General features: G+C 39.0%; 3 protein-coding genes across 4 annotated transcripts; 2 read left to right on the forward strand and 1 right to left on the reverse strand.

Annotated features, from left to right (window-relative positions):
- Positions 1-5,506: 5,506 nt before the first annotated feature.
- kcnip1b (Kv channel interacting protein 1 b) lies at positions 5,507-36,390 on the forward strand. 2 transcript variants are annotated; one of them, XM_034152052.1, is made up of 8 exons: positions 5,507-6,310; positions 29,466-29,590; positions 30,120-30,189; positions 30,276-30,346; positions 30,442-30,549; positions 30,631-30,735; positions 34,224-34,286; positions 35,015-36,390. In XM_034152052.1, the coding sequence occupies exons 1-8, from the start codon at positions 6,223-6,225 to the stop codon at positions 35,060-35,062; spliced, it is 678 nt and encodes a 225-aa protein (XP_034007943.1). In that variant the 5' UTR covers positions 5,507-6,222; the 3' UTR covers positions 35,063-36,390. The 2 variants fall into 2 exon arrangements, with proteins under 2 accessions (XP_034007943.1, XP_034007952.1); XM_034152061.1 differs by lacking the exon at positions 5,507-6,310 and adding an exon at positions 23,023-23,379 and having other exon boundaries at positions 35,015-35,083.
- A 1,167-nt stretch (positions 36,391-37,557) lies between these two features.
- Positions 37,558-43,332, forward strand: npm1a (nucleophosmin 1a). Its single transcript, XM_034113786.1, has 10 exons — positions 37,558-37,794; positions 39,016-39,095; positions 39,762-39,881; positions 40,010-40,103; positions 40,258-40,376; positions 40,451-40,506; positions 40,790-40,907; positions 41,049-41,159; positions 41,282-41,356; positions 42,151-43,332. The coding sequence occupies exons 1-10, from the start codon at positions 37,746-37,748 to the stop codon at positions 42,199-42,201; spliced, it is 873 nt and encodes a 290-aa protein (XP_033969677.1). The 5' UTR covers positions 37,558-37,745; the 3' UTR covers positions 42,202-43,332.
- A 1,091-nt stretch (positions 43,333-44,423) lies between these two features.
- Positions 44,424-48,442, reverse strand: cldn7b (claudin 7b). The gene is made up of 4 exons (XM_034113796.1): positions 47,955-48,442; positions 45,750-45,914; positions 45,578-45,662; positions 44,424-45,365 (listed from the first exon to the last, which is right to left on the reverse strand). The coding sequence occupies exons 1-4, from the start codon at positions 48,175-48,177 to the stop codon at positions 45,215-45,217; spliced, it is 624 nt and encodes a 207-aa protein (XP_033969687.1). The 5' UTR covers positions 48,178-48,442; the 3' UTR covers positions 44,424-45,214.
- Positions 48,443-72,089: the final 23,647 nt, after the last annotated feature.

The raw sequence follows: 72,089 nt of genomic DNA on the forward strand, positions 1-72,089 counted from the left end.
CAATTGAGTAGGTGGTAAAGTGGGTGGTGAGGTGTGAAGCATTAAAAAAAGATTCATTTTTCTCTACAAGAATTTGAGCCTGCATTGTGAGGTTGCAAATACTGCCACTGTGCTTAATTGTTGTGCTGGCTGGTGTGTGTTAAGTCACACGTCCTAATTGTCCCCAGTGGACGTGAAGAAGACAGCAGTTGCAATGGATAATTGAACACATTTCTTCCGCAGGCTGCATTGGGGGGGCTGGTTTGTGGAGATTTGCCAATTGGTCGAAGTAACACAAGCCAAAATAACTGTTTATTTGAATATATATATATATATAGCGTGGGTCTCATTTCTAATCTGCTGATGCCTTGTGTTTGTGCCAAAAAGGCTGTGATGAATTATGATTTAACTTCATCTCGGCTGTGTGCACTTTGCTGTACAAGAAAGACTTATCTTCCTTATGTGTTTCTGCCTCCTCAGCACTTCTTTACCAAACCCACATAAGTGGCAGCTGTACCAGAGGTGGAGCCTTGTTGTGAAGTGCTGAAGAAGAACTTGCTGGTTGCTTTGTCCTGTGATTTTAGTATACAGAAGTTGGCATTTTGTGAGTAGTTATTTAATAATACACTTTCTAAAAAAAGCTTTTTTTTTAAAAAACAAGACCACACCAAAGATAAGGAGCAGAAACGATGTTAATAATATGAATACAAAACACGAGAAATAAAAGTTCAATCATTTCTGAAAGCTTCACAAATGAAAATATTTTTTAAAAGCTTTGAAAGGAGATGGAGGTGTTGGTGTTTTGATTGTAGAGAGTTCTATAGTGTGGGGGATCTAATAGCGAAAAGCCCGATCACCCTTTGTAGGCCTCCATCTGCAGATCTTAAAGAGGCCCTTTAATGCTCTTTGGGGTTTTCCCTTTCCTGTAGTGTGGTGTATATAGGTTTGTGTGCATGTAAATGGTCAAAGTGTAAAGTCCAAAAGTTCCCTCCAGAGACAGTTTCTCTCCCACACTCAATGTTCTACTTCTGTAACATAAGAACATCACTATGTAACACTCTCTTCTATTAGCCCTCAAACACATTGTACGTGATAGGCTAAGGGGTGGCGGTGGCACATCTTTTAGCAGTTGACCAATCACAATAGAGCCGGCCAACTAACCATTCAGAGCAGACTGGGCTCTGGTTTTGACCAAGGATGAAAGGAGGTGTTGCAGCACAGGCAGTATGAGAAAAATAAAGAGCTTTTTGAAAATTAAAGCATGGAAACATGTCACAGGAGAGGCACTAAATACAAATATGAACCTGAAAATGAGCATAATAGGGCCCCTTTTAATAATCTTACTTTTGAAGTTTGTATTCTGATATTTGGATATGGATTAAAACATTTTCAATGAATTCATGCCTACGTGACACGTATTATAGCCCCATGCCAAGAATGGGGAGATGAGGCCTTCAAAGCAGAAAAGGTATTTGTAACATCTCATAGAGGGTGAATAACTCTGATGATGTGATGTATTCAAGAGAAATTTGAAACATTATTCATGTGTTATAATTTAAGAGGTTCTGTACCAAACAAAGTTGTTTTGTTAAGTTTTGTTGGCAAGCATATCTGTACAGCTATACAACACTTAATGAATGTTCAAATCAATGTAATAAATGGGTACAGCCTCACAGGCGGTCAAGCATGGCATTTTGTAGTTATTTCCACTTGTAGCAATCAACATTACAACACTTACAAAAGTCCTTCTTCACCCAAGAATAAAACCCATAGTGTTGGAGGTTGTGTGAAGCGTTTGTGTTGTGCATTTGCTTTCTTCTTCTTCTTTTGTATTTTGTTGAAGGTCTGTATGTGTTTTTGTTCGTGGGTGTAGTAATAAGCAGGTGTTGGCTAAGATATCTCAGCTTCTTGTGCTCCCACTGTGCTTGTCACTTCTCATCCATCCATGTGCAGAAACTCCAGTCTACAGACCATGAACCGTGTTCAGTGTGAGCATGCTCAGTGCGGGGGCTCGGGAGACTTAGAAATCCAAAGTGTAGGAGGCGATGCGTTGCTGCTGCCTGCAACCAGCATGAGTTTACACTGTCAGCAAAACCTGGCCTGAGGAGATGGAAATTCAATGGCTTTATGTACCAAGATAATGCAAATGAATTAAGGAAGTCTAAAAGCAAGCAAGTCAATATCATTGAAAGTGTGTTATGTCTAAAACATCTCTTTCTTCTCCTTGTTTATTCTACTCAAGGAATAGGCTTCACTATGGCAACAATACAGCATGCTCCCCAAGGTCATATTTAATAACGTTTTTTTATTAATACCTCCATATCACCATGGACACTGGTATTTTCTTTGGAACTGAAAATGTTCTTCTCTTCCTCTGCGCCTCCGTTTAGCTTTTTTAGCGATGTTGATCACACATGTCAGGGTATTGCTGCCAACATGATTTTAAGTTTAACACATGTGAAAACATCACGTATTTGATGCTGCTAATCAGTCCCAGAAACATGTTTTTAAGGGATGTTAATCGTGTGTGTGGGTGGCACATGTAGCCATTTTATTAAATGCTACAAGATATGGTTTGTACAGGCTCTTGGTCATGCTTGTGATGAGGGGCATATTTCCTTGACAGTGCCATGGAGGGAAGAGATCAGAAGCACACAGACATGAAACCAGTGAATCATGTGTTTTGGCATCGCTACGCCTGCTAATGGTCTCCAGGGGGCAGACATGGTAACAGTGGGTGAGCAAATGAGTAACGGGTACGTTTTTGTTGTTTTTACAAAGTTAAAGAGGCCCTACTTAACACTATTATGTAGTGTGTTATAGGTTTTTGTGCATGTAAATGGTCTCCAAAGGCTAAAATCCCAAAGTTCCCTCGAGGTGGAGTTTTCTCTCCCACGCCTCCATTGAACTCCTTTGTTTACTTCTTCAAAATAATGACATCACTATGTAATGTATGCTTATAGATGTGCAACTATGTAATAGTTGCACTTCTATAAGCTAGCGCTCCAACACCTTGAACATAGGCTAAGGGGTGGGACATCTCTAAGCGGTTGACCAATCACAACAGAGCTGGATATCTCAAGGATTGTTCAGTTTGAGGTTCTTTACTGATGATGTTTCTTTATATTTCATCTCCACATACATGCACGCCAGCTTTGAAATGCAATGCTTTTCTAAGGATCAAACCAAAAGCTCAGTGATGTCTCGCCCCTTAACCCTATCACGTAGAAACTGGTTGCATTGCTAGCCAATAGAAGCGCGAGTGTTGCATTGTCATGTCACTATGTTAAGAAAGAAAACAGAGGAGTCCAATAGAGGTTTCAGGCACAGAGGGAGTGTGTGGGAGAGAAACTCACTTTTGGATTTTAGCTTTTGCAGACCATTTACATGCACAGATATACTATAACACACTAAAGGGAAAGTAAATCACCCAAAAAGCATAATAGGGCCCCTTTAACTTTGTATTACAAAGAAGAAGGAAAAACCTACCCGCTGCCATTCTCATTTGCTCACCCGCCCACTCAGTGTAACCATGTCTCCCCCCTGGAGACCATTAGCAGGCGTTGCGATGTCAAAAAACCCATGACTCAGTGGTTTCATGTCTGCGTTCTTCTGATCTCTTCTCTCCATGGCACTCTCAAGTTATTTAGCCCCTCATCACAAGCATGACCGAGAGCGTGAACCATAGAAAAACCAAGAACCATATCATGCATTAATCAAATGGGTACATGGGCCACCCACACACACAATTTCCATCCCTTCAAAACATGGCGTTGCCTTTAAGGCAGTGGGGGGGGGAGTATGTGGGAGAGAAACTCCATTTGGAGGGGACTTTAGGATCTTAGCCTTTAGAGACCATTTACATGCACAAAAATCAGGAAAGGGAAAACCCCCAAAAGCATAATATGGCCTATTTAACCTGCTTTAAATTCATACAAATCTAATGTGACTTCCTGACCGTTTCTGTGTGCAGCATACCACCAAAAAGAGTCAATAATACATACGCTTAAAAAAAAAGCTACAAATAATTGCTTCTTGAAGGGCTGTTCATCCTTGTTAAAGCCCATTGTGACAAAGTAGGTTTAATAGGATTTTTTTATAATCACAATTTATGATTGAACTGTAATTATTAATATCCCACTCTCTTTTCGACACAGTGGCTATAGCTGTGTTGCTATTTTTACTCCTCCTCTCTGTGAGTAAAGTGCTCCTCTCCTGGGATCCAAACAGGACTTTGCGAACAAACCACCTCGAGTCACGGAAGCTAAGATCTTCCCTTTGCTGCCTTTTCCCCCCTCTAATGTATGTGTGACAGTAAGGATGGAGCAGGGCAGTGACCTTCTGAAATGTATTGGTGGCTGTGAATGTGAGGAGAAAAAAATTATAATTTATAAGCATTAAATATAGACAAGGCAGAGGATGACTGGGGGGGGAATAGAAGGAGGAAGCACTGCGTCATGCTCTCCTCAAGCATTTCCCCACTTCAGTGGAGTGAAAAACAAAACCAGCAGACTGCAGGCTTACATAACCTGTGTCAGAGTAACTTTGGGGTGGAGTAGACTCTGTGTTTACGCGCGATTAATATGAGAATTTGGCACAGACCTTTCTTGTTCCGTTTCAGCAATGATAGCTCACAGTTCAGGGGTATGCCTGATCACACCCTGTGACGGAAATGTGTGTTCTCTTTTATAATTGTACCCTTATGTTATGCCATAGCAGGTAATAATAATTGTGATGATAATAGTGATTCATATTATTGTTTTAGGCAGCATTTGTACGCCTTTTTTCCAAAGTATTACTATGAATTTATTTTATAAGAGCCATCTTGTTGCTTTTGCTAATCATTTTTTTTACTTTTTATTATAGCAAAAATAATGACTTATTATTATTATATATTTTTGTTCACGTGCTGACATTTTAATATTGCAACTGTGGCACAGTAGCACTATCTATAACACCAAACATACTTAAAGTGTTTTATAATCTGCTTATAGCACTGAACATTAATTGTTTGAAAATAAAGAAATGGGCAACATAAGTGCTAGCAAAGTTGTTGTTCTTTAATGTCGACAATACTTAGAGGAAAGTAAAAAAAGGGGTCAGAGCTGCCGTTTTTTTTACCCTAGATGACTATTTCTCCAAAAATGTACAGAGAAGCCCTAAATGTGTAATCAAGACATATCAAGAACTGACAATGTATCCCTGTATATTGTAAGAACATAGTCAAATGCTGCAAATCTTTAAATACAGCATGTGTTAACTTATCACAATGAAAAGCAGATGTTGTAATGGTTCTTAAAAAAACGAAATATTTCCCACAGGATTCTGTGCATTAGCCTTAATCCACAACCCATAAACCGCTTTTTTTACATCTTAAAAAGGAAGAAGAAAGAGCTTTCGCCAAAATGAGAGTGAGGAGGCACAACTCAGAAGGAGGGAGGGCGGGAGCGTAGACGAGGGAGGGAGGGTACAGTGGCGGCTTCTCTCTGCAGCACAGATCTGCTGAGAGCACCAGAAGCGAAGCAACTCCACAGACCACAGCCGCAGGGCTCCCACTGCAGCTCCGAGGGGAAACCTCACACAGAAACCTACACTGGAGGAAAAACTGCTACCTCACAGACAGAAGACAAGACAAAAGGAGAAGAAAAACCTATCAGAGTGGACGGAGAGAAGAGTCAGACCTTTTTATTGGAAGAAAATAACTTTCAGGGCACACCACTTTCCCCACGTTCTACTTTCGGAATCCGTTTAATAATTCAACTTCTGCCTCATTTTGTTGCGTGGAACACATTTTTGCTTTCCCAATAGTTTGACATACAGGTCTGGATTTTAATTTCCCATCAGTACTTCTTTATCTTATGCTGATGGGAAGAGTTTTTTACTGACCTGAGTGATATAGTTGAGTTAACAGGTACTCTGGTGTAACTGCGTGGAAGAGAATACACATTTTTAAGCTATACTACAAGCTTCATTTTGCATTTGAATTATTTCTTTCTTTCATACTTTTTTCTCTACAAGGATCCCCTCAAAGGACCTGAGGATGTCGCATCACAGAAACTACTGAAGCAGATTCTTCTTGCATTTAGGATCGCTCCCCAAGCTACAGCAATATCTACTGAAAGGACACTGTGGGGACACTTTCAAGCTCAAACCTTCTTTTTTTTTAGATATATCGGAGGAAAAGGTGGTTCTCTGGTGAAGCCTCTTTGCCCCGTCCGCCCCCTTCTCCACCTCAGCCTCGGGATGGCTGGGTGCACCAACCGCTGCAGGCAGGGGGTGCTCAAACTGATCCAGTCCCTGCAGAGACTCGTCTCAGGAGGCCTCACCAAAGGTATGGACGTTTTTTTACTATTATACTTATGCAGTGACTGTTAATTTTTCACCTAAATGTGCAAGTTTATTGCTTTTTTGTGCGCGTATTTGCATTGATACAATGTGTTTTTTTAGATGGTAAGCCTACACGTAGCATTCAATAAATACTCTTCTGCTGGTGTGTATGAAATCCATAAGATGTCAACTCCAACAGATACTAACCCAATTGCAGTAGTGTAAAAAACATGTACTCACTGTACTTAGGAAATAAATAAATTAAGAACCTGTGCAGTTTTCCACTTTATACTTATACATCACTTCATTTAAGAGGGAAATATTGTAAATTGTTCTCCAACACATGTATTTCATAAATTGAGTTTCTTCTCATTCTGCATACTGAGTAATTTTACTCCTAGCGTAGTTCTTTTTTAGTGTCAATAGCTTGAAAAACCTTCAATTCAAGCCTCCACTGTACCTGATTTCTCTTCCAAAAAATTTCCATTAGCGTCGCACAATTGATTTATATTTGTAGAGTTGGCAAAGATTTTGATATTCCGGTATTCAGGTTTCCTTTCCTCTTCATTGACAAGCAAATACTGTAGCCATTCAATTGGCCTTTGACACAACAGTGTCCAGGTTGTTTTTAAACTTAAAGTTAATGAACGTATTAAAGTAGGAAAAACAGCTTTTCCAACTTCCAACGAAATGGAAAGATCCGTGCAGCATGTGAATGCAGCATCGGCTTTAGTTTAGGTCTGCTCTCTCTGAGTGACATTCTAGTTCAGAGATGCAGTTGTGCTCGATGTGAGAATGCAACATAAATCCTTCATTAAATGTGTTAATAAGAGCTTTTGGTGCCAGTCAGAGAAGATGTGTGTAACTGGGCTTTTGTTTAGTTTTGGAAACTGAAATGGTGCAACATTCTATTTGCTCATGGCTGCTATTGAACCATAAGATCAGATGAACCATACAGAAAAGGAGGATTAGTTTCTGTTTGTATCTGTATTCTTTTCTCGTGGTGAACTACTCTATATGTTCACCTTTAGGGCTGAAATGAAACAGTCTTAGAAATATAATTCACTCTTCGGTTGAACAGATCCCAATTCCCCAATCCCTGCACACACTGAGGCTATAACTTTTAGAATCGGAGGGATGAAACCCCTCTTTAATGGTCACACATGCAGAGCACACAGCACACAAAGTGACATTTGGCCTCTGCTTTTAACCCATCCTAGTACCAGGAGTCTAGTACTAGGAGAAGTGGGCAGCTATTGTACAGCGCCCGGGGAGCAATGGGAGTGGGGGGGTGCCCGGTGCCTTACTCAAGGGCACCACGGCAGGGCCCAGGAGGTGAACTGGGACCTCTCCAAGTAGCAGTCCACACTCCATATTTAGGTCTGGTCGGGGACTTGAACTGGCGACCCTTCGGCTCACAGTCCAAGCCCCTACTGACTGAGCCACTGCCGGAATAAGACATTATGAATTAAACTATACTAATGTTACATCACAAAAAATGCGTTAAAAAAAACTGCTATAATTTGACTTGCATAAGAAAAAGGTTTGTTGGGTTAGCCTATGGTGTACACCCCTTAGGGCAACAGTTGCGGTGCACTATCGACCTTGTCTTCTTCTTCCTCTTTGTGTTAAAAGCACTGGCTCTCACTCTCCTCACCACCTCCATCATCGTCTAATCCAAAATTACTTTTCGCCAGAACAACAAAATAACAATCGCTGAGTCACCAAGTCAGAGTGCATTACACACTGACCTGCTCTAACTGTTATATTAGACAGTTTGAATTTTAAATATATATCATAACACTCTATCTACTATACTTTATATACGCTCGCTGTGGGCCATTAACGTAAGAGTCTCAATGCTTATTTTCAATCTTTTGAGTCTTACTACAGTATCTTACTATGACTCTTTTTCAAGCATACTGCGAGGAAGATGAGGCAAGCATTATTAATATTAATGAGTGCTTATCTTATTATACAGCACTAAGCAGATTATAATGCATTATAACTTTGTTTAAATTGCATTATATTTAGAACTTGTTACCATTATGGTCTTTGTTGTTTTCGATTTTCCTCAAGTAGCAAGCTAGTTGTAATAACTCAAGTTAATAACCAGAATCTTTTTGGCAGTTTCTACAATTTCTTTCATAAGTGTATACATATTAGGGATGGGAATTTGAAAGCAAATGTATATTCGAATATTCGACCCCCAAAAAAACGGTTAACCGAAATGTACATATCCTATAAAAAAATATATATATATGGGAATTCTTTTTACAAAAAAGAATAATAATTAATTAATTTGGAAAAATAAATAAATACATGTTCAAATAAGTATAGAAACCAAGTCGAATTTGTCAAAGGTATTGAACTGGTGATCACAGTTTGAACAGTTGACAGCTATAGGCCTACAGCTTTCATGCTTAAAACATAACTTGGTTTTTAAATGAAAGAGGGATCATACACGAACAACATAACCGGTTAGGGTAACGTAACCCATATTACAATAGAGATCAACAACCTATAACCGGGCCTATGCACAGAATGCAGCTATGCAATACTCATTCTTGTTTAAGAATATGAGCATGTCTACATGGTCAGGGGAGAGGCGGGTGCGGAGGCGATTCACAATCAGGCCAGCTGTAGAGAAGACCCTCTCAGCTGGAATTTGGGCATAAGATGAGGTTTGAGTCTGCGTGTAGGGAGGGGCAGCAGGCATATCATTAGCTAGAACTAGCTAGATCTAATACATATGCTACTTAAACTACTCTGTTTTACCTTTATCCCAACCAAACAGATACTCAAGTTGGCCCAAACTCAAACACATTTGAAGTATTTTCATATTTGTATGGTTTTTCGGATTTAAACACAAGTAAAGTTTTTGCATTATACTGGAAAAAGTACTCCTTTGATGAGAAGTAAAAGAAACCTGTTGAGATTGAAAATGTGCGTTCTAAAAGAGGTGGCTTTGTCAGCTACTGTGCTATTCTATAAATAATCCAGCCTACTTATGGCCGCTTGGGTTGATAATGTAGGTCGTGTGATGGAGCCACTGTAGTGTCTAAAAACTGAGTGACTGCGCACTACTGTCTTTAACATCTGAACAATTCCCGACCTACTTTGTAAGGAGCTTGGACTGTTTAACAATGTAAAGTAATAAAAAGAGTGGGGATTTGGAGCCCAGGTCTGTGTTTAGTGCGGCATAAGAGCAAAAGACGGAGCTTGAAACCTATTGCCCCATGCCAAAAACAGTTCCAACTTAAGAACACAAATTCCAAGATGCGTGTTATCTTGCCCTCTGCATCCTCAAAGCGGGAACAGCTGATGAATTGGAGTGTGAATTGAATTGACCATGTAGTCCCCTGACATTGTGCCTCTGGGCTTGTTTGCATGCTTCTCCTAAAATGTTTGTTATGCCCACTGAGGTGCACACTGACCTTCTGTAACTTAAGGTTGAAAGATTGCTGCATGAGTCTCTAGACCAAATACTTACTCAAACAAATGTCTAAAATTTGAATTCAACTCTCAGTGGGATTGGATATTATTTTATCATCATAACATACAGTGGGATTTGTTTACATATTGTTTTAATACGAGATCAATTATAGACGTTTTTTTTTCTTATTTATCTCCACAAGGTGTTATCTGTGTGTTACGAGGTGTAAATTATATAATATCAACTACTCATTGTGTTATCAACTAGCTTTTTTTCAGGTGGGCTCACAAACAGATTGCACCACATATGTTCCAGTTATTGTGTCCATAAATATATATTTTTTTTAAACTATAGCATAAATGAAAAGATATCCATGTGGTGTATAATTCTAGAAATGAATTTTCAATAACTATAAAATGAAATAGCAAACAGATGACTAATTTATATTTAAACAAAATCTCAATGTTTTCTGGATATTAAACTCTAAATGGGACCGTCATTTACTGAATGATAATCCCCTTCTTCACACTTACAGCACTAACATTCAAATGAACACCATGCTGTATTTAAGAAGATTTTTGAAACTTTACGACCAAACTTTTGTTTTTAAAATCTTTACTGAGGAATAAAATAAATTGATAAGTAAGTTAATTTTCTCATAGACTTCTATACAATTGGTCTTCTTTTTGCAACCAGTCTGGTCGTCCCCTGCTGGATATTGGTGAGGATCCAGTTTGAGGGATCCTCAATAATCACATTGGTATGAAATACATTTTGATTATATTCTCAACCGAAAAAGGACTAAAGCTATGTTCCTATGATGCGCGATTTTCTCTCTAACCATGAGGTCGGGCGCAGAGCCATCTGGTAGAAACGGTCAGTTAAGTTTAGTTTGTCTAGGGTTACCTCCCCCTGCTAGCTTGCATAACTACATACAACTGTCCTCTGATTAGTTGTCGAAGCGATAACAAGGTAAAAAATGAAATAGTTTGAACTGGAACGCTCCATAGAAACGGCAACGTCAGCGCAGAGCCGTTTTACCGATCGACATGAGAATGCAGTTCAAGATCTGCATTTACTGGGTAATGTTTGCAAAACCCTCATGTAAAAATGATGGATGGCATTGGTATGTAACATGGAAAACAATACATAATCTTTGAGCAAGATAAGACATTAATACAACAAAATGTAAAGAAATGATCTTACAATGCTTAAAGCACTACACTGGTCTTTAGTTTTCAGTTTTTCCTGTGGTTGTGGTTGAGTTTCTCTGCACAATTCCCTCATTATCATGTCTCACAACATAACCTCTGCTTTGCATATCTATCATATGCACATGGAAGAAGGCACACGTGAAAATAGGCACACAAATGCATAATCCGTTTCACACACACGCGATCATGTCAGGTAGCCTGAAAAATGTAAGACCCTTATCCCCTTTCTCGCTTTGTTAAACACATTTGCCTTTACACGCTTATACATATAGTGATATGAACCGTTAACTCTGCCCGCTCACCTTTACAATTCTGTACTCACAAATTCAGCAGCATGTAGATTCAGTTTTAGACCTTTAAACATGGCAAGCTTAAGTGTCAGAGTTCAGACTGGGTGTTGACATGCCTTGGGCCTCACGCAGAATGACCCTTTATTTTCTTTCTCTAGTGTATAATGTATTTCTTATACTGCACCTTAATACCCTTGTTTCACATAGTTTTTCCATAAGAAATAGTTTTGTCATAATCTGTAAAACAGCAAATATTTGCAAATTAATCTAAGTTTGGAGAGCTTTTGAGTTATTCCCAAAAAAAAAAAAAGCATTTTAATTAAACAGATTATTAATAGAATAATGGTTTGATGAAATCAGTAGGTTATTTTGTTTGACACTTTTTAATCAGAGCTGTTTCGGTGCTTAAATCAATACTGAAAATGTTTAAAATGGAAGCAGCCACCTACGGTTTTGTTAATATTATTTTAACCTCACTATATTATCAAGGGAATTGATAGCGAATGAGAAGCTTGTAAGTATTTAGTTGGCGATCTTGCAGTAACGATAAGATGTTACTGATAATCTGTCTGGCTTGCTCTTCAGTGTTCACAGCACCTTTTGCCAGAATACTTAATAGTTAGCGATTCATGAGGCTTTTAGCAACTAGCATCGCGATTATTCCCCTGACACCTGTATTGAACATACAGTATGTGAAGTGTTTGACAAAACTAAGCTTTGTATTAGTGCGATGTTGAATGCTGCCCCCGTCCACGTAGTAGGGTTAGGGTTAGTACTCTTCCCCCAATTCTCTTATCAGGGACAGATTATATATGACATCTGTTTTGCTTTGTTTTTCCTCTATGATGAAAGGGAAAGATGGAAGTAGATTGGTTTAAAGAAAGAAGTGGAGAATTTAGAGGAGATTTCTAGTCACAGTGATGATAGTGAGAACAAAAAATAAATCCCCTTGGCGGGCTGAGAGCAAGAACTGATCTCAATGCTGCTGACGTTAAAAGAAGTAGATTAATATTGGAATTAGATGGTTACCCAGTGTCATGTTCCCCTCTTAATAGAAGAGTTCCAGTAAAGCGTGCTGTTGATGGAGTACAGTATAAGGTCGATGCTAATAGATTTAAGAGTTGTACACAGTCACAGTTGTTCAGGATGAGTGATGCTTTTCCATTTGGAAAATGTCCCTGACAAAGTATTCTTGGACCTTATCAATTGCCCATTAAGTGCTTTTGTTCCCAAGTACCACAGTCTGGTCGGTTAACATTAGATATTTTCCGAAAAGGCTTGGTTAAATTACATTGATCAACAATCGTGTTCTTGTAATGCAGTTTTACAGGATTAGATTTCATGTAAAAAAACAATTGCAATTATAGTGAAAAACCTATAGCAAACTCACAGAATTCCAAGTCAGTACAATTTCTGTGCTTCAATTGTTCAGTTGTTCAATTGTTCAGACACGCCGTCTCCCTTTTGTTCCTGTAGCGATATATAATGGCTTGACAAATGAAATAAATTGAATGATTGGTGTTTTTTGGACTTGCCATAAGTATCATATAATTATTATTATCATTTATTTCTATGACAATATTCATCACTGTTTAATTGGACTTTGCAAATGTGAGGTTGTTGGTTATACCCATTTCCCAGGTGTACATATCTCCTGGGTTACTATTCCCACAGTAATGTTGTTGGCTTCCATCACCTTCACCTATCAAATATAATCCCCTCACACCCACCTTTGCCACATTTTCATGAGTCAAAAATCAATAACTGAATATTAAAGGCTAATTATTGTACTTAAATCCAGTTGAGTGGTAATTGATACTGGCTTCAAGATTACTTAAACACCCTGAAATTGTTATTCTTCCCTTGATAGCACCTCATTTAAAGCTGTACTATAAACCTTTAAGGGACAGATTAAACACATTGACCACTATCTTATTGTGGCTAATCTTGGAAAACTGGATATCAATATTGTTGTAAAGATTATAGTCAGTTCACTTTAGGACTTTCTTTTTTTCTTTTGCTCGATGCAACTATTGCATATAGCTTTGCATTTCAGTTTACACACTAGAAAGTAGGTTAACATTAGAATTATATCCATAAGTTGAAAGTTATTAACCTTATTCTCCACATTAGGGCTGCTCCCTTATAGCTGCCATGTCAACTATTTGGTTGTTTTGGTGTGAAGATTTCTTGAGCTTATTAGCCAGCTTTTATGCTTTTTGTCATGATGGATGACTCGTATCCAAGAAAGAGAGTAATTCTCTGGTAAACACAAGATTTAAAGTAGTGTTTTTGCATGATCTTTCTAATAATTCAACAAAAACATTTACAAATAAACCTTAGAAGGACTAAGAAGGATTTTAGTCAAGGACAGTCTGACTCAAATTTTTAATTTATTATCAACATTTCAAGTTCTTCCCTTTTTTTCCCCCTTATGCCTGGTCCTAATACTCTTGTAGAAAGCAGAAAGAGTGTAGCAGGAACAGGACCTCTCATCCGGCCCCCCGATGCACCTGTCCCTTGCTATTACCAGTCACATGTGTCTAAGTGCGCAACCTTGCAGCAATAGTCCCATCAGCCCCCACTGTGGTGACAGATTCAGAAATACGGCCCCGGTACTCATGTCTCTACTACGACCACAACATACGTGTATGGCAGAATAATGCAGAATGTCACAGATTTTTTATCCGTTCCCCCCCGGAAACTCTTTCTATTCCTTTTCGTCTCGTTCTTTTCCTGGTGCTGCTGAAGCAGTGGATTGGAGCTGACAGTGTGTGTCTTGGCTTTTAATTTTTAACATCACCTCACTACACACTTTTATGTAACCGTCTTCTTTGAGATGTATTTTTATCTCAATCCTCCTCTGTGTTTTTGGCTCTCCATGTTCATTCTCTCCAGCCCCCATATCTGATATTTACATATAGATCAGCAATAATTATCTCAGTATTGAAATTGATGTGTGATGTGTAGTGTTGCAGTAGGATACTCCAGGTTCTGCTACAGTACATGCTCCTATGTTGTAACTGTACATTTTTGCTCATATTGTGTTTAATCAAGAGCAAAATGAGCTTGCAATGGTGACCCAAGCTGCTGATAGTGTCAGTAAATATTTCACACTGCTGCCACCTGTTGGTAAAAGAGTAAAACCACAACATACTGTAACAGAAAATGTACCAAAGCTGCTCTCTACTGGCCTCTCCAAACATTAACATTTAACAGAGAAGTTGTGACCCATCAATTTCATCACACATATACAATCAGAAAGCATGTTGTTGAATAGAGGCAATGGTTTGAAAAGTGTAGAAAGTAAAAGGACAACAATCTCCCCACTTTTGTAATATTTAATTGATATTCTCTTTTATGAGAAATACATAAAAGTAAATGTTTTTATGTATTTTAATGATTATATATTAGATTTTCTACGATTTTCAAAAAGAAATGCTTACTTCTTACCATACACATTTCAAATAACCAAATGATCTCTGGTTACTTTTCTTATTACCTAATTATTAATTAAGAAAGCTGGTTGAATGAAATAGACTGTTATTCTCTTTAATTCTCAATATATTATGACTTCTCTTAACAAGGATACGTGGGATATGTTTTGAACGTGCAGGAAGTTTTTTACATGAGCAGAAATCTTGCTGAAACACGTGAGCTATTAAAGTGTAGGGGTTTATAAATGAGTAAATTAATGTATCCTTGATTATAAATAGATGCTGGATGCACAGAAGGGATGAGTAAAGTATCCCTACATACAGTATGTGCTGACTCAGAGATCAAATAAATGAGAAATGTGCTTCTACAGAAGAATACATATTTGAAAGCTATACAGAATACCTGAGAGCCTTAATGCATTATGCTGTATGCCATTACTTTTTTATATTAAAGGGGCCTTATTCTGCTTCAGGTTCATATTTGTAGTTTGTGTCTCTACTGTGACGTGTCTCCATGCTTTAATGTTCAAAAAGCTCTTTATTTTTCTCATACTGCCTGTGCTGCAGCACCTCTTTTCACCCTCTGTCTGAAACCAGAGCCCTGAGCCAGAGTCTGCTCTGATTGGTTAGCTGGCCGGCTCTGTTGTGATTGGTCAACCGCTTAGAGATGTCCTGTCCCTTAGGCAAGGCAAGGCAAGGCAAGTTTATTTATATAGCACCTTTCAACACAAGGCCATTCAAAGTGCTTTACAAAAATGGAAGACATTAAGAAAATGGCATTTAAAATCAGTCATTAAAAATAAAAGATAATAAAATAAACATTAAAAGAAAAAAATACATGGATAAAAGTTACAGTGCAGTTTAAGATATGAATAGTTCAATTAAAAGCAGCGGCAAACAGAAAAGTCTTCAGCCTGGATTTAAAAGTAGTAAGAGTTGCAGCGGACCTGCAGGTTTCTGGGAGTTTGTTCCAGATATTTGGAGCATAATAACTGAACGCTGCTTTACCATGTTTAGTTCTGACTCTGGGGACAGAAAGCTGACCAGTCCCTGAAGACCTGAGAGTTCTGGATGGTTCATAATTTAGCAGGAGGTCAGACATGTATTTTGGGCCTAAACCATTCAAAGCTTTATAAACCAGCAACAATATTTTTGAAATCTATTCTTTGACACACAGGAAGCCAGTGTAAGGACTTCAGAACAGGAGTGATGTGATCCACTTTCTTAGTGTCAGTGAGGACTCGAGCAGCGGCGTTCTGAATTAGCTGCAGCTTTCTAATAGATTTTTTAGTGAGACCTGTAAAGACACCATTACAGTAGTCCAGTCTACTGAAGATAAAAGCATGGACAAGTTTTTCCAAATCCTGCTGTGACATTAGTCTTTTAATCCTGGATATATTCTTTAGGTGATAGTAGGCTGATTTAGTAACTGTTTTAATGTGACTGTTGAAACTCAGGTCAGAGTCCATGACTACACCTAGATTTCTGGCTTTATCTGTTGTTTTGAACATTGCAGACTGAAGCTCAGCGCTAACTTTTATACGTTCTGCCTTGGCTCCAAAAACCATTACCTCAGTTTTATCTTTGTTTAATTGGAGAAAGTTCTGACACATCCAGTCATTGATTTGTTCAATGCACTTACTCAGTGTTTGAATTGGAGCATAGTCTCCTGGTGAAATTGTTACGTAAATTTGTGTGTCATCCGCATAGCTATGGTAACTTATTTTGTTGTTTTTCATTATCTGAGACAGTGGTAGCATGTAGATGTTAAAGAGAAGAGGCCCCAAGATGGAGCCTTGAGGTACCCCACATGTCATATTTGTCAACTCAGATGTGTATTTACCTATAGAAACAAAGTTTTTTCTGTCCTTTAAGTAGGACTCAAACCAATTTAGAACTGTTTCCGAAAGTCCCACCCAGTTTTCTAGTCGGTCTAGTAATATGTTGTGGTCAACAGTATCAAACGCAGCACTGAGATCTAATAATACTAACACTGAAGTTCTGTGTTTAAGTGGATGTCATTGAAGACCTTTACAAGAGCAGTCTCAGTGCTGTGGTTTGGACGAAATCCTGACTGGAACACATCCAAACAGTTATTTAAATGCAAGAAGTTACTCAACTGTTGAAATACAACTTTTTCAATGATTTTACCTAGAAATGGCAGGTTTGATATTGGCCTGTAATTGTTCATTACTGAAGCATCTAGATTATTCTTTTTTAAGAGCGGTTTAATGACTGCAGTTTTCCTTAGACTATCACGTCCAATGTGTTGAAGCACTACCCAATAGATGAATGTTACTCAGGCCCCGGCCCCACGGGAACGCATACGGCAAAACGCATAGGATTAACGCAAACGCAATCGCCAAAAAGCTTCCGTCCACACGCAATATAAACTGGATAGTGTCTGCCCACACAAGACAGCTCCGTTTAGATCCAACCGCTGGAAAAGCTGCAGTACATATGCCGAGCCTGTACGTGGCGCTGTGAGTTCCTCCACAAAAGCAGCAACTTCCTCCACAAAAGCAACGAAGAAGAATGGTTGTCATGGCTGCACTTCTGTTTATTCTCCGCGTGGGGGCCGAGGGAACCGGGCAGAGTTTTTCGCCGGTCAACGTGTGTTAAAGTTTAAATCTTCCGGACAAAATTATAAAAGTGCTGGTCAAAGGTCTTCTTTGTCATTTATTGAGCTTTAAAACAAATGAATAACGACTCTATATAATGATATATAATAATAAAATACACGGAGCCTGTCCTCTCTTTTTACTCTCTTCTGACAGCGTCAGTGTCTGTCTCATACAGCAGCTGATCCAGTAATGAGTGACCCGACAGTAAAAATAAACATATTTATAACTAGTTTAGGTAGTTTGAGAGGTAATTAAAATAGCTAAGGGTGATGATCTGACTTGAAGTGTGTGTTTTGCTCCCGCTGCATCACAGCGGGAGGAGCTGCGTGTCTCCGTCCTGTCAGATTAGACTTCACTCGCGTTTATGTCCATATCGAGATAAAGATAAATAATCTGAATTCAGTGTGCAGTGTACTTTTGCGGGGGTGAGCAGCAGAGGTGGGGAGAGGCGGGGCTATTGCGTCGTCATTATCAGAAAATGACCGTATAGCGGCTACCACACGGAGCCGTTGGACCCCCCAGAGCGCTCCGTTCCCAGATCTATCCACCTTTGGACCCGTTGTCGTTTGCGGGGTCAGTTTCTATCGTTCCGTTACGGCGTCGTGTAGCAAAAAGGGCTATACGCAAGAGAAATATGCGGATACAACCCGTTTTCGTTCCAGTGGGGCCGGGGCCTTAGTGATGTCACTATGCTACGGTAGTAAACAGTTGAAGACCATTTACATGCACAACAATCTATATAACACACTATAGGAAAGTGAAAACCCAATAAGCATAATAGGGCCTCTTTAAGAATTATCACCAGGTGTCTGAATTGTGTATTTTTAACTTAAATACAAACATTTCGTACCATAAGTTAGAACTTATACATTCACCAGAATGTTAAAATTAACTCTGTGAATGCTTAAAATGTCATTATTTATTATAAGGGATATCAGTCGGCAAAGGATAAAGGGAAAATCCCTTGATGAATCTGAATAAAGCCTTTTCTTCAGGGCCTTTAGCACGGTTTCCTCCCTGTTGGCGCACTGACTTGTGTGGATGATGAACTGCTTACAGGATAATGAGCAGATTATGAGGTCAGACTGCAGTGCCGTGTCATGTTGGGGGTGTTACAGTCTAGAAAGGCAGATCCACATGCAAACATCTGTCATGGGGAATACAACTGGTAACTTTTCGGAATCTTTAGTTCTCCTTCTGCAAGTGTTTGTGTGTCAGGAGGCTCACTCTTACTTTAAATGTGATCAGGTGAAAGATTGTTAAAAACATCTGTGGTATCAGTTGTAGTTTGTGTTAATGCTTCCATTATCAGATGACTTATGCGGCCATTTTTCCGGGAGGTAAAAGTAATACATATTTAATAGGAAAATGCAGAGAAACTTTTTTATTTTATGGTTATGGTATTTAAATGGAGAAAAGAAAAGGAAGTACGCCTAGCATTATAGCCTTGTATATTGATCAATATATGTATTGAATTATGCGGGACTTTATGTTTAAATAATCAGTGCATGTTCTTACCTTAGCTCCACTTTGGCACCACAATACTGCCCTCACACACACATACACTTACACACACAATATTTTAAGCACCATTAACCTGTTTAACTACAGAGTTTAGATTGTGGATACGTTTTTTTGTGTGTGTGTTGATGCCATCGTATTCCTTTCACACAGCGTTTGCTATTCTAACAGCTCTAACAAAGGAGGTGGAATGCCATTGTTAAGAAACAAGAAACCTGCAAAGCCTTCCAACACGTAGCAGGCCATTGACCTTTCAAAACCTTTTCTTCTGAAGCGCACACAAAGAAAGAGTGAGACAGAGAGAGCATTTACATTTATAATCTGCAGCCAGTGGAATACTTAAACAGACATTTACATTTTCTGTGCTTAAAGGTAGGGTATGTAAGAATGGAGAAACCAGCTCGAGTGCGCTAGAATTTTAAACTACGCAGCCGAAGAAAATCTGCCCCTTCCTTCAGACTTCCTTACAGAGCCCCTCCTCCAACACACACGAACGCACACATGACCAATGAGGGCACGAGATAAGTTTGTGCACGAGATGGAAGGCTGACAGGCAGGTAGGCCATCCAATTATTTTAGCCGGGCTAAAATAATTGGTCGTGCTTTTTACAGCGCCACGGCTTCCACAGATGACATTTTTTAATGTATTCATTGCTATCGGGATGTTAAGAGCATTCCATGGAATATAACAAAAAGGGTTTCTGAAGTGAATTACCTACCCCACCTTTAAAACCCTCCTGTTGCCCTCCTGAATGCCATCGTTAAGAAACAAGAAACCTGCAAAGCCTTCGAACACGTAGCAGGCCATTGACCTTTCAAAACCTTTTCTTCTGAAGCGCACACAAAAAAAATGTATGCATTTATTGTCAAAGCATTTAATGTATTCATTGCTATCGGGATGTTAAGAGCATTCCATGGAATATAACAAAAAGTGTTTCTGAAGTGAGTTTCTGAAGTGAATTACCTGTTGTCTTCGGGTCAAATCTGACCGATTTACTACTTTCATCAATCATAACTTTTTTGTTTTACATTCGATTGCATTAAGGCTTTATGATATCCTTCACAGTAGACATTTGAACATATACAATTGCTGATCACCACTTTCATTGAATTTTGGATGATTTAGTCAACTTTGTAACACCCATGGTTCCCGGTCAAAAATGACCGCCATAAAGAAAAGGAATTAGTAACCATCCGGATCAGATAAAACACACACACAAACACCCACCCACCCACACACCCACCCACACACACACACACACACATACTCTAGATGTGTCCCGAGCCCTTATGTGCCCATCCCCCCATGTGAATCACACCTGGCACTCACAAACACACACAGAACAATTTGACATATTTCCCGCTCTTATGTGCCCATCCCCCCCCACATGGATCACACCTGGCACACCCAATACATGTTCAGTGTCTATTCTTTGTATATTTACTGCAGTTTTTCATGTATACCAGTAGTCTGATACAATATTTACAGTTTGAAAGGGTGTTAAATGAAATTTGGTGATGATTAAGGGTTTTTGTGTTAATGTAATAGCAGTTAAAACAGGACCGGTCAAATTTGACCACGAACACCAAAGTAAGGGGGGGGGGAACTAAGACAATAGAAGGGTTAAGTACGTTATACTCTACACACCAGAGCAATGGACTCCATGCAGGAAAAATATATAAGAAGCCTTCTGGTTTTTGTTTCCACTATTCGTTCTTATTTTGTTATTTCACATTGTCTTCTGGATTTGTCCATATTTTGCTTTTTTTGCTTTTCTCTTGGGAACAGTCCACAAATGATGTGTCCAATGAAGGAAATACAAGTTTTAAACTTGGGGGAAATAAACATTAAGATTATTATCTCTTGTAGAGTAATTCATTGACTTAGGAAATACCAATGGTCCATCGATCTCAATTAAGACTCAAAACCCTTGGAGGATGATATTGCGTGATATTAGTTTATTTCTCAAATCTTGATATGGATTGTGCACCTGTATAAACGTTTAACAGTGGATTATCTTAAATCCCTGGTATCTGACTTGACAGACAAGGCCTGGATGGATGTGAGCCTTGTTCAAACAATCACTGAAGGGCTTCCAGGTTTTATCAAGGAATATATTGGCATCTGTAAGTGAAAATCAATTTGTTTTCAGTTTGATATGCTTCCATTTAAATACTATGAGACGTCTAGCTTAAAGAGTTAAAAAGACTTTAGAAACGTAGAAAAGTTGATGCTGCAAATTGTGGGAGTCCATTTAGGACCGTTCAGACCAAAACATTTCCCAATTGTGTAAATATTTGACAAAGGAAAGCAGTTTCACTTGGTTTGGACAGGAACACAACATGTGACGTAGTTAGCAAACACTTTTAAACACAGTAATGTACCCTGAATAGAGCCTTGCACTTCAGTACACCATGCCTCGCGATACGTAGAAGAATAGTGGACTACAGTGCGTTGAGGATATGGTTCCACTGGTTTTGGCAGACCTATGTCCTGCTTCCAAATGTGTTTCAGGTGGATTGTTGGGTTAGGGTTACGGGAATCAATGGAGCCATAAATTATAGAGGTGGGGCATTTCAAGGTTGGACATAAATAGAAGCTTTTTTAACAGTACCGCAATTTTACTGAACTTCTCCTTTTTCTTCTATTTTTTCTTCTTCTTCTTAACTTGTATTTTAGGCAATGTTATCTTTGCTAATAATAAAAAAATTGCGTCACACCTATCATTTTAAATCAAGTGGGATTCATCTTCACGTTCACGTGTTTAAGAAATGAAGGATAAAAAAAGTTGGTGCACCTAGAATGGATTTCTTTTTTCCCCTTAACATAGAATTAAGAGAACATATAAGATACATTTAAGACATAAGACTTAATGTTTAATCTTCTTATAATTGTGAATCTTCATCTGAATTCCGTTGTCAAATAACATCAAACTCTTAAACATCATATCCTTTCTAAGACATATTTCAACTCTAGCTGCCTTTACCAAATTGAATAATATTGTTTAAGTAGCAAAAGCACTTACAGCATATTCAAAACGTACTTACCCTGTTTGATTGTAATGCTCAGCACTTGGGAACTGAACATTACTCACTCCCACTGCTTTCCTTCCCCCAATGCACACAGTCTCATCTTCTTAGATTGAATCCGCTTCATGAATATTAATTGACAACATTTAACACTCTAATGTTCTTGTTTATACTGAAGTAAAAAGAAAATACAAACTCCCTGCATTCAAATTAAGGAGAGGAAGTCCAGCGATGTTACATTAGTGAATTAACACACACACACACAAGTGGAAAGCGTCACAGCTAACATATACAGTATCTACATGCTCATTATGGTTCGTGCCGTGCATCACAGAGCAGAGCACTTTCTCACAGTATGATTAGACTAATGTGATCATAAGCCATCCAGTTGTGTTCGTCTGTAAGTGCATTTATATGCAAATAAAGAGAGATATAAGTCATGAATAAGAAGAAAACAATTATAATAGATGGATAGCACATTGCTTACATTTTCATCACAGATATGTTACATATTTTTTAGTTTTTAATTGTAATATTGTATTTTCCTCTATTTAAAAAAATTATGATATTATATTTGTATTATTTGATTGTATTTTCCCTTTATTACTGTATATGTTCATATTTTTTAAGTATTTATTCTATAGTATTATTATATATTTCTCCTATTCTATATTTATATATCTTGTTTTATAGTACACATTGTTTCATCGTATATTTTCCTTTAATAGTATTTTTTATATTTGATATTCATATTTCTTGTACATATTTTTATAGTGTTTTTTCGTATTATATTATTTCATATATTTCTATTGTATTTTTCTCCTATTTTACATCTCAGTTCTTTTATGATTTGCTCCTTCTTTCTCTAACATTTCCTTATATGTAAAAATGTACTTGGCAATAAACCAGATACTAATTCCCATCATATTTAAAATGCAATGCCTGTGAAGAACAAGGATCCATCACCTTGAAAGGCATGTCCTTAATAATAATAATAATAATGACTTGAATTTATATAGCGCCTTTCATAACCTCAAGGTCGCTTAAAACCTTCACCTGCAACCGTTCACTTGTCAGTCGGTGGAGTTATTACTGCATCGGTTTCCAGCGCTCCATAACAACATGAGGGCATGAGGAGGCAGGGAGCCAGAAATAGGGGGGAAAGGCTGACAGATGAGTAAAATCAGACACAGAAGGGAGGGAGTGGTGCAGAAAGGCGGGAGCAGCTCGCGTGAGTGTTTGGAAGGAGAAATCAGAAATCCAAGAGAATCAGCTGAAAGGAGAGATCCGTCCCTCTGAGTCAGATCTGAAAGCAGAGAGAGGAATCAACAGGGCCAAAGCCTCTTTTAGATTCAGAGCGGTGGAGCCAGACCGGAAAACAACAGGCTGACACAAACCGTGAAACAAATCGAGGATTATCACTCTGTGGGTTGTTTGACCAGGCTGGTTTCCACGGCGACAACATGGGCGCAGTTGTGGGCACTTTGACCATGCAAACTAAGCAGAGGAGACCGTCCAGAGGTACGTAAACAATACCCAGGAAAAGATGGAGAGAAGGCAAAAGAGCAACAGAAAGCGTGACTAACCTGAGAGAGTGTGGGGGAAATAACAGAGAATTTGGACCAATTGTAATTCATACTATGTGTTCATTTACATTTTCTTCATGTTGAGCATTTAGCATAAACAATAACTTGTGTTTGCCATATTTTTGTGGAGAGAGTAAAAATGAATGAAGAACGAAAACAGCCACAAAATAGACCTGCTTATGCATTTGCAAATGGTACTTACATGTAACCAACTAAATATGCTGTATATGTAAAGTACACCAATTGCATTAATGCATTTTTTTTATATTCCAGAGTTTGGAAAAAATAAAATGAGAATAGCTATGTTAGAAGAAATAAGGAGTATTTTCTCAAGGAAGTAGCAGAAGAATTGTGAGGGATAAGCAGTGAGAGCAGTTTGGCATAAAGCCGCGGTGTGAGGAGAGATTAGAGTTTCAACAAGATAGTCACATGTCCTTGAAAAATAACTAGAGAGCAGAATCCCTGCCCCTGACTCTGACTGCGTGTGTTTTGTGCGGATGTGAGTGAAAGAGAGAGGGGGAGAGTGTTCAGAAGGGAGTGTGTGAATTAACAGGCGGCTCACATATCATACCTCTTCCTGGCCTTATGCTTGAGATGCTCGTTGTCATGGAGACTGGGTTGTAGGGGCATAGAGGAGAGCGTGAATGATACTCGAGCCAAGATTCAAATTCATAGCAGCGTGAAACAGAGATAAAATACCCGAAGCAGTAAACAGAGCAATTCATCTCTGACGGCAGGCGGAACGTGCTGTTTGTATTTAAATGTATATAATAGTTATTCGTCCTTGTTTTAATAAAAGCTGTTGAACAAAATGGCGAGAAAGAAAGCCCAGAGGTCATCCTGTTTTTTTTACCACTCCATTAGAGAGTGTGTTGCGTAGCCAGCTGTGTAGAAGTATATGAGATCAGACAAGACAAGATAACACTTTATTGATGCTACATGAGGGAAAATAAGTATCACAGAACCAGGGAGAGGTACGTCTACACGTAAAAATAAGTCTGAGTCAGAAAGTATACAATACGAAACTGTAGAGAGCCAAAGTCTTTTTCAAACACGCAGGTATTTCTGTCTTCAGTATTTGCTGTTTGTGTCACTGACCATCTGGACTTTATTCTACAATATACTGTATGACACCAGTATGGTGGAAACAACTGTGGAAGTCTGTTTTTTCTGGAATCACAACACAAACAAAAATAACTTCATAGACCAAGTATTGGTAGCAGAAGCTGCTGTTGTTCAATGACATGAATGTAATAAAAAATATAATGCAAACAATAAAAAGGTTAATTTCTCAATGTTTATACTTTATGTATATTCAATGTGTAATAGGCTACAAAATAATCAAGCTACTAACTAACAGCATTGCAAGAATATGTCAAATTAGCAAACTGCCGAAAATCTGAGAGCCGATCAAATGAACATTGCTATTTTATCATTTTCACCTTTGCAATTGTCCTATAGTTAAGCTGTCTTTGTGAGTGTTCATCTAATGAGGGGCTGGATGGTACGTGTTCATTTGTTTTTTGGATAGAAACCAAAGTGGCAGGAAAGAGAAAATTACTTCCACCTTCTTATAAAACTAGCTAACTAGTTTAGGAGTCAAAAAGCAGAGCCATTAAGTCTCTGAATATATGTTGGGGTCAAAATCTTACACATTGCAACTTTAATGCCTTGAGACAACAAGTTTGAAGAAAGGATTAAAACTACTCATGTATGTATGGTTAATATATACAGCTACCAGCCAGCATCAATATTCAATTAGCTTAGCTTAGCTAAAAATCAGAAAGCAGGGGGAAATGGCTTTGTCCACAAGAAGAATTACCCTTGGCAGCATCTCTTAATCTCACTTAATATAATTGTATCTTGTTTGTTTCATTTGTATGAAGTGCAAAAGTGATATATTGCGGTTTTATGTGCCTGACAAATTCTTGGCTAGGTGAAGCAACTTCCTGTAGTTTTGTCGTCACTGTGAGATTGCAGGGACTCCAAGAAAGAACAGGGTTTTACAAACAAAATGTACCATCTTAATAAGTTAGCTTTAAAGCTGCTGGCAGGTGGACTTTGGACAGAGCCAAGTTAGCTGTTTCCCCACTGTTTACAATCTGGTCCGCTAAGCTAAGCTAACCAGCGTGTGGCTGTAGCATTATAATTACCGTTACAGACATTTTACACACATCATTTCACTATTTTCTCATCTTAGTCTCAGCTATAAAGCAAATATGTATGTCTTAAAATGTCAAACTATTTGTAAAAGGTCAGGTGACAACTTCATACAGTTAGGGAATGCTTCCAGGCCTTTACTGTACAATGTAACCTGGAAAAGCACAACAGATCCAACCTGTTGTCTACAATCAAAGCTACACTTGTAGCACCTTCACAACCTGTCACTCAGATCAGTGGTGTGTGTAAACACTACTGTCCTAAAGCAGCTGCAGCAGCTGGCATTACCAGTATGACAGCGCTGCAGCTTGTCTATAAAGTCACCATCTGGCACAAACCTATTATTATCTCCATCACTTCATTGTGTAACACTTTATTCCCAGTGCATGCTAATGAATGTTTATGTGCAGAGCAGCTGCTGCGCCATTTATATCAAGACCACTGCCTTCATTGCTACAGTACAAGCATCATCACTAGAGTGTCTGCAGCATTTATCTGCATGAATCTTGTAAGAGTATATCTCTTGGTTATAGCATTATGTGTGTGGTAATGTGATCATTCTTTCCTCCTTTGGGATATCAATAAATGTTACTAAACCCCAAAGCAGTAGCAGTTACTAGTTAACGGAAGTAGTACTTTTAGCTTCTGCCACTAGCCTGGGTCCATGTGGTTTAAATGTCATCCTCAGTGTGTGATGTGTCCGGCGTAGCGATATACTGCACATGTGTAGAACCTTTAATCCAAGCAGATACTACATAACTATTTTGTGTCCATTTAGGAGTATAACCCAGCCCAGGCGTAAATCTCTTAACAGATATGTGCTGCACATAAATGCAAATATTTCTAGGCAATGGACAAGATGTTGGTATCTGCTTTCTGTTTGTACTCCGAGTAGTATTGACCTATCGTGTTTTGAGTGGGTTTTAGTTGTGTGCAGACAAACAATTCATGTGGAGAGCCTGAATGCTATCTCGGAAACCCTTGCTAAAGTCTGAGGCTGATTAAGCTACTTAACTGAAAAATAAACTGTTAACCGTGTGTATTATCACTTTTTGTGAAACAATCCGTAGGTAGATGCATCTCTCAACTATATTCTCGCATCTGAAGTAGTTATTTGTACTGTACGCAATAATACCTCTGGATATTTGTTATCCTGGCTACACAGCAACATCTGAAATATTGGCCCTTTCCCCCAGACGTTTATTTTCATCAGACCAACAGTTAATTTCCCTCTTAATTTGCCAGTAACCCCAAAATTCAAGTCAATTTCCTTTTTCTCATCCTGCTTCAGAGATCAGTGACTTAATGTTGGCTTTCATCAAATACCATGTTTTTGTTATGTCCTCTGAACATATTGTGTTATTCTCTTTCTCTCACCTTTTTCTTCACACTTTCACCTCCTTCTTTCTCTTTTCCCATTTCTCCATGCCCCCCCCCTTTCTAATCAACACTTCTCCCCGTTTCCTTTTCTCGCCCTCATTTCATTTCATCTGTTTCTGATCACACTATAGTGTAAAGCAAATGCAAGTGTTGTGGTGTGGTGACAGGCTTTTACTCACAAGAAGGTGAATGTTCAAACTGTGTTTGACACCTTTTTTTTTAATCAGTCAATCTAGTATATTACGCATTACCTCATCCTTTCTCTCTATCCCCATGACAACAAGAGCTAGGGAGATCACAACACAAGCTGAGAGAAAGATGGAGGGATTGAGAGGAAGCTTTACGTAAACACATACTGTATGTTCAGCTGATAACTGAAAGTATATTCCACAGTTCAGCATCAGTGTCTATTCGATAAAAGCGGAATCAATATGCCAGAATATGCTAATTACATCACATGACATGTCACGTGTTAGACACTTTATCCAAAGCGACGTACGTACATGCAGTGCTGTTGGCAATCCCCACAGGAGCAGTTTGGGGTGAAGTGACTTGCCCAGGGACACAACGACATGCTGACTGCAGTGGGACTCAAGCTCACCCCTTATCCGAAGATCAGCGCACTACCCCACTGAGCCACAGCCTCCCCTAATGTCACACTAAATGTATTAAAGTGACTTCCCCAAAACCTAATATGCAGTGTAAGTGCTATTTATCAATCTCAGTTTGTTTTGCTGTTTGTTGTCGAGTGTTGGATATACAGTATCAGCTATAGAGTTCTCTGTCATCTGTCCAATATAATGGAAATGGATCCAAGTGCAAAAATACAACAAAAGTATCGTTTTATGCTCTGAGATAATCACGTAAGCCGAATGACGTGTAGTTTCGTAATACCCCAGAGAAGACAGACATAAATGGCCAATATTTTCAGAACTTCCGGCAAAATAGAAGTAAGATGAACAAATATTTTTGATTTTTGGGTTAACGTTTCCCTTTAAACGGGCACTAGTATGCTCATTTTCAGGTTCACAATTGTATTTGTGCCTCTACTGTGACATGTCTCCATGCTTTAATGTTCAAAAAGCTCTTTATTTTTCTCATACTGCCTGTGCTGCAGCACCTCCTTTCACCCTCTGTCTGAAACCAGAGCCCAGTCTGCTCTGATTGGTTAGCTGGCCGGCTCTGATGTGATTGGTCAACCGCTAACAGATGTCCCGCCCCTTAGCCTATCACGTACAATGTGTTGGAGAGCTAGCCAATAGAAGCGTGAGTGTTACATAGTGATGTCACTATGGAAGATGTCTTTCCAGCTCATTCCACATTATTTCTGGATAATCTTGAAGCTAATAGGGAAGCCTCATATCCTACATATTTGTAAGTCTTGTCTAATCTCATTAAACACACCAAGACCAAAGCTTGAAACTAAATGTAGTAAATAAACAGCACCAAATAAAGACGATTCATAGATCCAAGAAGAAGCCATTCATCGAACAAATGCAGCTAACTAAAGTTTACATTCAGCACTTAGCATCACAAACAGTTAATGCCACGGGGAATTGCTAATAGCAGATGACCAACAAGATATTTGATATTAAATTAGAATCTTCCTCTAACAGATGATGCATGATACTAGATACAGTCTCAGCGGTTAGAATTCATCTTGACACCGCTGCTGAGTGGGTCGAGTGAGTCATCGCCGCCATCCAAATAGCCATCATCATATATTCATCTCAATCTCTTTTCCTTAATCGAACCAAGTGATGCAGACACAGCTACAAATCTTGTTTGTGTGTGCATTGTTCATGTTTCTTTGTGGAAATTAGCGAGATCCGATGGGGTTTTGTTTGTTGAAGTTACTCATCATAGGATGTATCACTTGGTCTCCATAAAAGCAAAAATACATTGCTGATATCACAGGGACCAGTTGGGATTTACAAGTAAACAAGAGACTGATGTGTAAACAAATACGCTGCCGGTGAATGCAATAAAAACGTCCTGTTTTCTCTCCGATGTTTGCTCATCTCTGAGAACTTGTTGTGTGGATTGTGTCCTCTGCCGGATTCTGGGATGTTGGTTTAGCCCTGTAGCTGGAGACAGTCGTAGTGACAAACCCTTACCCCAGCAATATGAGTACTCCTTACATCATTAGCCACCATCCATCTTCACAGCACCCAGTACTGAGCACAGTAATAAACCCCTCAAGGGGATCTATTTGTCAGACGCATGTATTTTTCCTCCACCAAATCCATTTCTCCCTTTTTTTACCTCATTGTGAATTGTGACTCTTTCATCTTCCCCCCGCAAGCGCTCTTTTTTGCCGTCCTATCAAATTTGTATTTCTTTGCTGCCACCCTCACATTCTTAAGATGACTCGTGTGTATTACAGGAAGAGCATTTGTCAGACAGGGATTGCAGAAGTCTTGACATGATTCTGTGTGATAAACGTATGTCTTTTTATCTTTCTATCTTTTCTGGCTGTAGATAGAACAGATGATGAGCTGGAGATGACGACGGTGTGTTACCGGCCGGAGGGTCTTTCCCAGTTGGAGGCGCAGACCAACTTCAGCAAGCAGGAGCTGCAGATCCTCTATCGTGGCTTCAAGAATGTAAACACAGACTTTCTGGTTTTATTATTACATTATCTTGGTGAATTCAAGTAACTTCAAGGTTAAAAATGTAGATTGCCTTAATAAAAACACTTTTTTTTTCTTTTTCCCCAAATGGCATCTAGCTTTTCAGATTTGTATTAGATTTGTTTTAAGATCCTTTGTCTTGACAAAAAAATTACACAAAAATGCAAAAAAGTGACCCTGATGTTTGGCACCGAATATTTGTATTTTGTGTGGAATTATTACCCAAGACACAAAAAGCAGTTTAAAAAACGTGTGTGTTAAGGCCTGAAGGGGTTATTGTTCCTAACTGCAGCGGTTTTATATCAAACTAAAGAAAAGCAATAAACAATACAGCTATTTTTGTTCTGCTTAACTATTCACAAATGCTAATTTTGCTAGCTAACTAGCTCAAATTTGTAAGAGATTCCTGGGTCAAATGTGATGAGGTCATGCCTCCACAGTGCTGCTGATTTCTTCCAACAGTAGAGTGGAGGAACCTTACTCCGTGTTTGTCTTTCCTCAGGAGTGTCCAAGTGGGGTTGTCAATGAGGAAACATTCAAACACATTTACGCACAGTTCTTCCCTCATGGAGGTAAAGTGCAATCAAATGTCTTTCATTGCTCTGAGAAGCATTTTCACAGCAGCAGACCGCTCACGTTATCTGTTTTTGTGTTTCAGATGCAAGCATGTACGCACATTATCTCTTCAATGCTTTCGACACCACAAACAATGGCTCCATTAAATTCAAGGTCAGTCCTCCTCCATTTTGTGTCAAATAAGACTCATTCCTTGCTTCCATGATGCTTTCAGAATCTGACTTTGTATTGTTTTCCATTGCTATCAGGACTTTGTAATGGGTTTGTCTATACTGCTGCGGGGAACGCTGAGAGAAAAGCTTGAGTGGACGTTTCATCTTTATGACATTAACAAAGACGGATACATAAACAGAGAGGTGAGGTTGGGCTCTACGAGTGTGTACAGTGTTGAATATGAAGTCTATGTCTTATCACAATGTGACCTTGTCTGTTCTCAGGAAATGACGGAGATTGTGAGGGCAATTTATGACATGATGGGGAAGTTCACCTACCCTGCAATAAAGGGAGACGTCCCGCAGCAGCATGTGGACGCTTTTTTCCGGGTAAATAAGTCTTATTTTGAATATAAGATCAACGAAAGTCAAAAGTAAAGTGTCTTTAAAGATACCCCTGTAGATCTAAAATGATAATATTAGCTTCATTGAGACTCTTTACAAGTTGATGTTGCATAAAGCTTATACATTTTAAGTCATTAGCAAATGTTTTATAATGATTCTCCAGTTGGTACTCAATACTGTGAACATGTTTCTGTAGGTACTATAATCTATATGTGTTGCAACAGGACATATTTGAGACTGATTTGTATTATTATTAGGGTCTGAGACCTAGGTCGGCGAAGACCCTATTGAAATCGGTCGCGCAGCGACCGATAAACCTTTGACCCCCGCAACACATGTGAAAACTCACCAAATTTTGCACGCGCGTCAGAAGTGGTGCAACTTGCGATATGTAATTGGTTCCGGAACTTTGCGTAAAAAATTGTGTAGGCCACGCCCACTTCTGTTTTTAACGTAAACTCCCCCCACTTTAACTTTCACGTAAACGAACGAAACTCGCTACGCATATCTAGGGTGCGGAGACGAACAAAAAAGCCTCTTGGAGGGGTAAAAAATAACGTACAGGAAGTCGGCCATTTTGAATTTGGCGTCGAAAAAACGCGATTTATCGCGTTTCTCGTCCTCCGCGCAAAATCTATCTTCTCCCAGGGACTTTATCCGTACGACTCGAAATTCGTCGGGTAGCATCTCCAGACATGGGCAATTCAAAGTTATCACGGAAGTTTTTTTCTTTCGCACGGCGCAGCCGTGATTTGGCGCCAAAGTTTGCGTTCGCTCGATGCTAGGCCCATCAAACGCCATGGAACACGATGATGTCATAACTCCAACTGACATGCTCACAACGCCACCAAACTTCACATGATGGTTAACACTGCGGCCCTGAACAGCTCGACGTCAAATTTTATGTTACTTAATATGGCGTTACCATGGCAACGAATCCCTCGCCATAAAACACGGTGTCGCTGTAACTCCAATGGACACGGTCCCATCGTCCACCAATCTTCACTTTTATATCACCGGTCCATGCCTCAACAGCTCTACGTGAAATCTGAGATCTCACCGTATGCCGTTTCCATGGCAACGCATCCCTCGCCGTAAAACACAATGTTGTCTTAAGTCAATGGAAAATGGTCCAAACTGCACCACACTTCAGATGATGGCTACTAGTCCGGCCCTCAACAGCTCTACGTGAAATCTGAGATCTCACCGTATGCCGTTTCCATGGCAACGTATCCCTCGCCAAAAAAAACGATGTTTCCGTTACTCCTATGAAAATCATCCAAATGGCACCAGACTTCAGATGATGGCTGATGGTCCTGCCCTCAACAGCTCTACGCCAATTATGGGATGTCATCATATGCCGTTTCCATGGCAACGCATCCCTCGCCAAAAAACACAATATTGTCTTAACTCAATGGAAAAGGTTCCAAACGGCACCAGACTTCAGATGACAGTTAATGGTCCAGCCCTCAACAGCTCTACGCCAATTATGGGATGTCATCATATGCCGTTTCCATGGCAACACATCCCTCGCCAAAAAACCCGATGTTTCCGTTACTCCTATGAAAATTGTCCAAACTGCACCAGACTTCAGATGGTGGCTAATGGTCCGGCCCTGAACAGCTCTACGCCAATTATGGGATGTCATCATATGCCGTTTCCATGGCAACGCATCCCTCGCCAAAAAACACAATGTTGTCTTAAGTCAATGGAAAATGATCCAAACTGCACCAGACTTCATATGATGGCTAATGGTCCGGCCCTCAACAGCTCTACGCCAATTATGGGATGTCATCATATGCCGTAGCCATGGCGACAGATCCCTCGCCATGAAACACTGTGTTGTCCTAACTCACTGGAAAAACGTCCAAACGGCACCAGACATCAGATGATGGCTAATGGTCCGGCCCTCAACAGCTCTACGGCAATTATGGGATGTCATCATATGCCGTTTCCATGGCAACGCATCCCTCGCCAAAAAACACAATGTTGTCTTAAGCAGGGGCTCACCTCCTCTAGGGGGTCCGGGGGGATGCTCCCCCGGGAAGATTTTTTTTTAAATATTGAAGTTAAATGCATCAATCTGGTGCACTTTGAGAGCAAAATGAAGAGATCTATGGATACCTCTCTCAACACCCATATGAAGCAGAACTGTAAACAGATTTACTTTTTCTTTATGGATATTTTACTAATCACTCCCCTTTTAAACTCTATTCTTGCCATATAGTATTTCATAACTGTTTTTTCTTTATTCTCTTATTTTTTTTATAACTATAATGATCATATGAAGGTGTGCCGCGGAAATAATCTTTTGAATAATTTGTGACCAAACCGTTTGAGACCCACTGAGATAACTTAGACTAAAGTTATGTATCTAAACACTCAGAGAGTCCTTTAGCTCACCTGAGTCTCTCAGTCTGAGAGGAGAGGACTCTCCTCCAGCTTCTTGTGGAAACAGCTCCTTATGTCCATTAGTGCAGCTAGCAAACCAGATGCTAACAACACGGTCCATGCTGGCACCGGTCCCTCCCTCCCCCTCTCTCCCTCTCTCTCTCTCTCTCACACTAAATGCGCTATTGCCACACACACACAGAGCCGAGCTTGAATGACACAAGCACACGTTTATTTCCATGCAACTCTCTGATTGGTCTGGTGTCATGCCTCTGTTGCATTCACTGAACACGGGAAATTACAGTGCTGCCGTCCTCTCTTGTGTCATGATGAGGTTCACGTAAAGCATGGTTAATGTATTATATTATTGAGGGAGAATTGTCCGGGGCTAGAGAAAAAACATTCGGGGCTAAAGCCCCGGATGCCCAGGCCAGGCGACGCCACTGGTCTTAAGTCAATGGAAAATGATCCAAACTGCACCAGACTTCAGATGATGGCTACTAGTCCGGCCCTCAACACCTCAATATGACAATATTGAGTTTTCCTCTAAAGCTGTTGCCATGGCAACGCATCCCTCGCCGTTAAGCATGATATTGCTATAACTCCTGTGTAAATGGTAAAAAAGTGTTCAAACGTTACATGTGTGCTAACGGTACAGCCCTAAAGAGTGTCCGTTTTGAGATTTCGTCAAATGCCGTTGCCATGGTAACAAAATGGTCGCCGTGAAACACGGTTTTCTCATAACTCCAGTTAACATGGTCCAAACGGCCCAGAACTTCACAGGTTTGATAACGATGCAGCCCTCAACACATCTAGGCATATTATGGGGTGTCATCAAATGCCGTTGCCATGGCGACAGATCACTCGCCATCAAACACAATGTTTATGATACTGCTGTAAATCCCATGTACGTTGTCCGATCGGCCTGAAACTTTCCACGTTTGCCAACGTTCGAGTCCTCGAGACACCTAGACACACACCTCGACGTGCGGACAACAGCCTGCGGAGCGTCGAAGACCCGCTCAACGCTGCTTGCAGCTTTAATTATTATTACTATTATATTACAATGTGTTTTTTTACAGAAAATGGATAAAAACAAAGATGGAGTGGTGACTCTAGAGGAGTTTATTATAGCCTGCCAGGAGGTATGTATTCTCCTGCATCTGAAATAATAAGAAATACATGTAAAAAGAGCTTCCTTTGTATATTTGTAAATATTACATAGCATGTATTCTAAGCACAGCGGTTCACACAATATTGCTATCTGTTTAAAAGGTGGAAATTAAATGATTAAATTAGAACATGGGGTGGTGATGCACAACAGCCTCTTGTGGCAGATATTGGTATTACAGCAACAACTAAGGGAAAAATCCTCCTGATAATAAAACAATGCTTTCACACTTTTTTTAACCTGTTTTCAAAGATGAGTAAAAAGCATAGTCTTGACTTGAGCATCTCAATCAAATCAAAGTGTATTTATATAGCCCAATATCACAAACGGATTGTCTCAATGGGCTTACAGGATTAACAATCATGAATGACAGTGCTAAAGGATAAATACAATTACAAGCAAATAATACAAGACAAGAAGATAGAATGTGTAATACAAAAAAATAAAATGAGATAGAGTACAACAGAAATACAATAAAAACAATACAATGTAATATTCTCTCAATATACTTAATGCAAATGTACTAAAGTATCTCCTCAGCATGTACAGGATTGTTTTGAATTGGTGTGTTTTGAATCTGTGTAGATAAGTGATGTTATAACTGGAGGTTGCTGTCATCATGCAGCCTATACATCATGGAGTCAGTACATTGCCACTTAATTGCATCATTCCGCCCTGATTACTTGTGTTCTCTCTCTGTAGGATGAAACCATGATGAGCTCCATGCAGTTGTTTGAGAACGTGATGTAGAACAAGGGGAGATGATGAAGACAAAAATGAAATGCAAGGGATTGGTGTGAGTGCGTGTGTGTGGATGCATTATGTGCAATACATCCAGTTTCTCCTCCTCCTCCTCCTCCTCCTCCTCCTCCTCCTCCTCCTCTGGATACAGTCAAACCTCCCCCCACAACAACTTGAAAGAAAGGACTGGACTGGAATGCTTTTCGCCTTCCTGCTGAGTGTCCCCACACAATACAAAGAGACTGATGCGACAGACATTGCTCTCAGTGCTTGTCTTGAAGATTGTCCTGTTACCTGATAAAGATGCTCCTGCATTACAATGCTGCTCCCGAGCAGCAAAGAGCTTTTGTTTAACCAGCACAACTTTGTTTGCCAAAAAAGAGGATATTTTTTTGCCAAAAATATTATTGCATGCTTTTGCAAGAGGTTTCGATTTTTCACCCAACAATTGTCAGATTTATTACGGGAATTTGGCCATAAAGACTTCCACATGTATGGAATGCATCGCTGTGACTCCTGTGTGTCGACCTGGCTGCTGCTCGCCTGCTGAGTCTGTGATGCTCGCTGTTAAGTCTCTCTAAAGTCAATTTGGAAACATTACATTTCATGGGTCTGATATGTTGCGTGCCTGTCTTCCTGTCCATGATGGACCTTAGGTATTAGCGAAAAAAAAAGAAAAATCGAATCATTCTTTTATATGTTCACCTGCTGCTTTGCTTACTGTGGTCAAATCAGTGTTGTCAAAAATGTTTTGAAAAAAGGTATTGTGAATTATGTGCATACATTGGGTATTTTCATCAGAAAGAAGCTTTATGATCATCAAACCAATCGGTTTTATTTGCACAGGTGACAGGTTCAACATGATGCAGTCAATTATGGTAAAGAAAAGTATGATTTCACTGTTAGCTATGTTATTATACATGAAATGATATACCTATTAGCGAAAAAAACTCCTTTTATGTGTACACATACTCGGCCAATAAAGCTGAGATTTAAGTATATAGTCCATTCTAATAAAATCCTGGTATGAAAAAAATCTGATAATCTTGCAGGGAAATAATATTGAATGTCAGCTTTTTGGAATGTGATGACACCTAGACGGCTCTATCTGTATTAGTGAACATGTGACACTGCCTCCTCCACCCGAACCCCCCTGTGATGTCACGCTGACGGATACAGACAGACTTCAGGTGTCAGTGAGCTGTTCTCTGTACGGTGCATCAGTGTGACATCACAGCCTATGGTGTCTGATATCTCGGTGTGGAACGGTTATTCAATCTCACAAACAGAAACATATATTTAAGCCATACAAATAAACAGGTCAATTCTTAAATTGAGTGATGTTTTACCTTACAGTCGTCTTTGTTTCTGTGTCTTTACTGCAGGACTATAGTAGTATTATTCCTACAATGTTTAGATTTTATAGTAAATTAATAATAATAATAATAACTATAAAAGTTGATTATCAAAATAAAAAGAAGTTAAATATTGAGAGTGATAAAAAAGAATAAATTTCTTACATTATAATTATTTAACTATTATTAGACCTTCGTTCTATACAACAAAATAGTAGATGTCACCAAGGGTAGGAAAAAGTACTCGGATCCATTACGTAAGTAAAAGTACAAATACTATGGTCTTAAATAAGTTAAGTAAATGTACTTACTGGTACTTGTAGTATCTCCATTTTCTGCTACTTTGTACTTCTACCCTCTACAATTCAGAGGGACATTTTGTACTAAATACATTTAATACCTTAAGTTACTTTGCAGATTTTGATTAATTATATAAAACATAATCAAGTCTTAAATCAGACTTTAGTTCCACCTGGAGTAAATTCACAAGCTACCCTGCAGTATACAAAGTCATTAAGACTGCACCTTTACCAGCTTTGATAACACTTTAATGCGCAATCATTATAATCAAAACATATAATATATATATTTCTGAAATGGGCCTATTTGCATAATTAAAGTACATTTACTTTTGGTACTTTTATAAGTATATTTTTTTCATGCTAATACTTTTGTACTTTTTCTTGAGTAACATTTGGAATGCAGGAGTTTTACTGTACTTGTGAAAGAGTATTTCTACACTCTGGTACTTTTACTGTACTTCTACTTTTGGTACTTGTACTGTACAAGCAGAGGTGGGAGAAGTACTTAGATGTTGTACTTAAGTAAAAGTAGAAGTACCAAAGTGTAGGAATACTCTGTTATAAGTAAAAGTCCTGCATTCAAAATGTTATTAAAGAAAAAGTACAAAAGTATTAGCATCAAAATATACTTAACGTTCTAAAAGTAAAAGTACTCCTTCTGCAGATGGGCCCATTTCAGAATAATATATATGATATGTTTTGATTATAGTTAAAGCTGGTAAAGGTGAAGCTAGTTATAATGCATTTGTATACTGCAGGGCTTGTGTATTTTACTCCAGAGTCCAGATGAAGAAGAAGAAGAAGAAGCTTTTGAAACACATCTTTCCATCCTATCTAACGGCTGTGGGCTGAGTCCTACCTATAGTGGTCCACTGGGTGGCGCTGTGTATTTTCTCCATGTCTCGTTTAGGGTCAGAGAGGAAGAAGCAGGAGGCGGCGCACCGACCACGTTAGTTAGCGCTCTATCCAGCAGCAGTAGTTGGTCGTTCTTCACACCGCAGACAAGCAGTAGTCTCTCAGCGTTTTATACTAAAAATGATCGGAATGGACGAAGAACAAATGGCCCCACAGACCTTTCTTTACGGTGAGAATTACCCTCTGCATGTCTTTCACCATGTCACTTTAAGGTGTTTTAACAAAACGTTTCATCCTTATGCTAGGCTGCTTTTTTGTGAAATTGATTAAATAAAGCATTTTAACTGCATATTAACCTTTATTAAAGGCAGATACTCTACCTACTGTCATATTAACAGTATGTTTAGCACAATGTCTCGTGGTGTTAATGGTTGTGAGTTGGTCGCAGGAGGTTGAATGAGGTGAACAGCATGGCTTCAGAGCAGGCTACTTAGCACACACGTGTTGGACTATACAACAACATGGCGGCGCCCTTGTTTCGCGAACAACGTTTGATATTCCATTAATTTCTTTCCTCTCTAGACATTAGAACTATATGGCAGTATCTATTACATGTTGTGTATCTTAAGTGGACCGTTTAAGCAGATTTTTTCGATGACTGTTGAGCTTGTCGTGGGAAATAAAAGTCAACGTGGTTTGATATCATGCGGTGCCTGCTAGCTTCCTCCGACCAATAGCTAAAGTAGTTCCTTTATCTTGTAATTAGGTCATTATGTTTCTTTTACTTCATCCTATAAAACTACATTTGTATGTCCTTATATGTGTCGTTGAGACTAAATTAGCTACAATGTCTAGTTACTTTTGAAATATGTGGCGCTCTGTCGCATCACCCGAGCTGACCTTTCCTCCTCGTGGGATGGAAATTATATTTAGAAATGATTGGATGTATGTGTTGGATATCTCTGATGCTAATGTATTTATTTTGATTGGAATATCATTTAAGAAAGATGTCCAAAAATGACAAGTCCAATGTAGTGCCTTGTGTCGACACGTGTAATATCATATATGAATGAGTAATACGTCTGTAAGGAATGGATTATAACGTTGAAATTGTGTTTTAGACAAAAGAAAAGTCCACATTGTGTTTAGATGTATGTATTTATTCGAAAGCTATACTATGTACTTAACAAGTACATTAAAATATAAGACAGACACCCAATTCGTTTTCTTAAATTGAACCATACAGTTTAATTGAATTGTTTTAGAGTTATAGCCCCTAATCTAGTGGTGATTCCTCGTGTCTGGCCATGTGGAAAAAGTCACATATTCAGTTTAATCTGTGTGGCTCCCTCTTGTGTTCATTTGAAATATAACACTTTACACCCCAGTGAAGTCACTTCCCCCACTTTGTATTTGTAATGCTAATGACTGATATCCTTTTTGTCTTTAGGCTGTGTGCTGGAAGCAGGAAAGGATATGGTGTTCAACCCGGAGGAAGATGAATTTGAGCATCAGCTTGATTTAAGGATGGTGAGTACACTGAGATTTGATCATTTTTACATATATTATGAAGTGGCTGGCTCAATGAACGGGGTGTTAGAAAATATTGTTTACTCAACATTCCCTTGTGTCCCGAGAAGCTGAATGTGGATCACACCAATAGAATAAAAATCGGTCACATTTTTATTTAAAATTCAAATCTAATGGCAATCGTCATCCTGTCTTTTACTGAACCCCTTTCAGTTGCATTCCTGTCACTCGTCAAATATTGGAAATAATCACAACCATAACTACACACAAGCTTAATGAATGCAATTTGAGTCTTAACTTAATACCCCTATAACAAAGTCAAGCATGAGCTTTTTTCCTTTACTGTGATTTTTTTTTAAGGGTCCAAACATTTCAGCTTATATTTATATGGTTAGCATTTTGTTGTATTTGCTAGTATCCAAATTAAACTTATGGATGTGAAATTGTGATGCACTTAAATGTGTTTGTAGATTATTTTTGTTGAATAATCTTAAAATGGATACTTTTGCCAAATATGGTTTTGAACAAGTAGAAACTGCATTTATTGGATTATTATATGGAACTTCTTTTCCTGTGGGTAGTCAGCTTTGTTTGGCAAACTTAGTTATTGTGAACAGATCGGACCCTGAAGGTTAACACAGTCTTCTGCTGCCCCCCCTCTCTCAGGCCTGTGTGGACCCCGGCACCGCAGACGAGCTGCACATGGTGGAGGTGGAAGGACAGGACATGGAGGGTCAGAAAATCAAGGCAGTGCTGGTCTCCCTGAGGCCCTCCACCCTGCCAAGTGTAAGTAAACACAAACGATACATGAACATACTTCTTTGTCTCATTGAAACGCCCTACTCCGGTTAGATAAGAATGCTGCGTCACCAACATCCACTCAGAAAAGAATTAACACAGCGTTTTTGTTGCAGGTGTGTCTCGGTGGTTTCACTATCACCCCCCCGGCTACTTTCCGTCTGAAGGCAGGTTCCGGTCCAATCCACATCAGTGGACAACACCTCGTCAGTGAGTGTTTCTTAGAAGAGCATAAGGATGTTTTAACTGTTAGATTTCAATGTGGTTTATTGGGAGGGCTTTTAAATAATTCACTTGTTAAAGTCTGAGTAAGCACGTTTTTCAGTGTTGGTAGTGCATTCTAACGCTTCTAAATTCATCTTAGTGATGGAGGCCGACCAGTCCTTTGATGAAGACGATGAGGAGGAGGAAGAGGAGGAGGAGGAAGAAGTAGTCAAGACGTCAAAGAAGCGACCCGCATCCTCCCCTTCCACCAAGTCTCAGGTTTGTTTTCGCACCTGTCACTGTTTTCATCTCTTAATTCACTTCAAGTGACTAACTCTTTACCTCCTCCACAGAAAAAAAAGAAAATTGAGATGGATGATGAAGATGAAGACGAGGATGATGATGATGAGTGAGTACCAAGTCCCACAACATTTAGACTTGATATTTTCTAATAAAAATAATTGTGAGGTTTATTAACAACAGTGGAGGAAGTGATTGATTAATAAAAAAGAATAGTTTAAATGTTTGCATTTGATCAAAGTTAGTCATGGTGATTTTAAGTAAGATCAAACAGCTGACATTGCATTTAAAGATGTATTCATTCTAAATGCATACATTACAGTAATACATTTTTCTGAGATTTGGATGGTTCCTTTTCTATCTGACTTTTTATTGATCTGTTTGTTTTGTAGGGATGATGAAGATGAGGATGAGAGCGAGAAAGAAGAGTCACCTGTTAAGGCCAAGGTGACACCGTCCAAACAACAGAACGGCAAGAGCCCAAAGCCAAACACTCCTGCTAAAAAACAGGTAATGATCTCCTTTTCAGACTTTATGATATTAAATGTTTTGAGATGTAGTCACTGTATTATTTAAAAGTTGTCATATCCAGTGTAATTTCTCCAAATGATTGTATCATTCCTAATATCTAAATGTGCTGTTCCTTTTTAGGATAAGACCCCCAAAGGTAAAGGGGAGAGGACGCCTAAATCCCCAACAACTCCCAAAACCATCCTAACCATCCCTGAGCTGAAGATCAAGATGATGGAGTCCGTGAAGAAGGTGTGTGTCCTTGGAAAAGCTTTGAATTCAACTGGTCTTTTATAATTATCATTATCCTCTTAACTTAAGAGAAACATGGTGTAAATATTGAAATGTGCTCATTTGTTGTTTCCGGTCCACAGGGAGTCAAATTACCCATTGTCCAGGCCAAGTTTGAGAACTTTATGAAGAACGGTCTTAATATCGCCGACACCAAGGTACAGTACAAGTTTACCTTTTTTGTTCTAAAGTATCTTTGATCAGTGAAGTGTTTTTTTATCATTCTTAATTTGAGTTGACTTGCCATAAAGACGTTGATACATTTGCGAAAGTCTTGTTAACGCAAACCATTTTGGTTGTGCTGATGCTTTCATTCAAAAATATTTGATGTCTGACTGAAACGGGTAGACTTTTTCAAAATACTCATGTGTTGTAGTTCTTCTGAACGTGCGGTCAATCAGGTAGTCTACACGCCATGTAAAAAAACATCTGATAACAGAACAAGAAGCCAACAAGATTATCTTTTTATTTTCTTCATAGAATTGTTGTACAGTATTATTTGCATAGCTTCCGCTGCCACCTGGTGGAGATCCAGTACACTACAATGCAGTCAAACTGACCTATATACTGTAACACTGCTCTTCTGAAGCAAAACAACAACCAGGCTGTTACAAACAAACCTGACTGGGGCATCTCTTGACATAAATAGAAAATATTTGTGGTTACTTGATAGTTCTCAGCATAGGAGCATCTTTCAAAATACAAAACGTTTTGCGTCCCATTTTTAAATTGCTTAAAAAGAATGTGAAGTTATTGTACTGGTTTTGAATTGCTCCGATTTTGTTGCTTTAATACCAATTTGAGACCCTCAACTGGGCAGCTTAAAGTCAACTTTGTGACTTATTCATTTATAGAAGTCAATTAGAAAAGTGCTATGGTTCTCTCTGTAACTAAACATATGTAATGTCTGCGTCTGGTCACTGTATTAACCTTCAGTTTTGTATTTCTTCAGATCATTTCCGACCTGTGGAAGTGGAGGCAGACGGTGAAGGATACTAAATAAGTCTCAGTAGTTTTATCGTCTTTTTATGTTTATACCCATCGCTCCCCTCAAACCCTCTGAAACCAAACTCAGTGCCTCACACTTCGTTACTTCTCTATGTAGTCCAGCTCCACCGCCTGCTGTAGAGAGTGATGTGGAGGCTGACGGTGCATTATGGTGGTGCATTGTCTTTACATCACACACAAATTTGCATCTTTGTAAATGTGTAAATAAAATCCTTGCGAGATTGTTGGCACCTGAGTATGGAGGATACTTTCATTCGTTTTTTTTATATTTACAGTCGAGAGTCATTTGGTCTCATGCAGGAAATATAAATGTGCATCCAATCATAAACCGCATACCAATAACAACACAATTATTATTCAACAGCCAATCAAAATTCAGTAGATGTCGGCCATCATTGGTCAGATTTGTTAAAGCTGTTACTATTTCTAGTAAAGCCCAACATGAACATATAAAAGAAGCACTTTCTGAAATGCTTTGAATGTTATGCTAATGTGAGATTACACCGCTCAAGATCCCTTAAACTGTTAGCTTAACCTTTTATCAGAATTCAAATATTGTTGTTTAATTAATGTTTTACCGTCCATAACTTATCAACCATTTGCTATTAAGCAGCAACCCGCGCTAATGAAGCGTCGTAGATATATCGCTAGTGGAGATGAGTCTGTTTCTGTTCTTTGCTGCTGCGACTGCTAGGTTGAGAGCTCGCTCTGAGTGACTGAATGCATGAAGGAATTTACTGAATTCTTCTTTTAAAATCAAGTTGATTAAAACCCTCCAAACAAGGAAGAGTTAACTAAATATTCTAAGACTTAATCACCTGTATTCAAGTTTAACAAGTCCCCAAGTTCTGTGCTCATGTGGTCGGTTAATGTATTATTAAAAATGTTGATGCATGAGGCCTGTTAGCGTAGTACGTCATTCCATGTTCTAAAGAAGCAAGTGTACGTTTGTTAGAATGAAATTATGCTGTGAGTTGGACTGAGTGTTGATGGATTGAAAATAATGTGTGTTTCCACTGTTCCAATTCTCTGCCATCAGAATCATACCCGATTTGAAGATAAATACAGGTTTATGATTTTCTTTGTGGCAACAATGTTCTTCCTAATAAAATTTAAAGCAAAACAACTTTTGTGTTTCTTTGAATATTGTGTTTCTTTGAATATGCAGTGGCGTAGAAAACAAGATATGCATTAGTCTTTTAAGTATCCAAAGTTACCCCAATGTTTACTACACCTCTTTCTATTGCATTTTAGCCTACATATTAATAGTTCTGCAAAGTGGGAAGAATTTTTATTGACATTTTTAAGTTTAAACTTATCTATACCGGCTTTGTCATGTGACCCAGCATTTAATAAAAGGATGATGTAACGAGAGCTATCATAAGTTCAAATATTGCTTTTATAAATTCTTAAATAAATGGTGGGAGATTACTATGGTTTGATATTTGAGCCTCAAATATAATAGGAAAAAAAATCATTCTTATTTAGTCAACTGTTGAACTGAAAAACCAGAACGTCCTCCAGCCTCATGTCAGGCAGAACACTGAAGTATATAAATAGAATACACTATAATGTCCAGTATACTATAGTCTAATTTAAAGCAGTTACCTGTACAAACCACCAGGTGGCAATATAACCAAAGCAGCTCTCCCTGTGCAGGCCTGATGAAGCTGTGCAGGAAGATGGCCTGCCGTGTGGCTCGGATTAGTTCAGTTTCACACCTCAGTAGCTAAATCATCTGCAACCAGAGACATTTCTTAAAAACATTTCGATATGCCAACTGTGCGATTCTGTTTCACAGCATGCACACTGTTTAATATGACTTCAAGGACAGAGCTTATGTGAACTGTATTATTGTACTTTTTCAGTTGGTTAGTGCAGAGCCTCTAATTGTTCCATGCAATGCTCAAACTCACTTCCTTCTTTTAAATGCAGTTATTATAAATTGGAGAACCCTTTTAGCTGTAGTCAGTAATGTAATGTTTGAATTCAAGACCTTTTCATTTCATACAGGAAAGTCTGAGTACCGGTATTCATTAAAGTGAAGTGAGGTCAGCATACGGGAACTTGTTTAAATAGCTCCCCTTTGACTTCCTGTGTTTGTTTTGTTACAGGATTATAAATACACTATTTCCCCAAAATTCAAGGCCCTTTAAAAAACTTGTTTTAAGCATGCACATTTTTAATTTGTATAAATAAATGTCATCAAGCCATCTGTATATTTTCCACTTTTATTTTATGTACAACACAAACTTTGCAAATCACAATTAAAAACATTTAAAAAAACAAACTGAATTTGATCAGTGAACAGTTTTTGTGACTTAAAATAATAGTAGCAATAAGTCAAGCCCATTCACACATTAGGTCAAAAAATAGTTTGCTCACAACATCGGGAATTCAATATCAACATTGGCAAGGCGTTAAAAAGGATCAGTATACTGTAATGTATATAGTTACAATATCCCTCTGGCAGTTGATTAAAACTAAAATGGCCTTCGTGTTACTGAATGATTGTGGTTTTGTTATAAATAAGGCACAAATACATGGAAATAATGGCAGCAAAATGTTTTCTGTGCCAGATAACTACAACTGGAGTGATAAGGTGTAAGAGTTTACCATTGCCACTTTCAGTGCATTCAAAACACACTGTACATCGTAGCATGCAACATATATTTCTACACACCAAATTGTACATTCTTGGATGTTCCACCTTAAATCTAACTTAGGGCTTTACAGGTGTCGACTCAGTGGATAGTATACTACATAACATACAACCAGTAAGCACTTCCAGACCGGGCAATGCCTATAGGCTCTTTAAGAAGTAAACAGCCATCATTTAAAACTTTTAATGCGTTAAAATATTACAGTAACATCTCCGGGTCCTGAAGAAACTCAAAATATAAAATAAAATAAAAAAAAAAAAACTGATCACTTCCTAAAATCTCTGATATCTCACTGGCGAGAATGTCAAAGTGTCCCTTCAGCATCTAAACCGGGGTCTGTCCTCTTCAAACGTACTCCTTGCTGCTGGGGGGTCTAGAGATGGGATATTTGGGTGTAGATTTTTCTCTTGGGCAAGATGCTGCCAGCATGCCGCCTCCAATTATAGCCAGGAACGCTCCAGCCCAGGCGATGAAGATAGCAGAGCCAAACTCATACCTTCAGAGAGACAAGTTACAGTCATGAGAAAAAAGGTAGCCGGAGCTTAAACTAATTAAAAACAAACATGCTCAACACATTTATCAACAATAAGAGGAGTGTGTGGATGCATACAAATATCTGGTCATAGATGAGGCAGAGCTTAAAGCCGGTATCTGAAATAACAAACCAAACATGTTTTTATTCTGCAGTTTACGTCTTGATGAACTCACTTGGTATTGACGGGGGTGAAAGGGTTGTAGAAGGCTTGGATGATGTCGTGAGCGTACCAAGAGCAGGCGACAATGCCACTCAAAGCTGAGGGGAAAGTAAAGGAAAAACATCAGTACAACTGTAAAGAGTCAATGGACAGGTTAACAAAAGCAAGATCAGAAGGCGTCTTACATCCAATCAGGATGACGATGCCACCAGCCATGGCGATCCTTGACTTGCGTGTTTTATCATCTCCTCCGCAGTTGGTGCACTTCATTCCCATGCAGGCGATGCCCAGGCCGGCCACCGTTACGATGATGGACACGATCATGAGGGCACGGGTTGCCTGGAGGGCACCTGGAAGAGAGGGCAGGATAGGGTTAATCCTTCAGTTATTGTGACTAACACTTATTGTGTATAGGTGTACACACATGGGTGTGGTGGCAAAGGAGAAAAAACGGTCATTTTCATTTGATGTCATTTCTACAGTCATTTGTCATGATAACACTGTTGTTCCAAGCCTAAACTTGTGTTTGCATTGTTGCTTTTATGCGTTTTTTGTCTGCCATTTGGGGGATAAAAAAAAAGAAGTGTAGACAAACACCATGCAGGAACAACAGAGCCACTTCTGTCTCCCGTGTGTCATTGCCGCTCCCTGTAACAACGAACCACAGAAACTGGCTCTAACCGGAAGCCCAAGAAACTAGAGGGGGGGCCGGGGGAGTGGGTGTGTATGCATGCAGGGCAGAAACAGGTTTAACTAGGTTTCAGGTTTCATTATAAGGAAGACACTCCCCAATTTCAGGTGCTCACAGACTGCTATTCAGCAGGTGGAGCTTTTTGTAGCTTCAGCTTACTATCCGAGAAGAAACGGACCCTTTCTAGAATCTGAAGAATGTCTTATATGGCGTCAACTAAAGCAATCTTGTTGCCACACTTTTGTTATTGTTCCTAAACAAATTTGAGTTGGTTATTTTGAGTATGCATTTCTGAATAATTATGTTTTATTTGATCACTTGCTCCATATCTAACCACAGCTTTAATCACACAAGGTTTATCAAAGTTGGTTTGTGTTCATGTTTGAAGAGGCGATAAGACCATTGTGCTGCCAATATTTGTATCAAATGTTTGGATAGGCCCAAGAGAAGGAAAAACTCACACTATTTGAAGAGGATAGTGAAGTTTGTGAATCAACTATCTAACTGGCGTTTCAACAAGTTAGTTAGAGATGCAAGTGCGTTTCAGTAATGTGTTGAGCTAAGATCACCTCACAGGGAGGGGCCGTTAAACAACCCTTGCAGAACATTTCCTGCAACAGTCAGGCTGTTTGGGCCCTGAGGACAACCTGTCCATCAGTGGAATGAAAGAAAAAAAACCTAAATGTCATGCCAGCCACAGTTGACCCATTTAGCCACTTCTTCAAAATATACCATGTAAGAGCCATACAGACAGATTCTGTACAGGAACTTGTGATATTTGACTTTAGGAAGGAAGAAGAAAAAAGGGAAAGTAACAATTGTCCTCTTTTGATAATGGCTTACATGACTACACAAGTTAATGACTAGTTATTTATTAAATCATTTCCCTGAACCATCCTCCATACTGCCACATACTTTCGCCCGGAAGCAGGGACTTTTGTAATCAATTAAACTAAAACAAATAAAACCAAATGCTGCATTTGATTAAAACTCCTGCAGAAGTTATGATATGTAACAAATAAAAAGTCATATTTGTTCTTGGTCCAAAACGTAGCAAAGAAGGATTTTGTTGTGTTAATTCGAAGGCCTGTAGGCCAAAGACAATGCAACCGTTTGTGGGGCTGGTATTCAGGCATGTTGACTAAACAGTGGTTTATACAGGACAGGTGTTGTTTAACCTGATGCTATGCTGTGAAATGCAAGTCATAGGAGGAGGGGTCGCTACAATGGACAATGGCCACGGGGTAATCATTGCCGAAGTGTAAAAGGACTGCACACATCCTGTCAAGTGGGAACAAATGCAATAATTATTACGTTTTCTTTTGCAATAAATCTCTGGCACTGAACCATGGGAGGCCTAATAGTACGTTTAAAAAACAAAACTAATGCATTCTGGCTGTGTAATAAAAGTCGAGTTAATAAGTGACAGAACCGGTTAGACCAAGACAGGAATCTTTAACAGCCAAGAAGCAAAGAAGTAGTAAGTAGAAAATGGCGTACTAAAAAATAGTTATTGGAGTATATTCCAACAGGTGCATGCACGTCCTTTACATAATTTCATGTTACACGCAGGTTTTGGTGTAGGAAACGGTCAGAACAATTAGTTGCAATAACTTAAATAAATAAAACACTTTAGTCACCAAAATAAAGGTTTTACTTAAACGACACAGAGCTAGAAGCCATTAGCTGGGTGACTTACCGTTGAGCTGTAAGATAGAGTCGTAGACCTTGCACTGGATCTGGCCCGTGCTCTGAAACGCGCAGGACATCCACAGTCCTTCGTACATGGCTATCGCCGTGATGATGTTGTCCCCAGCATAAGAGGACATCTTCCACTGGGGCAAAATTGTGCCAATTATCAGTCCAATTAAGCCAATAAGGGCCAGGGCGAATCCCAAAATCTGCAGACCTTTGTTGGCCATTTTCCTACTTCTTCTTCGACTTGACGGCGGAAACAACACAGACGACGTCCACCTGCTGTGAAGGTACAAATCCCCCTCGCCTCACTAACTGTCGACGTTTAGCTAAGTTTGCTGTGTTACTAATAAAGTTAAGTCCTCTTGTTACTCTATTGAAGTATTCCTTCGCTTTCTGAAAATGTTTAAACAACGGTGGTTTTTCAATTTATAAAGTGTCTCTGAGATTCTTCACGCACCTGTTCCTCTGCCGCACCTTGAATGGGGAGGGAGTAGCGGGAGCGAGCTTTTTTAGGCGGTTTCTGTAGCAGGTGGGCGGGAACGCGCACGTAGTTTCGACTCATCAGCCGTAGAAGCAAACACCTGGAGTATCATGATGTAAGGGTTTCCTGACACAGACCCCCTACGCTGACTCAAACAAGGAAAATGTATACAATTAATAATTCGGTTAATGATTTGGTTTGTATTAGTTTCTTATAAATATGATGGACGATACAGAATTTATTAAAAAAAAGTACATTTTATTATAAACCAACCTATATTATGTAATGCCATATTGTTTGATAGGGATAGTACCACAACAACGTCTACACTTAATAATGTAAGTCATACAATGTCTAGTCTAACCATGAGATAATTAATTAAAACAGGAAGTTTCAAAACTAGTACGGAATTTTGCAACATTGTTGAATATTGAATTGTGTAAAAAGCATAGAGGAAAGAGCCATGCATTTTGTATGTATGCATAGCATTTGTGGCTTTACAATTAAGGCTCAACATGAGTTCCTTTTAAAAAATCGTAATACTAATTGATAATAGTAATGTCAACACAAGGCATTTCACCCCTTCATTTACAGGCCTGACTACCAGCAGGAATTGCATTACATAGGATAATTTAACATTCTTTCATTCAAATAAGTATTTTTTAGGTTTCATATATGTGTGCAACTGGCATGAGTTATAGGACAAATACATGGCCCTTCTCTGAAAGAGGTGTATGCTTTATTCTCCAGTTCAGCAGAGTTGACTTGTACTCCACTCTGACATGGAGGAGGTGCATTTTGAAACCAAGAAAATCAACTAACGGCAGTAGGTGTGGCTCGCGGGCTCTGACACATCATAAACAGTTGTGAGTATTGCCCTTTGTTGTTATGATATCATATTGCCTTACATCAGAGGTACTGTACACTTTCAATGAAACTATTGGTAAAACTTTCTATAATCATTCTAATAATGACTTATCTGCTTATAACACTGTATAGTTATAGTTTTAGGCACTCATAAATACTTCTCAATTATCATAACACAATATAAAGCATTTTATAATGACTTGTAAGGTCGAGTACCATAATACTTCATAATTGTTGGTCACACACTGACCATTTTTTGCAAGAACACTATTAAAACATAATTACCATTGTATATCATAATCCTGAAATATTGCATTATCCATTAACTAATCTGAAGTATAGGGAGATCTAATTCATGACAAGTAGATTTTTCAGTTTCTGTCATTCGTAATTGTTGGTTTTAAGTAACGTAAACTACAATTTATCTAACATAATGTCTGACCAGCAATTATAAAGCTGTATGATACTTGACCTTATAAGTCATTATGAAGGCTTTATATTGTGTTATGATTATTGTAATCAGGCATTATGAATATGTTTGAGTGATTCTAACTATAATAATACTTATATTCAGTGACATAACCAGATTATAAAATCATTACAAGTACGTTTAAAATGCGTTATAGACTTCTTAGAAAGTGTCTCTGGTCACCATTTCTTGTAAACAGAGTATGAGTCATGGTTTGTATGTTGTGCAGAGTCTGGTTTGGATGATCACTGATACTACTGACTCAGTATTTGAATAAAGAATGTATGACTGAAACGTTCCCTGACAAAAGGAAATATAAGAGACAAAGAGTCTGTAATCAACATTTCAGTATTTAATACTCAACACCATGATTTTACTCCCACTTCTGACCGCCTTTATTATCTATAACTGTCTTTTTATTGTTTAAATTCCCTGTTTTAAATTGCATTTGCAAAGCCACCTACTGAAGAGATGACCATTATAAAGCCCACACTGACCTCTGACTTTAACCAACAGATTGTAATAATAAAAAACAATCCTTAGCTACAGCCCTGGTAAACACATTCCTCTGACACACTATTAAAAGGTGGAGATCTGTGAGTTGTATTTTTAAGGAGCACTAAAGGAGAACCAGCTCTCACCAGTTTACTATGACGACATGAGAGGAAATCCCGGGATTTATCAGTATTTATCCTCGAAGAGATACAAACTTGTACACCCAGTAAGTCTGGTTTTGGCTTCAAACTTCACATTTTGAAATAAATCTTTGATATATAAATGTGTGTAATGGTGAAATGTTTTAATAATTGTTAAACTGACTGAACCATGCTTTTAAAATTCAGTTTTTCTTCTTTCACCTTATTTTATTTTGTGTAGCTTTGGCCTGGCAGCGGCTTCAAAGTCACACCAGTAATTGATTGAGTTACTTCACCAGCTAAACAGGTTTTATTTAGCAACTGCTGTTAAATGCAAAAAACATAATAGAAGCCACCGAAAAAAGACCTATCCCATGCCCAAGCAAGCCTATACAAGCACAAGCATGGGAATTTCTCTCACACTTCCAATGAATTTCCTCATAACATCTATGATACTTGCGCAACATAGAGAATTCTTAGATTGATACCCACAGTCACTATCTAAGTCATCATAAAGACACAGGAAGTAAGACGTAAATATTTTTGACCTGTCACAAGTTTATTGACCCGTCAGATGACTCGTTTCAAAATAAAAAAACAGATGACACTAAATATAATCACTTACGTGTGTTTACACTGCCTTAAAGGGTGTGTCAACAAATTAAATCGACGTAAGGTAAATCACAAGTCAATGACACATATCTAATTAGTTTGTTTTTGGTTGGATCATCTGGGGGCAATGTCATATCATTTAATTTTATAATTAAAACGTTTTTGCCCCAAAGCTAACGAGATCAAGGTTAATTTGTCTGAAGTTACCTGGTAATCTTCACCCTTTGATATTTATGAGTCATCATTTTTTCTCTGATTAGATGTCGTCCAATTAGGATTTAACCTCGCCTCCTGACACTTGTGTGTTGATGTTAGTGTAATGACTCAATGTAATCCTTTTACCCTGATGTTGTACCAGGATTCCTGGGAGCACACTGAAGGAGAAAAAGGTCACATGAGGAGAGGTGAAACGAAATAAATCTCAAATATATTGCCGCCATCTGGTGGTTACTGTGAATATAAAATACATAAACACACAGCCATTTTAGCTCTTACTCAGCTGCTCTAACTAAAGCAACATATGATGACTCATTCTGTCAGAGAGAACGAGGCGACCATGTTCAAGGGAAACTTATCTGAAAATCTGAAATATTTATTAATTCTGAACTCCAAATGTGTGTTTATTAACGTGTTTTTCAGTATAAAATATGAACTGGGTATCAGCATTGGTTGTTAAAGCATACATGTTTACTGTAGATATTTAAATAAAGTAAAATATACCATACCATTTTTAAATCGAGTTTATGTTTAAGGGAGGCGTGTGGCGCAGTGGATAGAGCCTTGGTTCAAACCCCACTGCAGTCAGCATGTCGTTGTGTCCCTGGGCAAGACACTTCACCCCAAATTGCTCCTGTGGGGATTGCCCACAGTATTGAGTATGTAAGTCGCTTTGGATAAAAGCGTCTAACAAGTAACATGTAATGTTTAACATTCACAAGTTGCAAACTCAACAAAAAGAACAGCTTATTTTTTTAAACGTTTACATAAACCCATACAAAAGCAGTAATACAAAACACAAGAGGTCATTACATAAAGTAAGATATAAAAGGAATTGGAATTACATTAAATAATATTAAAATAGGTACAAAGAAGATAACATTCATGCCGGTCAAATATAATTATTACTCCATCTATTTTATCAATCCTCTTTCCATTTCTCTCTTTATTTTATAATTACATCATCAAATTAATGGTTTATTAAAACATTTTCATGTGAACATGTGTTTCTTTGGTTTCTTTTAGCCATTAAAATGTATGATTAAAAACCAAATGGCTTTTGGTCATTATCTCAACTGCCTGTTATTTATTGATATTTTTATCTTTTGAAGCATTATTGATTACGAGATATAACTTTGTGTTATCTTCAACAAATGCACTTCTGGTGACTTCTTAATCGTTTCATAATTGTTTTCCATCAATCCGATGCGGTTTTATTGACATATATAGCAATATAACAGCGGTTGATTTTGTTTAGTGAGAAAACATTCAGTGCTTTGAAGAACATCATTAAATCCAACGAATGCACATTAAACCTCCAAGGTTGTCATATTCCCACGTTTGTTCAAATTTAGCATGTGGGTGCCTATAAAGGAAACATGCGCATGCTGAGGATAATTGCTTCCTCCAGCTATCGTGAGAACTATATTTGGTTTAATGCCTTAATCCTTATTTGCCGCATTAAGAAATATAATGCTCCATTCAGTCTGAGCGCAGACGGCTCCTCTCTGTGTGGGTTTACTGAGAATAATCTGCTATGAATGCACAAGTCATGCCTCCATGAGATTTAAGATGTCCCAGTACAGCACAGGAGGATCAGAGGCTGAAGAGGGCTGTCTGACCCTGGCCGAGGTCACGTCTCAACGGGGAACTCGTTGTCAAAGTCAGTGACATCCCAGAGCGCACAATAATCTGCCCGATCAAATGCTGCTCAACTTCAGCCTCTATAGAGTATGACTTGTATCTTAATTATCCCAGTCTGTGGGTCATGAGCCATCATCCATTTACCACGGTTATCACTGCCGGATTGTCATGTCTAATTGACTGCTGGGCTGTGAACTACAAGTAATTGCTGCAATTCATCCGCCTGATATGTTTCCATTAAATAATCTTGGTCCTTTTGAGAAGATAAATTAGTCTTTGGTAGATCAGAGAGATGTTAGTGTGGTAATCTCAGACCAGAAAAACAGCGTATATTGTCTAGGTATGTCAACAATTTCACACGTCTTGCCAATTTTTCATATAAGCGCATGTATGTGTTGCAAAGCACAAGAGATTCAATTTGACCTTGTCATTGTGACCTTGTCATGCTTAACGTGGAATAAACTTCTTACAGATGACTTATTTATCATCAGGGATTTATATGACTTTGCTTAAATCATAGAAGTAGTTCATTTAAAAATCCAGCAGTTGTAGAGTAGTTAGTTTCTCATTAGAGTTGTGGTTCTGATCACCTGACCACCAATACAATTCAAAAATCCTGTCTCTTTTAGCTCTGTTTTTGTTCTCTACCAAACTAAGCTCAGTAAAGCAGAACAGGGCCACACATTTGGGTGATAATTAGTGTATGTCAGTCACTACGAGGAACCCTTTTACATTGTCACGTTGTCCCTAATACATGTTATGTTATGGGTAAAATATTGGTCCTCTTTCGTTTTTGGGCAGTTAATTATTGTTTTGTAATTGTTCTGATCTATATCTTATCCTTTATTCCTTTTTCTTAAATGTTTTGTTCTAATGCATCTCTTTGCTTTTTCGGCACTTACTAAAGGGGCTCCATAAATTATAATAAGATCTACTCTGCCTTCAATTATTCAGTGTATACAGACAAATAACATTCCAATTTTTTTTTTAAACTGAGGAAGCAATGAACTTTTGTAAATGTAAGTAAATGTTTTGTACTTGGAAATAACTTCCGCCCCCTCCATCCAGACTGGACAGATATCTTATATTCCAGCAAAACCCCACTTTAAAGCACATTTTCCATGGATTTTGAACGCCGGTCTATGGCATGCCAGTCACCTATGGAGCCCATGGTGGCCGCCCAACTCCAAGATGGTCGGCTATACTATACCCCCCACCCGGACAGATTTTTCCGTCCACCATGACTGAAAGAGCTTAGAAGGCGGCCGCTTTAAACTTGAGAGCTGCTAAAAATTACCTCCATGTCGACAGTTTACCATGTGGAGCTTTTTGATCACTTGGCCAACATACCAGAGACTACTGTGAGGGATGAGATAACGGATTATGGATATGTGTTAAGGCAATACACTGTAGTTACATTTAACTGGAGGTTGAAATGTGTGGAGCGCTGCACTGTCCATGCAACAGGGAAGTGTGTGTCTGCAGAGAGGCCATTGAGTTGTTCAGCTCAAGCCTGTTGGACCAAGACAAGATTGCAGACTCAAAAATCTGTCACCTACTCATAATTTCAATGTGTGCGGTAAAGAAATGTACACAGAGAAAGACACTCTGGGAAGACCTCGTCCTTCTGATGGTGTCTCTGTTGCCTTCTCCCAAATCTAACTATATCACTGTGTGGTATTAAAGGGCCCATGTCATGGCCATTTCCACTGATCATAATTACATTGTTGAGGTATACTAAAATAGATTTATACTGTGCAATTTTCCAAACTCACATTGGTTTCGCATACAGCATCTCTGTCAAGCATGTGTATTCAGCAGTATTCACTTTCTCCACTAAACGACTCGTTGGAGCTCTTGCCCCCCCCTCCCTGTGAGCCTAGTGTGCTCCGATTGGTCAGCTCGGCCACTCGTTCTGATTAGTCAACCACCAGAGAGGCTGCGCCCATGTCTAACAGTGCTTTTCCCGGCTGCTCTCAGCGTAACATCAGTCTTATCATGGCGTCGGTACAGCCGTATATTTTATATACATATATATTTTTAACTGTTGTTATAGAAGAGTGTGACGGCCCCAGGGCCTTTGTCTTACGATGGGGTGGAGCTGAAGAGGCTAATCAGCACGATCACGGACACCTCCGGAGCCGAGGTGCTATTAAGCCCAGCTGCCCGGAGTCACACGACGGCCCCAGTCTCTCTCCAAAGCGGCTGCAGGAAGACTAACTCTGCGATCCTCTCAACCACCTATCTCTGCATTTACCACAATAAATGTGCCGTGGTTTTGTAAACTCGTGTATGTCTCCTTGTCTTTCCGTTGTGGCCTACGAGCCGCTCATAACAAAGAGTAAGTTATTTTTACCCGTTATAAACTACTACTGTTTGATGAGAAATCAAATCATGGTTTGCTATATATGAATTCAGGGAAGAAAGGATAGGCCTACTAAGTATTTCCATTAAACTTTATTTTTAGAAATGTACAAAATGAACATAAATATACATATATACACACGGTATATCATCCATTCCTCCTCGCATCTTGCCTGCGCACAGTCGGTGCGGTGCCTTTTAGCACGAGGCCTCAGTAGTAGTAGAAGTCCCATCCCCGTCATGGATTGTCCGCCAGGATCTGGCTGGACGAAATCAAATGCAAATCACAAAATATTAGAGAAACTTAGTTGTTTTAGATTCGTTAGTAGTAGTTGTGTAATGAACAGCTTGCCTGCTAATATGCTAACCTAGCTTTGTTTACCTTGGTAGCTAACACGATATGAACGTTAGCTTGGAGGAAAGGCAACTATAATGCAGTGTAATAAAACTACTATGAACAAAAGCTAGTGGTTCATATTAGGCTAGCAATAACGTGTTTATAATTGCAATCGTATACGGGTATTCTGCTACCATACAATGTAACTTGCATGAATACATTGTTTTGCGCTAGCATACAGCTAGCCTCGTTAGCTACATGCAGTATATGTACTGTCACAATGTACGGTAAATCACCCGGAGTATACTGTATGAGTATTCCGTGTGTGTGACTGCAGACATTCTCCTGCCATGACAAACATGTAAGGCCATCTGCTGACATTGTAGTTGATATATTTAAACGCTAGCAACGTAGCATCACAAAAATGTTTTTCCGACCAAAACTAGCTCTAGCTCCGTGTGTTAGATCGGTTGCATACACGCTACGCCAGCTATAATGTAATTACGTTTCGCGACTGACCGCACGGCAAATCACCCGGAGTATACTGTCAATAGGTATTTTGTGTGTGAATGCAGACATTCTCCTGCTATGAGATACATGTATGCAAGGCCATCTGCTGATATTAGAGTTGATATATGGAAACTCTAGCAACTTAGTTAGCACAGTTAGCACTGTGTCAATGGCTTAGCAGTCCAACACAGTTTACACATTTAAACAGTCTTGTTTGATAAATACACAAATAACAATGCAAACTTACAGGTTGTATACCCAGATCTTCCCCTGCTCCAAATGGTCCAAACAAGCTGTGCATATCCGGCCTCAAACTGGGCAATGTTTTGGAAGCTTTCGTCTGTGAAATGCCGGTTCTTCGAACCTCTGGAGGAGGAACACGCCGCTGCTGGTGTGGCCATAGCTCTTCGGGATTGGTCCATTTCGTTCCGGGTACCGCATGACATCAGGCGGTACCCTGAAGAATCAAATGGGCAGTGACGTATCTCCAACGAGGCGTTTTGGGGAGGTATTTTCTGTGTTAGAGTTTTACTCGCTACAGGGTGTACTTTGAGGGTTTTGACTCTGCACACCGTTTACATGCATAAAAACCTTCATAACACACAAGGGGACGGGTAATAACCGGAAAAGCATGACATGGGAGCTTTAATACTATCCAATATGCCAGTTCATCATCCACCATGACACTTAATGACTAGGAGAGCATCAGAAATGGTGATTTGTGGCACAGGATGTTCCCTAACAGTGTTCAGGTGGCACAATTTGGACATTTCTCCAGTACTTTTTTTCTAATACCCATCTCCAAGCCATTTCCACTCCAGTCATCACTTTGTGCCACTTCCACGTATCAATTGTTGTTCAATCAGTTCAAAGGGATGGAGTTTCTCCTCGTGGATAATCCACCAACGTGGCACTGACATGATCGGACATCTTTTGAGGTGCACTCACAGCTGTGTTTGTTCTCTGACCGTCTTGCAATTAAAGTAGAATTAAAGTTTATTTGAATATTTTGGTTATCCCGCACACACACATTTATCGCACATTTTTCAGTCATGACTCATGAGAGGGTTCCTTATAGTTTCTCTTACTGACATTCCTTACATTTTTCCGTGTAAAAAGTCAAATAATCTTGTTAAGAATGTTTTGCTTATGAAAAGTATTCTTACTTTGAGAAAATATATCTTACTTTTTGTAGTTTTAAGAATTCTAGCCAAGCAAATTTGTCTCACCCCATTGGCAGATTTCTTTGCTTGATACAGGAAAATCTGACTTGATTCAAGAATATTTTGCTTAAATCTGCCAATGGGGTGAGGCAAATTTGCTTGGCTAAGGAAGAGCTGTTTTTGCAGTGGCCTATCAAGTATCCTTAGCCTACTAGAACCCACCATGTGTTAGGGACCAAACCATATTTTGCCAAAGCCTGATAAAAGGCCCTTATTATGTTTAGACCTCCCTTTACACAAAAACTATATTTTATGAAACCAAAATAAGTAAATACATGTTATATGAGTTTTTTTTACGAGTAGGCCTATACGTGTTTTACCTTTCTCCGCCACTAGGGGCGCACTGACACGTAGTTGTTTCTTGTAAACAGATAACGGCGGGCTAATCAAACCCACCCACGTTTGTGGAAAGAGTCTACACTGAGAAACGTTTTGTTAGAAATAAGCACTTTAATAAACAAAAAGATACGATAAAAGCCCACGGCTGAGAACAGTGGTGAGAGCACACGTTTTGAGGACAACTGCCCGAGAGTTGCTGTTAGTAAAACACCTTGCACAGAAACACGGTTTTGAGCTGCTACTAGCTTCATTAATTTAGCCCTGGAATTGACGGTGACCCAGAAGAAGGAATATAAAGTAAAAATATAGCTATCCAGCAAGTTACTTCAATGTGGGCGCTTTTATGGGATGAATGACGGGTGGTTTTTCTGCACAGAAGAATGCAAAGGACAAACACCTGGTTTAAGGTAAGACCGCTTTCTCTGCTACAATACTGAATGCTCATGTTTACAAATTGCATGTTTTATTAGCTGCGTGACAGCTTGTTGTATGGCTAATGCTATGCTAATTTCTGACAGTTTGCACACATTTTACTTCAAGTGTATGAAGTGTAGGTGCCAGTTACTGTAATTAAGGTTTGGTGGTTGGGTTGGTAAATAGCATTTCTCATAAGTTGCCTGATAAACTCGACAAAAGATTGTTAGTTCAGTGATGTGCTTTGAACATGTTCCTCTCCTTTGATGCTCATCTCCAGCTGAGGGTTTTTGTATTTCCGGATTAAACGTGACGCACGAATATATAGATGAGTGAAAGGTTTTGTTGTGTAGTATCAGCTTTATGGAATTACTTATAGTTTTACTGTTGAGTAGCCTATTACTTGGCCAACATGTTCTATTTAAATTTTTTTTTTTTTATTTAACCTTTATTTAACCAGATAAAAACATTGAGATAAAATCTCATTTTCAATGCTGACCTGGCCAAGAAGGCAGCAACGTTACACATAACACATAACACAAACATATAAAATACAGAGAACATAACAAAGAAAACAAAAGACGAAAAAGCAGTCACTACATTGTGCACATTAGGACAATAAAAAAAAAGTACACTACTTGTTACTGCAAGAGCAGCTGGTGGTGAGGACTTCAGACAACTTCAATTTAAAACATGATATAGAGACAAGTGCCCTCAGTTTAAGGCGTGATTGAAGGTCATTCCAAGACCAAGGACCATAATAAGAAAGACTCCTTTTTCCAGCCTCAGTCCGTACAGTAGGTACCTGGAACCGTATCCAGGCACTAGATCTGAGGTTGTAAGAGTCACAAACTGGGGCAAATCCTGATATAGGTAATTTTCAGCGACGTGGAGGCAGGGGAGGCAGAGCCTCACCTGTCATACTCCAATGTAACGGAAAAACAACTAAAGAAAAACGAAATAGTAATAATAATAAAATGTCTCCACTGATCTGTGTTGTAAGTGTGATTTATGTATGATTCTAATCGCTTTTTATAGTCAAAATCAGCAAATTTGCCGAGCTCCGCTACGGGAGCGATGACAAGTGAGGCAGGGGCGTGCTCTGCCTCTCGTAAGCCCCAAGCGGCAAACTCTGGGGAAGAGCCGGGACGCCAATACGGAAGTGCCACAAACTGCAGTTCATATATTGGCCGATAGGCGCTTGATTGATTGATTGATTGAAAAGTTTATTAACAGCTTGTATATTGGGTACAGTACAGTACAGCTCAAAACATACAATTGTTAAGGGGATGCAGACCAGAGAAAGACTTTCGTCTTGTTTACATCAGGGTCCCCCATTTCCAATTCATCATATCATTTAAGACAATGACTGACGCTGACGCTGACTGCAGAAAGGAGCAATTTCCATAGACCCCCATGTTAAAATGCCCAATTTTACAGCCTAAAAAAACATGTTTCTACCCATGGATCCAATAAATATTATTATAGATATAGTTAGATTCCACCTTCATGATTATGGATCTGTGAGTGAATTGTTTTCTAACATGACCCTTTTATTTATATTAGGTCTTAACGTTTTTGCATAAATTAGGGCGTGGTCACATTGAGTGACAGCTCTGTCAAGTGACTGCTGCTGTTAGCTTCTTGTCTCTCTGCTAGCTGCTCCGTCCGTGAAGCTACAGGGACTCTGCCTGCCCAGTTCATCCAGGGAACACAACTTGACCCCGGCCGTGTTTGTTTGTTCTTCATGCTTATATATCGGACTATTGTGACTCGCTCTGCGGTTAAAACAGACGGTGCATGAATGCCGTTTTGCGGTAAGTGAAATTCGAGTACTTTATTTATGTGTTTATGATTTTAATCAGCTACGTAATGAATGTTAAGGCTTGGGTTAGCGTGTAAGCGAGTGGTAGCTACATCGGTGCTAACGATGCTAATCGTATCCTCCAAGTTAACTTAAAACCATAGACTGTATATATAAAGGTTAAAACGAAATAGACAAGTGTTAAGCGTTAAGTGGGATAATACTGGAGAACAAAAGGCTTCTGTTTGAGGTTGATAAAATAAGGTCATCCTTGTAACTTAGAGAGATATTTTATTATGTAGGTAGGAACTTTATGCATCGCTAAGGTTAATTTAAATTGGCTATGCTCAAGTATGTAGACAAGCTAACGTCGAAGTAGTGTATGTGAAATCAACCTCACAATAAGATGTGTGTATATTACAATTATTAATGTCATATTTCAAGATGATTACTTAGATATTACAATATGGTTGGTTGAGCTGGAGTTCATTATTGAGCTTACACGTTAACATCACAGTCATCTGAAGAACGAACCCAAACCTTGTTGTTTTTATTAATTGCATTACCAAATTGGTATCAAATAAACAGTAAGCATTGGTAACACAACTTCCAAAGTTACTGCCTTCACTAACTGTACGGAGGCTCAGTCACTGGTACATTTTTATATATAAAGCCATGTTAGGGAAACTTCCATCCTACATCTGCTCCCTGATCTCACGGCGAATTGTAAGTGGCTACTGCCTGAGATCGCATGCTGTGGTTTTATTAAATGTGCCAACTGCTAGGACTGTCTTAGGGAAAATAGCATTTAGATGCGCAGCTCCACTGTCCTGGAATAGTCTGCAATTAAAATGGAAACTGAGCAATCTGGTGCCACTAAATGTTTTTAAAGCTCGGTTGGATGCTACTGAATCTGAAGCTGTTGGTACCTGTGCATGTGGATAGTATGTAAATTGTAATCCCTGTAATGCTACTGTATGATGTCCTTTTGTTGTTCTGTTTATGTTTTTAATGTTTCATGTGGAACCTACTTGAGCAGGTCTCCCTTGAAAAAGAGATCAATGATCTCAATGGGATACAACCTGAATAAATAAAGGTGTGAAATGAAATGAAATGAAAACAGTAAAATAAAAAGGACCCTGACTCGGGCAATACACAATCCAACATGTTCAACAGAAGATAATAAGTTATATTGTTTGTACACATGGTTTTTTACATATATATCTGTTTGTTTAAAGTGCCCAGGTTATGCAGACAGGCTGGACCAGAGAGTGAGAGACAGAACTGGACTCCTCACAGCAGTTAACTTCAGCACAGGTACAAATACTCTTTTTTCATACTGTACAAAGAATCAAGAAAGATATTGGTTTAAATAAATGAAGTATTGACTTTAATACACTGATATACATTCCATTAAACAATACTAAATACTAGATCACCTACACATCAGTGAAGTTGAGGGTTTTTTCCATGCAAAAGGTTACATTTAGATGTTAACAAGCAATATGACTGTCAGCTTTCTAATTTAATGTATTGAAGGCAAAGATATTTAACGCATAGTGACAACTGCTATTTATCTCTCAATATTGTCTGTAAAAACGTGGTAAAAGTTATTCTTTCAGTGAGAAAACAGAGCAAGCTTGTTTTAATAACAGTTAAATATTATTTTGATAATAAAATATATTTCAATGTTGATGAATTTCATACTGTTCATTCATAATCTGATTGTCTTTGTAGCTCACTGTTGAAATAAAAAAAAACATTACAATTACAAAATAATTATATCTACAGCCCCTAAACACAAACACACCTCTTTCATAAATAACACACTTGTTCTGCAATAATATGTTTTATGTTTCCTGTAATTTTTGTTAGGAAAGGACATGCCTGAAAGACACGACTCAGCATCTCCTCTTTCTCTGAGGGTCAAGAAGAACATCCAAGAGGAAAATTAAAAGCTGATGTTATGAGATGTTAAGACCAGTACAGGACATTCACTAAGAAACTACTTTTATTGTGAAGTCAGCTGATCGAATGCACCTATTTCCACATCTACACTCCATCAGCTGATTAATTCTATTTGCCTCACTTTATGAGCTTCACAACATGTGCCTTGTACCGCAGAGTTTGCAACGTCACAAATAAATGGGGCCAATCTTCAGTCAGATGTGAATGTGTAATCTAACATTTTCAGTAAGAATAATGGACAAAAGGAGTGCAAATACAAATTCAATTTATTGAAATGTGAACCAAAAGTTAATCAAACATGTTTTAAATAAAAAGCACATATGGACAGAAGGTGTAAACCTATTAAATGTATAAGTAAACACATTTAGTCAAATAAAGTGACAGACTAGGCCTGTGCAGGTGGTATCAGCTATGCATGGGCTCCTCCATCAGGCCTGGTCCTCCTCACAGAGGAAAGACCCTCAGTCCTCTCCAAACCAACAGACTGGACGTCCATCACACGGAGGTTTCTCCCTGAAGTCTCTGCAGCTCTCTCGACACCACGCTGTCTCAATCCGTCCACACTGAATATGAGAGGGGAAAAATGAAAATAATAAATGCTTTAGACTATAAGAAATATAAAGTTGACTGTTGAGTTGCTCAGTTTTTTTAGATTGTCAATACTATTACTGTATAACTAATATCTCAGGTTAAGAGGCACCTTCAAATAAAGATTGGTCTTTAAATACATTTTGTCTTTTGAATTGTTTGTCTAAAGTCAAGGACCTAGAACTGGTACTTGTAGTTTTAATGATACAGTCTGGTTATAATGCTGTTTGGAGGAGGCCTCACAGGTAAGAGCACTAACTAGCTATCATCACATGTACCTAAGCTTAACTTAAATGTATTAAACGTATAATTAAGTGATGGCAAAATATAAATAACTAATGTCATGCAAACATATTAATATTTGCTTGATTCCAGTGTTTAATTTAGCACAATTGCATACAAACGTTAAGGGATTTTAAGATTCTGAAGTATTATGCTAAAAACTAGTTTTGCTGAATAGTCTCATGTCCGCTTACCTTAGAAACGTAAAATGCGACGGCAGTGTGCAGATAGTGAGCATGTTAGCTTAGCTTGGTAGCTTGAGCTAGCTCTGGAACTTCCAGCCCGGTGGCAGCATGTCCCGCCTCGGCTCCACCTCTTTGCCCTTATTTGGAGCAGGCTGGAGCAGGCGGGAGTGGAACTCTGACGCCACTGTCGAGCCGTTAGTGGCCGACTCCGCCTACTAAGGGCTTCTTGGCAACTCTGCAGAATCCTATGGGTGACGTCACGGACCCTACGTCCATTTATATATACAGTCTATGGTAAGCCCACAGTAACTTGCTGGAGCACGGGCACTAATTTAGCGCGGGCACTTATTTTGTGAGCGCGCTCAAGCCAGTTACTGTGGGGTAAGGTGAGGCACAGATGAGATCTGCCTCACCTTAGAATGCGTCACCCCACAGAAACTGGCTGGAAAGCGGGCCCTAAGCGCATGCCTGTTCCCATCTCACTGTAGGTCACCAATGTAATGTATGTAGATCCCTTTATTACATTTATCCTCGCCATCCATAGTCTCTAAATAACTTATTTCACGTATATATGATATTTAGGCTCGCTGGTCTCAACGGCAATGAAAATGCACCAGGGGAGGCAGCCATAACCTCTGCCGCACTGAAGGGGGCGCACGTGAGCCCACAGGTTCTTGTTGCTACTGTAATTCTATGCAGAGACGGTAGACGCAACAACAAACTAGACTTTTGAAACTACAGGAAGATAAGGAGGACTTTTACAAAAAAGTAATAGAGATTGTTGTCCTGAAGGATAGCATGGACTTCATCTTCAAGTCAAGGTAAGACCACATTTGTAATGAAAATGGGATCTTACTAAGAAAGTACAATCCAATATTTAGATTTTGGGTATCCTTTTGTTGAACTGTCTGTTTAAAATGAATCGAAGCATCAGACTAAAAAAGCTTTTGAAAATAACCGAATATTTCGATTAAGGTCAAAATATAATATTTGTAAATCTGACTCAGTGAGTCAGTGCCTCACCAGCCATGAACCTCACCGCACGTCACTGGTAATTTTAGTTTGATTGTGCCTGTTAATATCAATTGAGCCGATACATGATATCAATAAATGACAACATTGAAAGATGATAAATTATCATTTTGAGTTATCTGCCAGCTCTACTAATGAATATGAATAAGACCGATTATCAATTTTGCCATGGGCGTAGGAAGCATCCTGAATGTGGGGGGGACATTTTTAACGGGGGGTGTGGGGGCGAAAAAAAATATAGATTTCCTGTATTCTGGTGCATTTTAACAGGTGGTTTGATACTTTTATGTGGCTATACTAGCATGAGGAAAATGATGGGTGTTTAAATGCCCTTTTTTTGTACATTTATATACAACAATAAATATTTGTGAGTGCATTGAGAGATATTGTTGTGGAGAGTCATTTATATATAAATCGCAAAATACATTTGTGAATCCTTCTGTGAGCATTTATTAATATTGAGACTGATCTGACTCCATACAGATGTTAAGTTCACCTAGGAATGGTATCATTGACTTAAATGTTCAAATAAATGTTGCTCTTCTGTCTATATTGGTCATATGATGTCCCTTGACTGAAATGCCCACTGATTTCCTTAAAATCCTGGGATGAGAGTCCACATCACAATTTACTCTCAACTGTCATTTCCCTTTCATCACTCACCTCAGCAATGGACCTCTTTCCACTGTCCCTGTATTCTGCCTCTGACTCACTCTCAAGTGCCTAGATGTCAAGAGAGGTGGTGAAGTGATAATTATTTATTGAGCAGTATACTCTTTCACATTGAATCATAACAAGTCATACTGAATGTAAATACAACTGACTCTAAAGTAAGTCCCAGTCTGTGACATTGGACATTTTGAAGACTCAAAGTCCCAAGCAGTAGGTAGAATATTAGCTAGTCTATGTAATGTGCACAGAAAATAAATAGTTAACTGAATACTGGGATGGAAATAGCCTATAAGCACTCAGTAAAACATAAACACACACAAAAAGCTTCTGAATGATAAGAAGTATAATTAAAACATAATGCACATTACCATTTTGAGAGAGAGTACCTAAGTTAAAGAACTCAGAAAAGAATCTCTTATCGAACTGAGGCTCCAGTAAAACACACTGACTGCGTCTCTACATGGACATCAGTAAGCCGTTTATGAGTATTATCCCGGTTATGATCATATTGGGGATATGGTGTTTACATGAGCACAGAGAGATCAGGTTATTCATGTTCCCTGTTTACATGATAAATACTAGTAACCTGGCATTTCGATGCCTTTTCTCATCTAAACTATTCAGTATTTGTATCTCTCTATCATGACATAAAGACGAAACTCCTCTCCAGAAGTGAGACGCCGCCATCACTGTTAACCGATTAACTGCTACCAGCTGATGACTTACTTTCCTCTTCTTTGAAAAAAATGTTCTTATGTCCATGTTGTCTGGGGGAGAAAACATATCAAACCAAGAGATCGTCAGCTTTGATTTTCGCTGTATTAACCATTTCCTGAACATTTGGTGTGTGTGCCTTACCTCCGCTACCGGCATCGCTTCATACAACAGATCTGAGCTGTCCAACTATGACAACACTCCTTGAACATGCGCGCGCTATGTGAGAATCTGCCTTGGTACAAAGTAGCAGTGAAAACATGGTACGGAGTTTCATTGATTTGGGCATTCTCTCAATAAGCAAGTGGAATGGATTTCATTTGATAGTGAAGCACTGACACAGCGCTCTACAAAGTGCGGCGAGTGGATAGACCGATTCACGGACTTTCCGCATAGTAAAAGTGGGGGGGGTCTAAACTAATCATTTGAAAAAGTGGGGGGGACTTGTCCCACCCTCATATAATGGCTGCGACGCCCATGAATTTTGCTATCTGTTTGATTGAGCTGTGTGAACATTAGGGTGTTCACTGAAAGATAGGGGAATATTTTATATTTAAGTTGTATGAAGTGTTTTTTAAGCATTGAGTACATGAACCTGAACTGACTGAATAAAGAAGTACAAGTGAGCACACTGGAGACATCTCCAAATAACCATGTCCTCTTACAGTATATCTACTGCAGCCAGAACTTCCTGGGACCAGTGCTGCTTAACTTACAATTCAACCTTCTTTGAAACTTTACATGTACAGTGTATTTGTTCCACATTGGCAGGAATATTTCCACATGTCCTTTTAAAGATAGAGAAAGAATGGTTTATACTCTAACTGAAGGAGTGATTTATCTGGGACCTCAGGAACCACCAACTTATGACACCATCTCTTCTGGGACCTGAGGCCTGAGGCTTATTATACAAACACTGACATACCTATTAGTAGCCATCATAGCTTTAACATAGGTGAAATAACCTTTAAAATATATGTATATTTGAATATGTCTATGTTTAAACCCAACCTCTTCCTTAAGGAACCTTAAGGGGACTAAGTGACATATTTTATGGATATTTCATATTATATAATGCATAACAATAAGCATTTAGAACAGTTTAAATAGCCCAATTGTAATCCCAAAGAGTGAACACAGTAACTGTAGGAAGTTTGAAAAAAATATATATATTTGGATGAATTTTGAGCAGATTATTTCCTGTGAATGTTCCATAAGAGATGAGATTTTTCTATTATTTTTTAGGGACTTTTATCAAAATGTCCTTCCTGTATTTTGTTTTAAGCTATCATGCACAGAGTTCAGGCGCTTTCACACCGGAGTACTTTTCCCGGTATAGTTCCGATAGTTCTTGACATTTTGCGTTCAAAGAAATCCGGAACTATAACTTAGTTCATGAGAACCTTTTCACCCCCTTTTCAGTCCCTGCTAGAGAGCAGGTACTTTCCTGGGAGAAAAAGGTTCCCATTTCTGGCTGGGCGAATTGCAAATCACGCCCCGTAAAACTCCGAAAAGTCTAGCCGCCATTGAATTTTCTGGCATTAGCATTGTTAGCATTAGCATTAGCCCAGCGCACCAACGGAGAGAGACTAACTTATGGCAACACAAAAAGAAACATGGGAGCGGTGGAGTGATGAGGAGGTGTCTGCGTTCTGGCGATTTACTCGGAACGCTTCAGTAGAAGCTGCTGGGAGTCCCAGCAGCTTCTACTGAAACCAGTCCCCAACTCCGAGGACTTCCGGCCGGGGACTTCGGGTGGCAGTATACGCCGTGAAGTTGTTTGCAGCCTGCCAGTAAACCCAAAGCAGAAGAAGAAGAAGTGACGTCAGCGGCTTCATTTGCCTAATCCTCCCTCAGGGACTTATTCCGGTGTGAACGCGATCTGCTCTTTAGAATAGAATAGAATCGTTTAATGTCATTATACATGTACAATGAGATAAATAAATGCTTCTCCCTTTCAAAAGGTGCCATCAAAACAAAAAACATCACAAGACAACAAATACACGCAGCATACATACTTAGGAATAAGGAATAAAGTGCAGTAATTATTTCCAGGGGTATAAAAATAAAATCTATAATGTAATAAAAAATAATAGTAGGTATGTATTTATAATAATAATAATGATATATATGTATATATATATACAGAGTCACATTTATTTCACATGCAGGATGATTAAGAGGTATGACTTTCAGGTGTTAAGAGCAATGATGGCTCTTGGGAAAACACTGTCTTTGAGTCTGTTTGTTTTGGATTTGATACACCTGTAGCGCCTGCCGGAGGGCAGCAGGTTGAACAGGTGAAAGCCGGGGTGTGAACTGTCCTTAACAATGTTTTTTTTTACTCTTTAGTTCATCAGAACTAAAGAGTTGAACTAAGTACTGGGTGGGAACTTTTATTTCCTGGAACTATCTAGTAAATCGCGTTCACACCGGAATAAGTCCCTGAGGGAGCCGCTGACGTCACTTCTTCTTCTTCTGCTTTGGGTTTACTGGCAGGCCGCAAACAACTTCACAGCGTATACTGCCACCCAAAGTCCCCGGCCGGAAGTCCCCGGAGTTGGGGACTGGCTTCAGTAGAAGCTGCTGGGACTCCCAGCAGCTTCTACTGAAGCCTTCCAAGTAAATCGCCAGAAGCGCCAACACCTCCTCATCACTCCACCGCTCCCATGTTTTCTTTTGTGTTGCCATAAGTTATTCTCTCTCCGTTGGTGCGCTGGGCTAATGCTAATGCTAATAATGCTAATGCGAGCAAATAAAATGGCGGCTTCACAAAAACTTTTGAGAGTTTTACGGGGCGTGGTTTGCAATTCGCCGAGTTGATGTTGACATTAGTGATGGGAATTCTGGCTCTTTTTAGTGAGCCGGATCATTTGGCTCGGCTCATCAAGAAGAGCCGGCTCTTTCGGCTCCCAAACGGCTCTTCATTTTACCACATATCAGTGTTTCCCCTAGGATGGAGTCATAGCAGCGGTGCTAAGGCACGCGGGCTTAGCAAAATGTGAGCGAGGAGCGCGTGGAATTTTTTAGTGTGTGTGCGAAGTGCGCCCCGCCAATATGTTTCTATGTGTCTGCCAGCACAAGAAAGGCTCTTGAGGCTCTACAGGTGTATTTTGCAGAATATGATCACAACCAATAACAAATCATTTAAACTTGTTTATTCTTATCTTATGTTACCTATAGCATTATTTCATTTTATTTATGCATATTTTACTAATCACTCCCCTTTTAAACTGTTTTTTTTACTGTCCTATAGTACACGTTGGAATGATTTCTTACTTTTATTTTTTACAACTATATTAAATCATGGGCGTCACAGCCATTATATGAGGGTGGGACAAGTCCCCCCCACCTTTTAAAATGATTAGTTTAGACCCCCCCACTTTTACTATGCGGAAAGTCCGTGAATCGGTCTATCCACTCGCCGCACTTTGTAGAGCGCTGTGTCAGTGCTTCATTATCAAATCCATTCCACTTGCTTATTGTGAGAATGCCCAAATCAATGAAACTCCGTACCATGTTTTCACTGCTACTTTGTCCCAAGGCAGATTCTCAGAGCCGTACACATGAGCCGTACACATGCTGCATTTTTTGTGTAGCTGTGTCTTTAGTTGTAAAATTATGCGCGCCACAGTTTCCCCGCTGCGAGGCTCCGGCGCTCAGTTCACGAGCGTGCTCCACTAGCACCCGGATATAAGGTGCTGTTATTAAAGAGGTGGAGGGAGAGTCCTCTCCTGTCAGACTGAGAGGCTGATAACTACAGCTCAGTGAGGTAAAGGACTCTCTGAGGGTTTAGAAGGTTCACTTTAGTCTAAGTAGTGGGTCTCAAACGGTTTGGTAATCATTTATGTAAATAAATATTTTCAAGGCACACCTTTATATGATCATTATAGTTATACAAAATAAGAGAATAACAGGTATGAAATAATTCCAACTCATACTATAGGACAGTAACACAAAAATACAGTTTAAAAGGGGAGTGATTTGTAAAATATCCATAAAGAAAAAGTAAATCTGTTTACAGTTCTGTTTCATATGGGTGTTGAGAGATGTATCCATAGATCTCCTAATGTTGCTCTCAAAGTGCACCAGATTGATGCTTTTAACTTCAACATTTAAAAAAAAAATCTTCCCGGGGGAGCATGCCCTCGGACCCCCCTAGAGGAGGTGAGTTCCACCACCCGCCCACACCCCCTGTCAAATTGTCCCACCCACATTGAGGATGCTTCCTACGCCCATGTATTAAATAGATAAAGGTGTGCTCTCTCTAGCTCTCTCTCTCTGTCTGTCTCGCTCGCTCACAGAGGCTGTGTGCTCCTCCGTGGCGAGCGCCACGTATTATTATTTTAATGCATAAAATAAAAAAATTCTCTTTTTTAGTGAGAAAGAATTCCGAGATACGTTTTTGCGCCATGTCAGTTACTTGTCACTTGTGTTGTGCGTCACGTTTAAAGTAGCCGACTAAAAACTAACAAAAAACCTTTTTTCCACATCTTTTTTTATTTTTCTTCCCTGAAGCTAAATAATTGATTATATAGTTTAAAATGATCATTTATCATAATAATATATAATATAAAATATATCTCAGGCACAATGAAATGAAATAAAAAAAGATATATAAAAAAAGAAAATGTGCAGGCAGAGGAGCTCCGCCTGCCCTGCCGCTAGGGGGTGCTGCAGCGCCCTCAGCACCCCCCTTCCCGCGCCCCTGAGTATGTGGTTGTATTCTCCATGAGGCATTCTTCTATTCATTTTTGGTTGTTTTAACTCAGTACTTTTTTGCAGGCTGTTGGCAGACACATGATCTGTGTATAGCAGCTTGTGTAAGACCCCTATTGTTCCCTTTTCGTGTTTATATCTTAAATAATAATCCAAACTTAAAAAACGTTTGTATTTAGCTTTCTTGAGAGAAACTCTTTAATGCTGAGATATGGACAAACTGTATATATTTTTCAAAGGTTGCCTTACACTAATATTACCCAGAAGACTAACCTGTGTAAAGCTTTGCCGACTCCTGCTGGGGATCAGGTTGGGAACGAGTGGTCTTGACTATTCATTTATAAAAGCATACATATCTCAATAGAGTGCAAATATCCAACAGCGCATTGATCAAAGTGTAGATTAAAGCAGCATTTGAGAGGGATTGTAAGGAAATGGGGGAAAAGAAGACAAAAACATCAAAGGGAACTGCTTACAATCATACAAATATATGTTATTTTATTGAATAATATTCCATAGTAAGACATCTCCTTTCAATTCATGTAGGAGTTATTGTAGAAATGTACACAGGTCTGATGGCAAACATGAAGAGAGGGTGAATGGGCTTGTGTCTGTAGATACTGAGAGGGAGTCATCCCTAAGGAGCAGTGAAGAATGCATGCTTTGCAAAAAACGATTCCCATGTCAGTCTAGACAATTAGCAGTTATTATTGCAGACCACTGAACACCTTTGGAGCTCGCAAATCCTGATTGTAGTTTGTTGTAGCCTGTGGACATTGTTTCCCTTCCTTGAGTGCAGGCTGGTAGTTCTCATTGCATATTGCTGGTCTTCATTCCTGTTGTCTGCGTCCTGAAATGGTAAAAAAAGCCAGTATGTTCCTGCTGCTCGCTTTGGCTCTTACTGTAAGGAGTCCAACGTGTGTCTTTATCCCTGGTGACACTCGGGAGCTGCCTGAGGATTCAGACCTTCTCTCTGTGGCCCATTTTTTATTTATGGCTTTTTTTTTGTTCTTTTTATATAGATATTCTTATTCATTGTCATTTTTTTTTTCTCCGGAAGACAAGAAGATTGGAGTTAAACCAAGAGTCCTTAACAGTAGAGAGAGGGAGGTTGTGGGAACTTCCTGGAAGACTTGCGTGACCGTTACTCCGAGACCACCAAGGTCATTGCGGCTGTGTGTGACAGGACACGTGTTGGCTTAACCTTCTGTGTACACATTGCATTTTTTATAAACGTAAAGCCCACAGTCGCACAGTTGGGATTCAGTTTGGGTTAAGTCCACTCAGGGGTCACATCAGTGTGGATACAACAATGCCGACCAAACACAAAAACACACCAAATAGAGGAGGAACATTTGGACAGCAACAACAATCCCTCCTTTTTTTGAGGAGTTAAAAACATGACAAGGTAGAACTGAAAGACAATAAAACAAATCATCAACATTGATTATTTAAGTACATTTGTGAAAATAAAAGACCTGACATATCAGATATACACCATTTGTATTATTGACATAAGATACATGTAAACTGGCAGCAATACATACATTTAGGTCTCCCCGACATGTTTCGTTGTCTGGATGCCTGCTTCAAATTGTATAGAGATCAACGGGAATATTTTACATCCTTCACATTTTTAGCATTCCTTAAAAAGGATTAATATTATGCTGCAGCAGCATCAATACTCTATCATTTAAAAAAAAGGGAATTACTTTTAATATTCATTTAATTAACAATTTTCAAATCCAAGCATCAACTTGGTCCATTTATCATTCTTTCAATATGAACAGTTAGCAATATGACATACTTCTATTTTGCACTGTAATTTAACGTATTGTTACTTATTTACTGTATTAAATTCATTAGTATCGAATACTTTTGGTGCCATCAATATCCTCGATACCTTTGACATTTTGATATAAAATAAAATAATCAATAGAAGAGCACCTATAAAGTGTAAGGAGCTGTTGTATTTGGAAGTTTGCACATAAAGCCTAACAAGGCATCATAACCACATTAGGAATCCATTATGCGTGTGTTTACACAAAAACGGAGCCTCTT

The sequence above is a fragment of the Trematomus bernacchii genome, unplaced genomic scaffold, assembly GCF_902827165.1.
Source record: "Trematomus bernacchii unplaced genomic scaffold, fTreBer1.1, whole genome shotgun sequence".
Classification (NCBI taxonomy): Eukaryota; Metazoa; Chordata; class Actinopteri; order Perciformes; family Nototheniidae; genus Trematomus; species Trematomus bernacchii.

Coding starts and splice junctions, on each gene's coding strand:
- cldn7b (XM_034113796.1), bottom strand. CDS start 48,177: ATGGCCAACAAAGGTCTGCAGATTTTGGGATTCGCCCTGGCCCTTATT. Junction 45,915..47,954: donor CTCTATCTTACAGCTCAACG/GTAAGTCACCCA, acceptor CCTCTCTTCCAG/GTGCCCTCCAGGCAACCCGT. Junction 45,663..45,749: donor CATCGTCATCCTGATTGGAT/GTAAGACGCCTT, acceptor CTTTCCCCTCAG/CTTTGAGTGGCATTGTCGCC.
- npm1a (XM_034113786.1), top strand. CDS start 37,746: ATGATCGGAATGGACGAAGAACAAATGGCCCCACAGACCTTTCTTTAC. Junction 39,882..40,009: donor GGCCCTCCACCCTGCCAAGT/GTAAGTAAACAC, acceptor TTTTTGTTGCAG/GTGTGTCTCGGTGGTTTCAC. Junction 41,160..41,281: donor TGATGGAGTCCGTGAAGAAG/GTGTGTGTCCTT, acceptor TCCGGTCCACAG/GGAGTCAAATTACCCATTGT.
- kcnip1b (XM_034152052.1), top strand. CDS start 6,223: ATGGCTGGGTGCACCAACCGCTGCAGGCAGGGGGTGCTCAAACTGATC. Junction 30,347..30,441: donor ATGGCTCCATTAAATTCAAG/GTCAGTCCTCCT, acceptor CATTGCTATCAG/GACTTTGTAATGGGTTTGTC. Junction 34,287..35,014: donor TTATTATAGCCTGCCAGGAG/GTATGTATTCTC, acceptor CTCTCTCTGTAG/GATGAAACCATGATGAGCTC.